A 72089-nucleotide genomic window follows, 5' to 3' on the forward strand; every position below is an offset into this window, starting at 1 on the left:
ATCCCTGATGTGGCACGATGATGCCAGTTCCCCTATTCAATTGACAGAAGAGAGTGTAAGAGAGAAAAGTTTTAACGCTAACCAGCCTACCACAGACTCCATGCTGCTAACACCTACTGGTGCTTTTCCTCTGCCACTGGTCACTGAGACATCTTTGTCTTCCCCAGTTTTGTCTTTGATTGAAGTGCAAAGTTCCAAAGTGCCACAATACCATCAAAAGGTAATCATGAATTATTTTGTGGTCACTGATCTCTTATGACATTGCAGTTTTATGGTCCTTTCTGCTTTGGAAAATGCTGCATAAATATTACCTAAGCAAAGCTTCCTTTTTATAGTACAATAAGCTAGAAGATAGCGTCTGAAATAAGACATAAGAGCTAATGACAAATTGTCCTCATGAATAAATTTTTTATGTTTTCATTATTTACATAACTTCATAGCTCACAGATGAACAAAGTATGATCAGCAATGAAAGCAAATATGCTCAAATATGCTATATAAGCACCATACAAAGGAAGGGGGGGGGGGCGCAGAGCAACCTGAAAAATATCCAAATGTAATCAGAACAGATTAGCAGTTTTGACACAGTGTCAGTAACTTCTCTTATTATGAGAAGATACTCAGATATTATTAGGCTCCTTGTCACAAAGAATCAGAACTAATAACATTGATGCAAGTGTTTGCAAGCTGCGGATACAACATTCTCAGAGTCTCTGAGGGAACCTTTTACCTTTTGTCTGCCATGTATGAGAACAAGCTTAAAGAGCTGGCTAATACTTTGAAGGGTCAGAGTTCACTGACAGCACTAATTACTCCGGTGATAATAATTACTTCCTTGCAACTGATTAACTTTTCTTATTTGCTGTTACAGCAGTTCACATTCCATACGGAATTCCATAGAATTAGCCTCCTCTGCTTTCTGTAAAGAGACTGCAGACATTAGATATCAACAGGGCAAATGCATGGAAGTCTTGGGCTTCTGTTAGGTTGATTTTAAGAAGGGCATTGGTAATTGCATTCTGATTCTGTTCCTCTTTACACTGAAACTGCTGATGAAACCACCTTATTAGACTGATCCTCTACTGTCTTGAACCTGACCCCTGTGAATCTGAATTACATCTAGATAGCAAAATGCTTTCATTAAAGAGTTTGAAAGATTTTGATTAGGCAAAATTTTTACAGCCATTTACAGCATGTGTGAATATCTACAACAAGAATAGGCACAGAGAAGGAAACTTTACACTTCTGGATGCTATATCTCACATTACTTTGGACTTTATGGGTTCAGTTCTACTCAGTATGACCACAGTAGCAACTGTTACTCAGATGTGCTAAAAAATTTCCTATTTATTTTTTTCTTGCTAGAAGACACTGGGCAAGTCATTCACCTTTTCTTCAAGTGGGTTTCCTGAGAAAATGAGTCTTACACAACCACATTGCATTTGTTTGGCACCTCAAGAACTTCTGGCTTCTGTCGACAACTTCTAATACATCTGACAGAGTAGACTCCAAAGACATTAGATGTCCTAAATTTTTGTGAAAGCAGTAGTAGCTTGAAGAGAGAGATCTTATTACTGCTGCCTCTAACAAAATGACAAATTATGTTTTAGACATCAGAGAAAATACCAGATATTGAAGAACAATGTTAAGAACTAGGCTTTGTTACTTATGCCATCCATGGAAGTTTCTTTTCTTCTTCTATCCTTAATTTTCCTCCATCTACCCCTCCTAGTTAGTTTTAAGTCCTTTGAGGCAAACTTATCTGCTGTTCTGTCTTGCATTTATTCTATAAATAGATATTTATTTCTGCAGTATCTTGCAGAACTTGGCCTTAGGACAGAAAATTTACTTTTAAAAATCTACAGTGTAGCAGTATCATAGTTAAGCCAGTCCTTCTTGGATACTGCTTTAAATAAGGAACATTCTTACTTGTAAACTACTATGCTAATCTTCTCTTATTAGTTGTGTTCCCTATTCATCTTTATTATATGGAAAACATACAAATCTCTGTTGTCTAAATACTATAATACCCAGGTGACACATTGTTTGACTCACAATGAACAAAAAGTAAATGGATAGTGCCTTGTAGAATATATTTTTTTGTGTGACTGAATGATTTAATAGCTTTCTAAGTAATGGTGAGTTAAGAGATTTGTGGTACAATTCAGTAAAATCTTAGAATGAGAACTAGAAAAGGATTCTTCTTATTCATGAGTCAGGTTATCTCACAAAGTTCATCTCATAGATGTGGAATTTGTTTCCAGATAATTTGGCACACCTTGAAAACCTGATACCCTGCTTGTTCCATGTCATCATTTACAGTGCTTGGTGTTGTACTGCTGTAAAATATCAAGAAAATCAAAATTTTCTTCTTATTAAAATGAAATCGTCATCCTGAGAGGTAACTGAAGGGCCTATATGTTCAATTCCTTCATAAATGTAAGAATTGGGGTACTACTCAAACAGTGATAGGAGGACAATTTTGAAGTTTTGAAGAGGGGGGAGAGAGAAGAGAAATTCACCATTATCATAATCTTATGATTCTCCTCCCTTTATTTAAGTATAAATATGAACACTTCCTAACAATCTGCAAAACTGTCAGGTGATTTCAGCAGAAGCAAGAAGTAGTCTACTGCAAAGGTGTATCCACTTCATTTTAGTTTGTGTTGGGAAAAAAAAGAAATATGCTGTTAGTCATGCCAGTTGGATATTTCCCTTTCTCCTTCTGTGGAGATGTTCCATATAACAAGGTACATCTCTGACTTACTCTAGCTAAGTTTGACTTAGACTCCTCTACATAGCAACTTAAATATTTTCAGCTGCATTAACTCTCAAAACAATATATTATACTGCACATTCTTCTTCCTTGAAGGAAAATAATACATGACAAATGTGAGTCATGTTAGTCATAACTAAAAGGAGCACGGATACTAAAGTGATGAGCCAAGTATAATATCAATATAGAATAAAATAATACCTCAATAATACTGGAAAGAATGGAGATCATACAAAAAAGAAATTTGTTTTTCAGAAGGTTTTGGGCTTGGATGCATTTATGAAGAGAAAATAGCCATACCAAAGCATAAATCACTCTGTGTATGTGTGTGTGTGTGTGTGTTGGTGCATTTGTTTCCTTTCAGAAGAAATTTACACCAAGCTCTAAGATTGTGTTCAGGGTTACTAAAATATTTTTGAAAGTCTATGAATCTTAGCAGTGGAGTGACTGGACAACATTATCAAGCATACGGTTATTACAAGATCATTTTATTTAAGTTTATCTTAACACATTTAACCTTATAGTAAAATAATTTGTACACATGGACTGAATGGAAGAAGCTACCCACACTGGAGCCACAAGGCAGTGGGTAAACCCAGCAGTACACCAGATAGTTGAATATAAACATCCTCTCTTTGAACATGACCAATGGATAATGTTATGGGGTTTTAAACTATGTTTGCCACAAACTGAAAGATTCAGCAACTAAATATAATGAAGGTTGTATGGCTGGCTTTAAGAGACACATCTGTTTCAAGTCATGAAGCTGTTGCTAGCTAAGCTTAACCAGGCTAAGCCAATGCCTTTTCCTTTTTTTTTTTTTTTTCCCTCCATCACCTATCCATCAAACTACCTATCTGCAGTGGATTACATAACCATTATGCTTCATCTTCTCCGAATTCATTTGGCACTAGTGGATGTCGCAGTTAATAGTGAATGCATATGCAATCAATTTGTTTTAAAGAGGCTCTGCAGAAGGATATCAAGTGGGAGCTTTTAACAGGCAGCTATTCGATTTGGGGCAATTCCAGTAAATCTAAATACTGTAATTATAGAAACCGATAAAACTATGGTATTCTAAATGCCAGAGGAAAGAGGTGGAGAGACAGTCTGGGTATGTGAGCTGCTAACTTCTTCACCTTCCATATGCTATGCATTGCTCTGTGCCAGTCCAGCTGTGAATAGACACATGTCGTAGTATTTATATTGAACTACTTTAGGCGATTCCCATATTATAAACATTAAAAATTGCTGCAAAGCACCGCATTATATACCCTGATGACGGACTAGCAAGGCAAAACATTATTGCTCACATATTCTGGTTTGTGCTGAGGAAGTGCTAACTGCTTTGCCCCGCCAACTCATCCAAGTGCTTCTCCTCCCTTTTTTCACTTCCCACTGGATTACCTCTTTTATTGGGTTAACATTAACTTCCAATTTAAGCTGTTACTTACTATTTCCTTTTTCCTCCGACGACTTGGGTTCCTGAGTACTGTCAGATATTTCCTTACCTCAGTTTGGTGATAAACCCTGTGGTACATGACTCGGCATTTCTTGACTTCTCCCTTAAAATCCTAGGTGAAATTTACAGTTTATATTCATTATGTCTGTCCAGGAGATAGGTGATTGTTTTGTTTCACCTCTTGCTTAGGCTGTCCTCAAACCTCAAAACTGCCCCAAAACCAGAGGTTGTTAAAAAATACCCTCAAAAGTAGGAAGGAAAATGCTATTCAGGTAAAAGAGAAAGTCTGCATACTGTATCAAATTTTGTGTTTTTCTGATATTAAGTCGGGGGAGGGGAGCGGAGGGAGTGGGATGATGTGGCACCACTCACTGCGCAGCAGCAGCGACATGGTGGCCGCCGGCCACTCCCCACCCGCATGGCCCTGAGCCCAGCAGCTGTCTGGACAGGGCAGGGCAGTGCTGACAGCCACCTCCTCAAGGGCAGAAGCCTCACCACAGCCACAGCCGCTACGGGAGCGGGGTCGCCGCCTGCCAGGTGCCAGCCCAGGTAGGGAGCCGCTGTGGGGCCAGGCCACCATTTTGTGAGTTGGTGGCTGCCATTTCGTGAGCCGGTGGCTGCCTTTTTGTGAGCCGGGAGCCCCAGTGGCAGCCCCAGCTGCCGGGCCGGGTGGCACCAATGCCAGGCTGGGGGTCAGGCCAATTCCGTAAGTGTGACAGGATTTGTGTTAATGCAGGTGGGTTACCTCATGTGCAAGGTGATAAAAGACAGTTCCCCTCCTTTCAGTATGCTTTCCCAAAGCTTGGGCTAACTGCTTGTTGCCTGTCCCAAGATGGTATGTTACTGCTTCTAGCTGTAACTCTTGAGCTTTTTGCTTTCAACCTCTAAGGAGAGAGAAATTACATAATTTCATCTTAATGCTAGCATAGATGTGAATTTCTGGCAAATTAAACCTAACTTGGCATGCTTTGAACCTTTACACAATATTATTTTGTTATGCTTTTAGTCTTTCATGGAATGCTTTGAATTTTAGTAAAGTCTCTTTGTTCTTGCAGACCTGGCATAATTGTAGGTGCTTTTCACTGAGATGCAACTTGGGAAGAGTTTGCTGCTGTGTTGGCCACTGCCCTCCAGGTTGTAGTCCATAGCAGCAGTTTCAGTGACTTCTACTGGGTCAGGCTTTGATTGGAAAGAAAGGTTAAAATTAATGTTGAAAATTCTTAAAAATTTATTAAATATTTATTATATAAACCAACTCCCCTGTTCATTAACTGCCTTAAGTTACAATATAAATGGAAATCTTTCATGAAAATTCAAATATCTAATGAGGGAATGTTACTGTCCTTTCCTGAAATAAATAGATTGCATGATAACACCACTGTCCATTGGAATCACTAACTTACGCCGTGTAGGAAATTAGTTGTTTAATTCCACTCTCTAAACTGCAAGCTAATTAGTGGGATAGTATTAAGCATTTGTTACCAGCTCTTCAGCAGTCCTTTGAAATATTGCTTGCTTTATTCACATGTAGTAGATATACTGTATGTTTGCATTAAGTTGTAGCTACACTCAAGAGTAAAAACTTGCCAAGAAATTATATTTTAGAATTTAAGCATAATTGGAGATGTTTGTCATTCTCTCCAGATTTTATGCCAACCAAACAAATTGCGTTCAAATAATCCTAATGTCAAGCAGAACTGCACCATCTACTGGCAAATGGTTGGTCTCCCTATATATTAGATACAGTTTTCTGCAGGATATTGCCATTTCCTAAGACATCTCTCATGGATTTTTGCCTACAGAAGCTTTGTATGTTTTTTTTCATCAGGTCCAAAGAAAGGGGAGCAATCTTCATGCATGCCAAGAGGAACAGGCCAAAACTTGACTGTGGGCCAAATCTTTCAACATCTTCAGTATCATTAGTTCATTTGTCATCTTAATTGCCAGTATAACTGATAGGAAGCCCAGCGAGAATGTGCTTGTGGTGAGACAGCATACCCCCAATGCACAGTTTTCTGCTTTGCCTTTCAACTGGACCTCAGTAAATCCAGTTGTGTATTCATGTAGTACACAGAACATTAATATGATACTAGGTACAATTTTAAAGGATCTACCTGCACTATTGTAATTGGCTGCAGAAAATAAGCACATCTGTAATAAATATTATAAATATTTCTATGAATGAGTTCAAAGGTGAGATATGTGGACCCTGAAGAGCAAACAATGTACCTTAATTTCAAAGTTGTTGATTATGATGTGGTAGTTCCTAGATTAATATTTCTTGCTTTAGTAATCACTAACATTGTGATCAAGTGTAAAGGCTTAAGAAACTTAGTTTTGTTTTGTATTTTTATTATGAAGGACACTTTGACATGGTTGTTTGTTCTCCATTAAAAATTGGTAAGTAAAGACAGGAGATGCACTTTCAGAAATCCAGAATGATCACAGAAGGACAGAAAAGTACAAAAATAAGGTAAAATAATAATATCACTGCCATACATTTTTGCTAGAAGAAAACAATGAGTCAGGGGAAGTAGTCAAAGGGGTTATTTTTATTTTCACTCAGTAAGTACTTGACTTAATCATCAAGATATTGTAATATTATCAAGTAGTAATTGATTCATATGACAAGTGTTACATTTGATCTTGAAATCAAAAGGACTTAACAGAATGTGCCTTACATACATGTTTAAGCTTTGCCTTATGCTCAGTGAGACAAAGTCCATTTAGACTTAAACTTTTTGATTCAGTTGACAGTTACTGCCCTAGTAAAAATACAAAAAATCCCCTGCTCACGACAGATCTACATAGAATGATGTTGCTGCAGTTGCTTCCATAGAATTCACAGATCTAATGTCAAAAGTTCTTCCGTTCAAATCCTGGCCTCAGCCTTAATATGGCCACACAGAAATGTCAGCTTTGCTGAAAGGGAATTATACACACAAATATATATATATATTTTAATAAACACCCTGCTATTTTAAAATTTTGTTCATCTTGAACACATTAGTGTGTACAGACTTGATATCAAACAATATTTATGCATAATAATGCATACAGATTTTCACAAAACCAGCCCTTACTGAGAACAGAAGAACAACGGAAATGAAAACTGAGCCTGAAGAAGTTACAGATTCCTTAGGAAAAAAAAATAGAGGAAATTAACTTAACCAGAAGGCTTTTCTCTTGCATTTAATGAAGTTAGTGGTTAACTCCCTGCTGCAACCTACCTCACTCATATTTTTGTGTCAAGAACCCACAACCTTGAGGCCGGGTTCCTGATTTTCTGCTGTGACACTCCTACTTGCTTGCTTTGTCAACTTTTCTCTTCACTCACCTTTTAAAATTAAATACTTTCTGCGCAGCTGAAAATTCAGCTTCATGCATTTTTTCTAGGTTAGTAAAATTGCTGTCTTTTAGCATGAAGAATCTAGCCAAGTGATCTTGGCTAGACTTAGATCAATGGCACTCACAGAATGGTTTTAAAATTGTGTTTGTAATTGGTTTAAGTTCACCTGCAGATGCATTCCTCAATTTCTCATGACATGAAGCAGAATTGCTGAAATTAACATTTTGTGAGACTAGGGAGATTAGAATCTCCAGGAATTTTGGCATTAAGATGAGTGAATGTGATTTACTGCTTTTTAGAAAGTAGTTTTTCTCCTAAGAGCAATTTTCTGCAATGAAAAGAGCCGGAAAGGCAACTGTGAACAATTTAAGAATTAGGATGTCAAAAGAAGGAAGGGGAAAAGGTTTATTATCATTTAATTAAAAGCTGGTTTAGAACACATCTGTATAAAAGGATTAAGTCAAGGTTGCCTAGGAAGCCAGTATTCTTTCAGAGTAGTTTTTCTTCAGAGCAATAAGAACTTCACTGTTGTTAATATTAACATGGCTGTTACAATTACATAGTTATGTTTGGGATTCTAGCAGCAAAGTAGGCTCTGCTAAATAGTAGATTCTTAACAATAAGATGCTTGGATAATTTGCTCAGAAGAAGGAAATGTCAAATAACAGTATGTTTCCATATAATTATGTTACTGTCTTTCAGAACCGCATGCAGTATTAGGCACAGTTAATCAAGTAAATCTGCATATCTGATTCTGTCTGTACTTTGAGGTCTGTTTTAGAGCGTTAGTTTGAGAGACAAAAAGACCGTGGAAGAATAGAGAGATTGGAACATGCCTTTGCCTGTGTGCATACACAGCACTGTCGGCAGACATATTGGTGTGCAGTTAGATGAGCATTACTCTTCCCAGGGAGATTTCCTTACAAATAATTGACTGGTGAAAAGGAGATATGTCTTACAGCAAGATGAAAAAAATCATGTGCACTTGTTCTTCAGCACATGATGCTTGTGAATTTACAGGCTTTCTTTTCTGGCTGTGTGATCCTTAAATAAAAATGACTGACACATTTTGTAGGTATTCAATGAGCAAGCAAGTCATGATGGAGTGTCTAAGCTCCTTTCAGCCACAGCATGCTAGGACCTAAGGACAGAGAAGGTCCCATTGCAAAGCTGGTGGTGCCAAGACATGACAGATGTGTGCAAAGAGTGCTGCAGTCTTGGCTTCCCTTTCCTTTTTCCAGCCACCACAGCAGCTCTGCTTACTCTAGTATCCTTGTCTGTTGACTCCAGTCCTGTCTGCTGTCAGCAGCAATGAGCTAGCAGAGTGTGAATTCAAGTAAAGGCAGAGATGTTCCACTAGAGTGCTTTTGGTAAATACAGGCCCAAAGCAAAATCCTGGATTTGAATGACACAGGTAATTTCAACTCTTCAATGTGAATAAATCCTCAGAGTTAAAGGAAAATACAATTTCAAATATGTCTACACTTCATCTCTAACTTCTTAGAACAAGAAGTTATCTGGGATATGCTGACACAGGGGTTCTCCTCTCCTTTCCAATCCTTTTTCCCCAGAAATAAGTTGCTAATCTAAGTAATGACTTTATGGTTTAATTGTAACTTTAGTTCTTATCTTTTGCTCTCTGCTACCCTCATTGATTTTATAAATGCTTTCTTTTCCTCAGTCTGTCCAATTGATTTGAAAGACAATGGTATCATCGTGACAGTGGACTTTTCCTACTTTCACAGATGGTTGAGGTTGGAAGGGACCTTTGACTTCACAGAAGCTGTAGTGAGGTATGTATGAGAGTCAAACAGCTAGAGCATATTGATATTTTTCTTCTTGGGCCAGAAGCAAATGCAGTGAGTTCCTATCATCCAGGCAAGTTGGTTATCTCCCAAAGCATCTGTATCTGTCCTTTTGTGGCTAGAGAACTTTTGGCACTTTGAAGATGTGATTATGAATAAGCTCCTAATTTATTTGGCTACACTTTACAGCAGTAGTTCCACATGCCTGTTTTCTAGTGGTGAAACTGCCTGAAGAGGCCAAGGATCCTTAACTCTCATTGCTGCCCTTATGCCATGGTTATGCCAAGACAGTTCTCTGGAGTATGCTCTAAGTCACATTACTGAAATGATCTAGGATAGAAAGCAAGTCAGCTTCTTAGCCTTAGGATTACTTAGCCTAGATCATCACAGGGGTCAGGTTTGATGCACAGTCCCATGAAAAGTGCCCAGCTAACAGGACTGTGAAATGGATATAGGGTGGGAATGGGCAGACACAAAAAAAAAAAAGACATCCTCAGCACCCAAGGAGAGATTAGGCCAGGCAATTACATTTCCTGACTCTCCATGGTACATTCTAATCCTCTGACTCTGTCCCCAAATAGCTTATGTGATCACACTGTATACACACATGTGTGGGTGTACATTTTTCTCAGCAAATCAGAGGCCAGGTATTGACCCACTAAAGACATTTCAGGTCCAAATATAAATCTGCAGCCCCTATTGTAGTCCAATAGAGAGCAACAAATATGTAGCGAACTTATTCAGAGGCTGTTGTCACAAATAGTAGGCCAGGCTTTCCTGCGTGAGCTGCAGAGAATTCTCCAGGTTTTTGGTGGAAAAATACAATTTATATAACCTGAAATCACAATTTTATTTCTTAGTGACAGTGGACACCTGGATTCTTTATTCTCTGCCACTGTGAAGTTAGCACTCCCAAGAAGATCCATCACTCTGTTTTCCATTAGATCAGCATGATGGGAGACAAAACAAATTTTTAAGGCCATCTTCATGGTGGGGGGGATGATAAAATCAGACTATTTCAGGCCTCACGTCTCTCCTGGACAGTCAGAATTGCCCCCGGTGCAGCAGCCCTGAGCCCAGGCCCCCTGACCAGAGGCGTTTGCAGTAAGCAGCAGAGGTTTCCAGGTCTGCGGCTGCTCCCTTGTGGAAGCGGCACGTCAGCGCACAGGGCTTTACGGCCCCAGGCACCCTCGCCTCTCCCATGGCCCATCTGCTTGCTCCTCCTGCAAGCCACTCCACACTTTTCAGCTGCGGTGGCACTCAGCAGAGAGGCAGAGCACAATATCCAGCCGGCCAAAGTAGTACTCCCAAAATATCTCCTGTAAAGCAGTGTCCTGAAGTCGGTAGTAATTCTCTTTCCAAAGCCTGCTGGTCTCAGGAAAACATGCTTTTCCTTGGAAGCAGGGCAGAGTTTCATGAGTTGAAGCCTTCTTGCTCTCACCCAGCTGTGAGACATCCCTGCAGCCAAATCATGCTTTATTCAGTCACAAGGGTACAACAGAAACCTGTGGACCTAAGCACCTGCACAGGCATGGTTTTTTTCCCATCCACAGCCTAAATCCAGGTTCTGCTGTGTGAGCTGAGCAGTTCTGCTTGAGGTACAAGACTATGGTAGCGTATGGGAAAAATTACTGAAGAGCCAAATTTCCATGTGAAAGGCAATATACAACGTTAACTGACATAGCTCCATTATTTGCTGCTTCAGAATGGAAAGAAGAGTTTTGAAATAAAAGGGAGAGGCTGAAAAATGCAAAGAAGCAGCAGACTGCAATAGCTAATTCAGAAATCTCAAAGAACAGCATTCAGTGTAATTGAAGGAAGACATATATGTGAAAATGATTGTGATCAGATCCGTGCTAGGTTTTGTAGTGGAAAAAGATCACTAATGGAGGCACAGATAGGGTTTCCTGATCATTCATTCACCCAAATGCTAATGGAAGTCAGAAACTTGGGATGGCAAGAATATCCAAGGGAACCACTGGAGGGGTTCAGAAGTCAAAACCAGGAATTCTCAGAGTACTGGTAGTCGTCATTAATAGTACTTATAAAATAAGCTCCAAATTTCATAATTTTGATCACAAGAATTTGTAGAAAATTCTCTCAGCCCATTTCTCAAGCAACTATAAAGTTTATGACAAAGAGCAATGACTTCTTTGTTTTTAAGGACTTCTTGATTTTGTGATAATTTTTCTTGCTCTTCAATCAGCTTCAAATATTTTAAGGGCTCTATTACAAGACTCATTGTATGTACAACCCACATAATTTTTGACTACAAAAACTCAACAGTGAGTAGGCAGGCAGTATGCTATGACTGTCTTTCCTTGCTGGTCAGTAGCATTTTGTTGCTGCCTGCTACCTACTGAACATCTGTTATTTAATCCTAATTCATTTACTCATCGGACATAAGTTCTAGAATTTATTGTAAGATAATATAGGAAATCCTCTGTGTGATAATTGTTAGAGTAGTATAAGAATATGAGTAGTAGTTTACTGTATGTGGGTAACTATTATAGGCAAGTTAGATCAACCTAGCTTGAGTTAAGCCAAAAGGAAATTACAGCATATTTTATCTGAGGGTGATAAGGTGATGAGTTAGGACTCTGTACAGGTAAAGGTTAGAAGCAGCATATTGAGTGCCAATTACTCCATAAGAAGAAAATGATATAGTCATACTTCTATGATTAAATTATATGACTTGTATGGATTAAATTATCTTATACGGTAATATAAATTAAAAGAAGAAAGGTCAGATCCCCAGTTGCATTCATCTGTCCTTGAACTTGTACCCAGGAGATGCCCAAACAGTCCTTGAAAATCAGTTGCTCAGCTTAGGTAAGTTAAGGAAGATAGTTGCCATACCAGATAATTACCCTGCTCAGATAACTTCACAGTACTGGTTACTTCTGATCATGCATATCAACTTTCTTACATTTGTTTTATTTTCATAATCTATCCATATTAGCATAATTTGCATACAGTCTGTACTTATCACTGTAGCATTTGAATCCATCATGTTGTACCTGTTTCATTGTTCCTTATTTACTTATTGTGTTGTATGACTTAAGTCATTTGATAATGATTTTTTACCTATTACTGCAGAAGCCAAGCCTCTTCAAGCTGGCGCCTTTAATTCTTCTCCCTGTAATGACTTGGGGTGTGAGGTGGGAATACTGCTCCTGTCGACTTTATACTTAGACTGAAATTTCATCAGAGCACAGAAATTTTTCTTTGTTTTGTCTTTGAGCAGGGAGTCCCACAAAAGAGAGCCTTCATCTTCAGCTGGTCTCTTTTAGAGCTGACATGAATACAAATAAAAAAATAATGCTGACATTAGTAAAGGATTGGTTCTCAGCTGAAGATCTTATCAAGTCTATGGAAACTGTCACAGAGCAGGAAAAAAAATGAAAAGGTACTATCATCTTGTTCAAAAAGATTACATGACTTGCCCAAGAACTCAAAGCAATGTCAAAAAAAATAGGAAATGAACTATTATACAGACAGGACTGAGTGACTGGGTGATAATTAGCAAAGGAAGACTGTGATATTCTGCTACAGCCACCAGATCGGTTTTAGCAGAAGCAGCTTGCCTGTGCAAGCTCATCACATCACCGTTTAAGTATTCACTCCAGAAAAATCATAGCCCGCATTCACATCCTTTAATCGATTCCTTCCATATCCACTAGCTGACGCTACAAGTAAAGCTCTCTTCTGTAGCCAAAAGGAATTATGAAGTGGCAGGAATTAAGATGTTTTGATTTTTTTTTTTCTCCTGGTTATTTTCTTCTCCTGTGAAGAGGTTATGATTGAGAGATGTATACTGCTCCTGAAATCTGGATTTGTCTAAACTGTCATACATCCTGAAGGAATGCTGTTCTCTCCTTTTATGGCACAATGGCTAAATAGGATGTAGTACATTTTCAAATTCAGTATCTTTTCCTACAGCATCTGCCATTTAATATTGTATTTAGAGAGTTAAATTATTTTCCAGTTATCTTAAACAAAGCTATATTCCATGCACGAAAACATCTTGGCCATCCTTCTGTAGACATCAATAGCTTCCATCTCTGAACTACTGGATAAATCTTTTTAATTTTATCTGTTTTATACAGCAGACATCAAGCAGTTTCAATTTTCTAAATAAATGATATCAGATAGGTCTAATTATTCATTGATAGCATATTTTGTCTTGTGTGTTGCCTTGTTCTGTCAGTTCTGCTATGGGGTTAATAGAAAAGTTGGGCCTTTTGACACTAGACAGAAAAATCATCTTTGTGAAAAAATTGCCTTTGAGTGTAGATTTTCAAGCAACTGTGCAAAACTGCCAATTCTTTCCCTCAGAGATCTCATCTCCCTGTTACTGAGAGTAGAAAAAATGCAAGAAGCATTTGCCACCTCTAACACACACAATGTTGAAATAATGAATATATCACAAAAATATTGTATTTGGACACAAAACCCTTCAATTTCAACTCCACCTGTCAGCAAAAGGACTCCAATCCTGTAAAGATTAACTTCTTTGCATTGTGCATTATTACAGTGATGTAAGACTACTTACAGTGCATAATAGCAACTATAAGTGTAAATTTTTACCACTTTCAGCCTAAATATTGTAAAACATTACACCTCTACTTATTACTTGCTTTTTTTCTCCATATCTATCAGTTTCTAAAATGGCAAAACTTAAATTCAATTATTTAGAAGACATAAAATCTCTGATAGGGATAAAAAATTCATCAAAAAAGTTTTTAATTCCTTCTCCTCTTTCAGTTAGGGATGCCTATTAGTCTCTTCCCATCTTTTCTAGTCTTTCTCTTTACATTATTTCCCACGTTCCACAGCTCCATCAGAAATAAAAGTGTGTGCATAAGAACAGTTAATATTTTTTCCTGTATCATAGTTTGTAATTTGTGGCTGTAGAAATCCAGATAAAATATAAATGTAGTACTAACCCTACAATATTGACACAGATGTAGTGCAGATATCATTTATAGAAGTATTAATCTAAAATTAGGAATAAATCTCACCTGAATGATGTATATCTAAATGCTCTCAAAGTCACTTCAGTTATGGCTCTATAACTCTGGATCACTTTAGTCAAAATACAATTAAAACAAGGTCAGCATGCAAGTTACATGCCTTAGTCTTGATTAGATTCTGGGCAGCAGGGGAAAAGGATCGTATGAGTGGTATCAGCCTAAGCAGGAAGGGAGGGACTGAGAGAAGAAAGTAAGGGGCCAACTGCTAATGAGATAGAAATTTTTCTCCTCAAGTGAAGAGCTGGTGTAGGGAACTACATCTCCATCTGTCCTTCATATCTTGCACCTTTCCCATCATTTGTCAGCACTTGCTGCCTGTCTGTGCTTGCTCATTGTGGCTGACATCCCAAGCAAGAAAATTTTCTGCTTCTGAGGTGTTTATACCTTACCTAAATATAAGGGTTCAGATTAAAGAGTTTAAATATTAGTGCCTCTAAGCCCAGTCTCACAGAAGATCCCAGACTCATAGATACTGAGCCAAAAGGCTCTCCCATGAGTCCTAACGCAGTATAAAACAGAAGATGGATGAGTGAAGACGTGGGAGGCTGTGGACACTATACTGGTCCACCAATGAGGTCTCTCAGCTAGACGATCAGCTGAGAACTTTGAGTTCCATGGGAAAGAAAAAGCAATAAGCAAATGGCTAGTTGTAGGCTGCCAAAATACCCCATCTTTGCCAGCCAATTCAAACCTTTACCTCCTCTTCCCTTCCACCAAGGCATTTGCCCATAGTAAAAAGGCTATGCACTGTGTTGCAGTGTATTGCAAGAATGGCACAATGTAAAAATGCTGAAAACCACAAGAAAATGTGGTTGCCACAAAGAAAGAAGAAAAAGGAAGATGGTGAGGAGTACGGAGAGAAGCAATAAGCTATGTTTATTAGAATTTTCTGCTGTTCTATCCCCTCTCACTAAAGAGCTGCTTATTCTTGATGCCTGCTTTGTAAGCTCTGATTACCATACCCTCGGATATCTGTACTTACAAGAATCTAAATAAGACCATAGGGGAAGTAAGAAAGGTTCCTCAAACTGTGGAGGAAGTTGGCATTTAGGAAATCATTACATTTACTTCTTAAGTTCAAAGGAGTTTGCAATCTGTTTAACACTTTCTCAGATGTTTGCTCTATCCTTTAATTAATTCTAGTTTCAAACAAACAGCATAAGGGAAACCAGAGCACAGATGCCAGGGTGACTATCCCAAGGAGGCTAGGAAGAGCTGTGTACAATTCTTTCAGCTTGTTTCATATAAACATTGCAACTACTTCAGCCCTTGTTCTTTATATGTACAAGCTGTGTCGACATCAAAAATGTGTCTTTCTTCAGGTTCAGCATAGGCTGATTCTGAAAAACAGTTGTTGGATTTTTTCTCAGTATCATCTAGCTCATTTTTAAAATGTTTCCTTTCAGGTAGTTAATATTTTCCCTCATATGTATGGCATGCACATTATCAGTGAGAAACAAACATCGCAGGGTAATACTTAGAAGTATGTAATGAAGAAATCAGTATTTAATGAACAAATTCTAAGTTAGAAAAGATATGATCTTAATAGCTCACTCAGAACAAAGCTTGATCAATTGGCAAAAATATGATGAAATGAATAATAGAGACTGAACAGCTCTTTTTGATCTCTGATTCTGCAAAGATTTCCATTTAAACAAAGATGTTTTCAAAATGCAACAGAACTTGTCATGTCTCCCATTAAAAAAAAAGTGGAACAGAAGCAAAAAGCTCAATGATTTTTGATAGAATACCTAAATCTCTTTCTGATCCTTTGACTCAATTCTCTGTCATAGAATTCATTACTGAAGTAAAAAATGTACTTGTTTAGCTTTTTATCAAGACTACTAATTATTTGTTCAAAATCAGTTTTCTTTCTCAGAAGATGTGACCTAATTCTTTTCTGTTGTTAGATCCCACTGCTTGCTTTCTGCCTTCTGCATGATTTTTATTCTAAGCTAAATAGTTAAAGAGTAATTAGAGAGCAACAATAAGCATCTACTAGCGTCTTACTGCATTGCTAATGCTTTCATGGAATGTAGCAGATTCTTAAATATTTAATACAACTTACTCTCCCCTTTAACCATTCCCTCCTCTGTGAAGAATCTCATGAAATATGAATTATGCATGTGTACTGTTTTGGAAATGCTAATGGTATTTCAGTCATTTTGGTCATATTACACATGCAGCTTCTTTGCAAAAGGTAGAGAAAATGCTGAGTGGATGTGTTGTTCCTAACAGAAGTTCAAAGCTTCCCACAGGCACACCAATGGCCTGCTAAGGATTAAGATCAAGAACTGGAATGGTTTATAGAAAGCAAAGTGATCATGACAATCACTAGAATGAACCAGGCAAAATATGATCAGGATTTATGCCTATCAAGATTCAACACTAGTTTTTATGTAGGCCTTTACAACTGTTTTGAAAACAAAATTTTGCAAAGCATTCATTTTTAAAACCAATTTCTCATGTACAATCATGTACAAAAAGATCATCTACTGAAAAGTGCAGCAATTTCATTTGTTTATGTGCTTGTTAATCTCAGGTTCAGAAAGATGTGCAGGAATAGTTACAGAAATTACCTCTGGATAAAATACGCAAGATACCTAAGCAGCATTCTTCAACAGCTCAGTTGGGAATCAGGAGCCAAGCTGTGAAGGGTATTGCTGGCATGTAGAGAGACATTGACAGCTGGAGACCAGCTGAGGCTCTGCCTTGTTAAAAGATTGCATCAGAACAAATATACATGCCAAACTGTGGTACATGTTGGTTATATCTGTGTGATAAATTCCATTTGCCATGTGTTTTGAATGGCTCATCTGCTTCCTGTTTGTTCTGTCATCTACACAAGGACTATGCGTGACACTTGAAACCTTTGAACAATGTCCCAGATAAATGTGCTTTTTAAAAAGGCTGAATTACTTCCAATTCCTTCTCCATTTTCTAATGCTAGATTTGGATGGTTTTTTGTGAGTCATGAATATTAAGATAAATATTTTTCATCCTTGGAAAGGAATTTGGGTGCAGTTCTTCCCAACTGCATAAAAGAGCAGTTTTCTTGACAGAGTGTGTGTGGTGTATTAGGTTCTTAAAGAGATATTTTAGGAACATAGCAAGCCCTGTCTAGAGAACACTTTACATCTTGCAGATATGAAGTTTCCCTAGTGTGCTTAGGTGATAGCAACATGAACTTTTCTTCAAAATTCCAATTTTCTAATTTGTATGATCATAGAGAAGGACTTGCCAATATGAGTCTTGAAAAGCTCAAAACCATGACCTTAAATCTAAATGTGTGCGATTCTACTGTATTTTATCAGCTGATGACCTTTACAAGGGAGGCCTTCTGTAGTTCAGATCCTTTGAGTTGGCAATATGTGGTAATTCCTACTAGTTATTTTTCTCTCCTATTTGGGTATGAACAGTTGGATTCTAGGTGTTATTACATCCAATATTTATGAATTGATATACAGTAAAAATGACATTTTAAAATACAAAAGCATTATTCTTGTTTTCCAACATGTACATAGCTTGTAAGAAGTATGATTTTCTCAGTTTTACACCAAAGAAGATTGATACATGAAATAAGTTGAAACAGTTATCAAAATATTAGTATATTTGCTTCTCTCTTAAAAAAAACCACACAACCCTTCCTGCCTTCCACTAGAGATCTGTTTTCCATTTATAGCAAAGTGGTTGGATAGCAGAGAAAAAAAATCCTCCAGAAAAATTGGTATTTTCTATGACAGAAGAATTCTTTATGAATATATGTTTTCACGTTCTTCTCTCTCTCTTTGTAAATGTGTATGAAACAAGATGGATATCATTAAATCTTTCCTCACCATTTTCATGCCACCTGATTTTTAAGTGTTCTCAGTATCTTTCAGTGCTGCGGATTAACAGTGCTGTTTGATGTCCCCAGGCAGGGTAAAATACAAGTTTCAAGGCACTTCTCTTGCAGTAAGGCCTTGGTGAAGACATACTGCTTTTTCAGCTGTAAATTCCTTAACAATGTTTACTTAACCTGACAGTCAGATTGAGATTAGCGAACTCACTCATTTACTCTTTTGAAAGTTTCAGCAGTGCATGTATTTAGACAGTACATCGAAAGGTTCCTCTCAGGAAGGTGAACGGAACGGGAAACTTACACTGGTAAATATTACTGAGACTGTGGGTAATTATAAAGCAAACAGCTCGTTTTAGTTCAGCAAAGAGAAAAGCAGACTGTAAAATGGACAATTAAGTCATACATAAATGATGGCTTGTAGAGAAACAATTTTTTTAAAAAAAACAAAACCACTCAGTGGCTATAAAATGTCTCATGAGACATGCTGTCTTACTTCTTGAAAATCCTATGGTACAGGAGAAAATACAGAAAAACATTCATAAGCCTGTATCTAATTCGAGTTAGAAGCATAAAGAGTTAGAAGCATTTTGTTAACAGAGTGAAAGAAACATTTTAAAGATAAGGCAAGTTTATCTGGCTATTATCTGAGATGTGAGTAAGAATGAAGAATGAGAGAAAGTACAGAAGTCTACTGCAAAATGTCATGTTTCCTATTATATTTCACACTTACTGTAAGTTTCATGTTAACATTAAATACCTCAGCTTACTTCTGGAAAACTAAGAGTGAAGAACTTAAAATAACTTTGTTCGGTGGAAAAACACAATCACCTTGAAAAAAATGCTGAAACAAGACTTATTGCAATCAGGGAGCAGTGATAATCCCTCTATGATGTTTTAAAGAGTAAAGAATTGTTTCTTTTTTTTTTTTAGTGAAAAGGTGCCCTTTTTCACTATAACGTCCATAGAAAGTGTATCGTTTTTAAGCTGTCATAGGAAGAAATACTTCATAAGGCTTTAAGAAATTAATGTCTTGCAGCAGCCTGGACACAGGTGTTGATACAAGTTAGCTTCTCTTTCCCAGAATGTACTATGTGCTACACTTGGGATCTACACTGAGTAACTAACTTAGCAGCATCTTGAAATGCTTTTCTAGGGCTTGAATGAACCTCTCACAGAGAATCCACCTGCAGCGTTACAAATAATCTAATATGCATGCTCATATGTATTTCACAATATATCATGAATATCTTCTATCTTTGGTTAAGTATTAAATCCTGAGACAGGAAAGCCAAATTCAAGCAAGCAATAGAAAGCAAGGAGAATAACAAAAACAAAATGAAGGCTTCGGTAGGCATTCAAATTTATTTCACTAATATTGTATTTTCCAGAACCTGTCATTTATATTTATTCATAGCAAGTATAAAATTTCTTTCTCTGATATTTCACTTGGGTAAGAGGGTACTTCTCACTGCATTGCTTTATTTTATTTTCTGAATTGTTTCTGAGTTGTTTGTGTGAGGAAAATATAGAAACATAATAAACAGTTTACTAGCTACTTACAGTGCTAAATACCAGATGCTGTTCGGAGGGTGCAGTATTTAATTCTTGATTCTGGAAAAAGTCAAAAAGACAGAATGAAGCTGAACAGAAGGTCTTCTTTTGAAAATTTTGTTTATGTCTCTCATTGCCCTGTAGAATCTGTTTTTCCCAGAGAATTTTCTTCATGCCATCATTTCAAATTAAGACACTTTCAAGATACGTGCATTGATGTAAAAGGGAGATAGTTATTCTTTGGTTCTTCTGCAGTGGCTGAGGATCCCTTTTAGCTGTCTTCTGCTAGGGACATGTCATTTTCTGTTGTCTTTAGTTACATTTTTCTCAAACTACATTTGTCTTGCAAGTTGGTTTGGGGTAAAATCTTCGTCCTGCTGAAACTGATGGAAATTTTAATATTGGCCACAATTACATCCTGAGATCTTGGAAGGACATGGCATATCACATATTGCAAGTTCCTTCTTCTTTACTATGCAAGAAAATATGCTGCAGTACATGTGAAGGCTCTCTGTACTCTTATGGACCAGCTGCCATGTCTCTGTGCCTTTTGTATCTTTCTACTGTATTACTCAGGGACATTTTGAAGAGTGCTGTGAACATGCTACCACATTTGCAACAGCAATTGCACACCACTGATGTTTAAGACAGATTTCATTCTAACTCAATACAAAAATAGCGTATCACTAAAGAGAATGAGTATGTGAAATGTGTCTGAACTTCACAGAATGGCCCCAGTATCTTCTTGGAGCTACGTTTCCTCCAAACTGTAAACAGACATCATCTCATACATTGTGGTATGCTGAAGAAGGCAAGATACACTAGTCCTGTTTCTCTGTGGACCACAAAGTCCACAACAGTAATGAACAAGATGAGATGTTTTGTCTACTTTCCACATTCAATGTGTTCTTAGTCATAGACATTACATATCTTACTAGGATGAGACATATTCTAGAAGATGGTGCCTGGATGAGGCCTTTGCAAGGCCTTTGCAATTCTAGATCAAGTCAGGAAATTTTCCAAAGCTAAATTTTATTTTCACAGTCTTAGAAACATTCATTTCTGTGTGTACACACACACCCACACCCACACTTCCCTCATACCCCAAGTTTCAAGCATGGCTGAAGCAAAGTATGACCATACTCCTCTCCCCATCTTTGTCCCTGTGATGAAAGAATTTTCCCATGCCATGAGCAATGAGGCATGGCTATGTCTCTATTTCACACCCAGCTGAAAGAGGGCTAAGTTGTACATTTATGTAAAGGAGATCAACAGATTGCTTCTGGTGAGCTTCCACTTTTGTGTGATTACAGTTGGAAACCTTAGCTGCGGTCCCCAAGGACGACAGGCCTCAGTTTCCAGCCTCATGTAATCCTCTTCCTCTTCAATTCATTAATGGTGATCAAATGAAGGTAAGCTTAATTTTTGCTATGGGGTAAAGTCAAATCATGTATAGAAATCAATCACAGGAGGGTTGGAGTAAAGATGTGCTATCATAATTAGACCTAGGTTTCACGATGAAGGATCTGTCAAGCACAGGAAATCACGCATCTTGGGCTATGGACCAGAATACGCACAAGCAGAGTCATGATGGACAGATGAGGTCCAGGGACTGTACCTGTGCTGCAGGAGGCATTCACAGTGATACAGATTACATCTGGACTCCCTCCAAACTTATTGTGGTGCCTGGGTTAGTCTTCCAAAGTGAAACTAGGACCAATATTCTGTAGTGATTACTAATACAGAAATGTTAATCTTAAGTCACATAAACACATAATAGCAAGGGTAAATGCAATGCCTTCCTTTTCAATCTTATATGCCTTCTTTTTTAATTTCAGTTGGATATGGTATTCTGTCTTTTCAGTAGAGGGACTGTAGTATTAAGTGCTGAAAGCCTGTCATATTCCATCTGAGAAATGGCTGCATTGGGCTTTACAAAATGTGAAAAGATTTTTATCTGTTCCCTATGAATTTTATTAAGATCCTGAGATAAATCCTGATTTTGGAGGGGTAAAGTTGCTTTCTTGTCATTTGCCTGGCTTTTTTTACTATTTATCCTTTCTACATTTCAGAAGAGTATTATAATTGCAATTTAAATATATATTCACATTTTATTTGGAAATGTCAAATTCGAGGAAAAACAGAAAGAATATGGAATCCTTTTTCACAGCCTCAATTTTTGTTTGTTCTCAAACAGCTCTTATAAGAAAAGTTTTATTAACTGATCATTTTACTAAACTGTTTATACAAGTATGTCACATCAGTAGAGCAGCTGTGACTCAAATCTCTGACCACTAACTTATACACATACATGTCCTCTTTCTTTCTTTGTCTTAGATCTCTTTACTAGTATATAGTGAATCATTTAAATCCCAATCTCTGAGATTTCTGAAACTAGAAATATCTTAGTTCTATTACAACTGAGACAAATTTCCATGAGAAAGGAGGGGTTGGAAGCAAGAAAGGGTAAGTTATTAGATTTCAATGAAAGCTATTGTTTTTTTAGGCTGTCTGTGCCTTCTTCTTCCTACTCCTTCCTAACCAGCTATAAAAACTTTGCTGGTACCCTGTAGTCACAGTACCAGAGACGTGTGTCATGAAAGTATTAAAGTGCTTTTCTGGGTTCTGAGATTTTTCTCTTTATTGCTAGATAGCAGTACACATGGAAGAGGAACACCCAGTTTTGCCTCTTTGGAGGCATGTTGGACAGCATGCTTATTTGTTTTCCCTTTATTGCTGTGATAGTTGTACAGTGCAGTGACCCAAACCAGGGCTCAGTATGAGTGGCAAAACCTTCCGGAGAGCCTGAGGAGATGCTGAGGCAGTAGCCCGATCTGAACATCATGTTGCTGCGGCTATACTTTTCCCTGAACCAGAGTCCAGTAAGTCTGATTTTTTTTCCCAGTATGTGCACAATACTGCACTCATTGCCCCGATATGTCCTTGAGGAGCAGCACTGAACTGGAGCAGAAAGATAAATAGTCATAATGGAGAGAAGCTGTGGAGACGCAGAAGGGGCATAAGATAGTTCTAAGGAGAGGGCAGAAACATTCAGCTGAAGTTTCTGCTAAAAGGAAAACCTGTCCGTAAATGCTGTAGATTATTACTGCCCCATCTGAGAAAGACAGATGTGTGCATCTTTTACATTGTTCCCTAAGAAATACCTGTCTCCTCAGCACTGGTATCTGCTTCAGACAGAAAACTAGCCTCAGGACAGTGCATAGTGTGAGCATTCTGCAAAGGTGAAGTGGTGTTTCCACACTAGAGAAATAACTGAAAGGAGGAAGAGAAAATAATGAATGTGAACATTGCAGGTAAGCTAGTGTCACTGCTGAAACATTGCAGTTTCTGACCTCCTCTTTTATCTTCTGGAAACTGTTCCAGCTGCAATACAAGCTGCGGAAAAAAAAGCGTGCACAGAGCTTACAGTACAAGCAATGCTTAACTGGGCTGTGGACAAGTGCATTTTGTGTGTTTTTTGTTTTTTAAAAAAATCAAGCAAATGACATACTTTAGAAGAATTTTATACAGACTTTAAACCTTCCTCTCTCTCTTTTTTTTTTTTTTTTTTTTTTGGTTGGTATGCGAAAGAAGTGCAAACAGAATATTTTAGTTTTTTTTTCATACTGTCATAACTCAAAATAATAAAACATCACTCCTAAAATCTCCCTCAGCAGATTTCAAAGCACTTCACATTTGAAGTTAAAATAATTCTTTGGGTTAGAGATGAGGAAATTTCCAAGCTCAAGCAGAGCTGGAGAAATGAACAGATGTGTCTGTACTCCAGTGCTCTAGGCACTGTTTTCCTCAGGAAAGAAGTTTGCTCTGACTTATCTCTGGACCCTCTGTACTGCTTCATTGAATGACAGAAGGCTGAAATGGGAACAGCATATATGTTTGATCTATAGTGATAATTATGGGTAGTAGCCTATACCACAGCCAGTGTAGCTATTTGCATCTCTATAGTTATTTAACATATTTGATTCTTGTATCTTTGTTCTTCATTGTTCTTCATTGCTTCTTATGGATCAGATACAACTGAATGTATACTTCATGGATTACAATATCTTATTTCTGCCTGTGTATATAACTGAAGAGTATTTGTGTGATTTTTGAGAGACTGGCTCATCCATACCATATTTTATGTAGCACTGTCCTCTTTCAGTGCTCTTCCTTGATATGCTAGCCATCACTGCTAGTTTAGCAGTGCTCCTGCAGGCAACAAGGTATATGTGCACCTTTTCATCAAACAATCTAGCATATTGGTCTGCTTCATACAAGATATCAGTTTATAGCTTTCTAAAATAAGGTTTTAATGACCATGTCCAGTTTTGTCATAGCCTTTTGACCGTGTCATAGGATGACCATTTGTTGTTGATCGCTTGTTTAGGTGAGGGGATATGACTTAATTCTACTTCCTAGTAAATATTGCAGGACTGTCTGTCCTGCAAAACTATACTGTTTGAACATGACATTTGCTAGAAAATGTCATGGCTCTGTCCACAATGAGTGAGCACCTTAGTAGTCAAGGACACTCCATCTCCTAGTTCCCAGGCGTTCAAAAAGCATTGTAGAGTAAGGAAATCAGTTCCACAGTTTGCAGTGGAAAGAGCCATTTCTGATTTGCTTAAAGGTCAGCTGGAGACACAGATGGCCTGCATTTCCCCCACATATCTTTGTCACCAGGATCTTGTATCACAGTTGGTCAACTGAGATAGGGTCTTCTAGTCTAGAAAGGCTCATTTTACTGGAATCTCCATCTCTGATGGAACTATCTTGCCACCAGTTCCTTGCTATTAGTAGGAGTTGCATTTATGTAAATTAATTGTATCTGAGCACCTTCATCTAGGTTTGCTTGAATCATCACACTCATCCAAAAGTCTAGAGAGAAATGTTGTCAGATCATTTACAAACTCTAATAATCTCTAAATTGACTGCATATTATTAGATATGGACATCTGCTCTGCAGCTTTTACCTTCTGAGAGGCTAAAATGTAAGCTGTAAAACTGAATCAGAACTGCTTTGTTTATATTTGATCACAATTTTACTTTTTCTTTATTTAGTTTTAGATTCCCCAGGCTCTTCTGTGGGAGAAGTAGTATTATAATCATGACCTTCTGTAGCTTCTGCTTCCTTTTTTTCCATGTTTTTATATAAAAATGTCATAAACCATGATGCTGATCCCTGTGAGACCTATTAACATATCTCTCTGGCAATTTTGATAGTCTTCTGCTGTCAATTTGATCTCTAAACAACACTCTCAACCATCTGTATCTATTGAGTGGTGTCCAACTCTGATGATATAACTATATTCTTTCTCCAGTAATTCTCTTTGGCATGAAGTTCTGCCAAGTTAGACAATATTCCTTTGATTGCAGTCTTTCAGCAAAGAGCTCTTTTTAGGGCATGGACTTGATAATCCATGCGAAGGTGAAGCTGCCTGACTCCTCAATATGTAACATGGGCTATGGGACTGTAGGAAAAATTTCTTTTTTTTCCATTGGCTTTATTACTCTCATTATTTATTTCTTTGCATTTAAGTGGAATTCTCAGCAGCAGCTGTTTTACTAGCTGAATCATTTTGTCCCCACTGAAGCACATTTGGAAACTATCTTCTTTATGCAGAAACATCAAGTTAATCTTTTAACAGCTCCATTGCAAAGATATGACTGTGCCTTGTCTGTTGTGAGCACCTGTTTTGGTTTTGCTTGTGCATCCATTCTATAACTCATTTGTGCCAGGTTTAGTGTCACTACATTAAAGAATTTGTTTATTTTAGCTGTCATCATTAACTTCCATCACTGAATTTTACTATGTGAAATCTCAGCTTTTTCCAAGTAGTCTGCTTATAATTTAAGCTGTTGTAGGAATAGTAGGAATGTGCAATCTCATAATTTTCATTTGGTTTCACTCAGATACATTTCATTTTCTTCTTTCATTTTGTGCTGAGGAAGTACAGCAGCCTCATTTGGTCTTTCAATGTCCTGTTGTTTCCATGCTGCCGCTTTGTTTCTTCTGGTGTGTCCCCTCCAACATCATCTGAAGACTGAAGGCTAATTTGCTGAAGGAACAAACATCTTTGCCATCTCTAGCATTTTCAACTATTTTTTTTTGACTCTTCTTTGCACATGCTTGATGTAGTTAGGGTTTCTGTCTAAACACGGTTCAACTATGGCCTTTGCTTCAAGGGTATGGGATGGAGAAGTCCTTCTACCTCTTTTCTTACATGTTTTTTGATATGAAATTGATCCTTTGCAGACAGTTTTAGGGAAATAAAAACAGGAGGTTACAATTACATTGACTAGCACAGAATCATACATAAATTGACTATGATGTGGTGTTTGCTACCAAGCAGAATTAGTCAACTGTATGTGTTTACAAAAGCATGATGCCTTTCCAGATCCTATGAACTGTGGGTCCCTGTGATTTGCTTCAACTTTTACTGCTACTTAGCTGTTTAGATTTTATTTTTAAGTCCATCTATAATGAAGGGTTTATCTTTATGTAAGCAGTGGGATAAAGAGTGTTCTTCTCAATAGGTAGTGGGAAGAGAATATGACAGAAGTCAAATTCCGCTATAGTTAGGCATTGTGGCATCAAGAAAACTATTCAGCATGCAAGCTCCCATTTGGCAGGTTACTCATAACCTTCCAGCATATCATGGTCAGACCTACTTACTTCCAAAAGTGAGTTTTCATTTTCTGCTTCCTTGCAATATTTAAAGAAAGTGGGATTTTCAGATGCATACCACCTGGGCCAGATGAGCTGAATTAATCATTAAAATCATCATGTTTTCAGGTACATAAGAATCCTAGAACAAAATGAGTTGTTTCATTTGTGTGATTCAAACTCAAGATGCTGCAAAAGTTTGCAAACACTACATTGTTTTTTCTAAGTGTTTTTAATACTTAGAAAGTATTCATTTCAGTTTGTCATGGATTTTAAAAAGGAACAGTCTCAGGCTTTTATATGAACATACAACCTTAATAAGGAGAAACTGTTACGTCAGCTTGCCTGTAATATTAGACATGATTAGATTCGGAAGTTTGTTAATATGAGGCCTTCAGGTTTCTTTGGTGTCTTTTCTTTATTCTCTGATCCTGGATTCAAACAACAAAAGCTAATCAATCCACAGTAGGCCTTTAGGGAAATACAGTTCTACCGTCTTGTATTTCATTTGGAATTACTATAGCAGGGGAATTAAGAGCTCCTCAAATGCACTCTGCTGTCAGTGAAATAACATCCCTTGACAAGACTTGCAATTTCTTTTCTTTTTTCTTAGCAAGAAGTTTCCTCTTAGATTAAATGTATATTCCTTTTTTTTAACAACATGCAGTCTTGCAGCAAGCAAGAAGTGCAAGAAAACATTATTTGAGTGAGAGACTCAAGAAAAAAAAAGATTTTGTAGAACAGAGGAGGCTGAGGACTATAATCAATGTTTTCAGGACAGTATTCTTTTTTTTCCCTTACTTGAGTAATTGACCATTTGGACACAAGTACTTAAAATGTAGAAAACAATATGTAATGAGGTACATCTGTTTAGTCTGAGAAAATATAGCTTCCCAAAGAACAATCAGATTGTTTGTGTGACAGTACTTTAGTCTGGGGTTTTTTTTTTTTTTTGTTTTGTTTTTTAATATATGTAGCAGAGCAGAGAAGCAGGAAGAGGGATGGAAGGTGGGAAGTGATGTTAGACTAATCAGGCTCCTTGAACCACATGCTAAAACCATATGCTAAAACTCTCCATATGGCTAACATCCCCAAGACCTATACCACAGACCTTAAAAATGTGTAAAAGAAGGAGCTCTAGGAGTACTTCAAAGGCAGGAGACAGAAATAGTTCATAGAGCATCCTCTGTGGTATGGGGAGAGCCACATTGCCCAAAATCTTTTTTCTATCTTTTTCTTCTTTTCAATTGTTTTTATCTACGTGTATTATTTTTGTCTATGTGGTGGCAACTAGTTTACATCTCAGAATAGATTTTTTTTCCCTCTACAGGTTTTTTCTAGCCATCCATCTTGACCATTTCAGAAAAAAAATGTTCTGAAAGATTATATTCCAGCACTACTAATTTTTTCAGATGACTCTTGTTTCCTAAACATGTAGTTGTGCAACATTTTTCTGCACATAACATTGGACATTTCAGATAGATAGCTAGAACCAGGCACAGTGAACTGGAATATCGGATTCTACTCATCTGTGCTGCAGCTCTTTACGCAAACTTGGACAAATCAAAATTTGAAATTCAGAAGACAAAATTAAAATAAGTTAATATGCAGTGTACAGACCTAAGTAAGTGCTTGCATTTCAGGGTGCTGAGGATTATACACACTAACTGAAATAATTTATGAAAATTAGACCATTTATTTTGGAGCCTGTATATAAACCTAGAAACAAATTCTGGAAACCCGTTTTTATGCTTATCAAGCAAGTTTATAAAGAAAATATTCAATGTCCTAAGCCAATCTCTTGCTATGGAAAGATATATCAACATACAGAGTTTTCCAGTGCTTAGTCTACTCCATTTTAATAGACTTCAGTGTTCCTTCACGGGCCATAATGCTATTTCCTATATGTCACCAGCAGAAAATTTTCCCTAATAGAATCTCAGCATTTTTCAGCTGATTCCATTTTCTTTACCCTATCCTCTTTATCCAGTGGGAAATTAATCTGCACATTTGAGATTAAATTGTGGCTTCACTTTTACTAGCAGAAAACTTTCAGTTGAATCAGAGAGCTGAGATTTTAGTCTTGATGTTTATATGCTTCAAACGCTTGTAGATAATGATCGTATCTAGTGGCATGTTCATTCTGTCCCTCAAAATCCCTGGGCATTCCTTTTCTGACATTTTCTTACCTTTTGTGTTTTCCTAGTTCTTCTCAATCTGGTGTAATTAGCAAATTTCATTTATGTGCTACTCTGCCACTCTTCTGAGTTTTAGCAGGTCTAGCTGGACAGGGCAAAACCGAATGTCTTCTTACTCCTTGTTTGTTCCAGCCACTAAGCATGAACAAAAGTTAGGTACCATTAACTTTGGCCCTGAGAATGTTCACATCAGTTTGAACAAGTCATTTTTTCCTGAATTTTGAATTATGCAAACATCCAAGATCATATCAGCTTCATGTGGTAAACAGTGACGTACATCCCGACATCCTCTCTGTTTCCAGCTGTGGGAATCTCCCCAAGGGACATCTTGTCTTGCACAGAATCCAGCACAAATAGAAGCACTTCTGTTTCAGTCACTGGAACCCACTGCAGTAGGGACCATTAAATGAAGGAGTCAGGAGATTGCTGTTTTGCACCTTGTTGAATGCTTTGGAATCACACTGATTTTACATCACAGCAAAGAAAAATGTATCCTATGTCCACATCAGGACCTGTACCCACCTATATTAAATGATCTGCAAGTCAAGGTCATTCTGGCTCCTGATTCTGAAATATCTCCCTGTTAAAGAGAACTATAATTTCAGCTTTCAAGCAAGCATTGTCAAAAATTCAAACCACAAAAAAATCCCTTTTTTTTTTTTTTTTTTTTTTTTAATTTTGCAGGTCTTATTTTAACATATATTTGCAACAAAACAGTTTGTTTTCCCCTATCACCCCTGTTCATATTCAACTGCTAAAAACTACAAAGGTATCAGGCAATAATAGCTCTATTACTTTTTTCTGTCCTCTGGAGCATTAGCTTTATGACTGTAGTTTTGATGCTAACAGTGCATATGTTAGCATCATTGCAATACAGAAATGCCAGGGCATATCAACTCATTTTATTGATTAAGAGAATCATGGATCAGCTTCCCAATTACATTTTTTAGAAGAACAATTACTAACATAGATGCAAAAGAAAGTCACAGAACAGCTTATAGACCTGCACATGAAAGGGTATGGCAGAGGAATAGCATAAATGGGTTTGCAGGGCAGCGAGGTGGTGGGGAGGATGGTCACGGCCTCGTGTAGGGATGAAGGACAAACACCCACTGCAGCATCAGTGTATGGTCAGCATTTGTGAGGCTGTGCCAGCAGGACTGTACCCAGTCTTGGGCTCTCTATGGCCTATGAGACTGGCAGGAAGAATCAAGAGTGACTCCAGTGGAGGGTCCTAAGGACAGGGAAGGGGCTAGAGCCCAAGAACCGCACAGGGAGGCCAAGCAGGAGCAGGACCTTTCTCCCTAGCAAGCAATTTGGCTCAAGGGAAGGGTCACAAGAAGAGCTGCCAGCCCCCTCGCCATGAAGGTAACCATCAGCTCAAGAATTCCTGCATGGGGCAGAGCCAGGTCAGACCACATGCGGTGGAGGACCAAAAGGCCTGAGGTAGCTGAGCCAAAAGCACCAGGGGAGGCCAAGGATCTTCAAGTTCTGCATTGCCTCCTGGACCCCACCTTGCTACTGGGCTCCAGTATCTGCCTGCAAGAGCCAAAGTTGAGCACGGGAGCATGACCCACCCAGATCTCCTTCTACCTCCAGATGTGGGAAAGAGGCCTCACCCAGGAGTGTCTCTAAACACCCACTACCCTTTTCAGGGTACTTTTTAAGAGTTCACTGTTTATTGTTACAGGTTAGTTACATGATAGTCAGCTTATAGCTGGTTATATTATTCTTAGTGCATAGTAAATTTTATTACTTTTAGTGTATAGTTAGTTACTGTATTCTAATAGCTTATTCAGGTAGCTAAAAACCAGGTACTGAATCCTGGAAGCTGTTATGCACAGTATCTTCCTGGTTTTAAGGCAGATGCATATGCAAGCACAGGTGTTCCCCTGAGTAAGCATTAACAGAATTAAAGGAAAATGGACTTGAATTTATCAAACAAATAAGCCTGCAACTACTTACTACCTTTTTTTTTTTTTTTTTTTTTTGAAATCAAAATGACTGAATAGTGATGTAAAATTGTTTGTCCAGATCATAATATACTTATGGGAGTGCACAGAAAAGAGTGTGAGAGCATATGCACTATGAATACTTCCTGCTCTTTAAGAAGAACTACTCAGAAGTTTGCAAATACAAGAAAAGGATCTATTGAGGATTACTCTACATTATTAAAAGTAAATGTTCTTTGCCATCAAAAATAATATTTTCTCTTTGTATGCTTAGTGATAGAGTCTCAAACTTTTCCCATCAGAGCTCAGATAAATTTTAGCTCATCTCTTTAGTATGTGTTTCCAGTCTATATAGCACAAAAATGCATTTACTTCCACTGGTCAGCAAACAAAACTATCCTGAGATAAATGATGCTGAGACAATTTGTATAGCATGTTGAGTCTCTTCATAATGTTACCTGACACATTGAACTATGTGAACTACCATATAAAAACAAGGCTTCATGAATAGGAGGGATTCCACAAACGCAGTCAGGCCAGGCCATTACATTGCATCACTTCAGAATAAGGGAAATCTGGAGAAGGACTTGAGCGATTAGTTTCTTTTAGTGCAAAAAGATAGTGTCAGCTTTGGTGAGAGTACACCCTTGCATGCTGTATCTGACTCCAGCAGTTGAGACTTTCATAGCAGGCATCACCAGCCTGCTTCTCCTCTGGGCATAGCACTCCTCAATGCACTTGTCTCCTATCCTTTAGGAAAACAGCTGTATCTTTGAAGCCCCGGTGTCATTGCCAAAGCTTTATATTACTTCTATGGAATTCAATCCAGCCTAAATGCAAAGGACAGACTGGCAGGCTGCCTTCAGATCTGCACACCTTTGAAAATAACTTGGGACAGGGGGGTGGGAGGAAAATGGAAGATTCAAAAGCAAAGGCATAAATGACAAAAAGGCCAAATGAGATATGTCACTTCTCTTCCCCAGGCTAAAGAGGCCCAGCTCTTGCAGCTGTTCCTCATAGGGCAGACACTCCAGCCCTCTGATCATCCTTGTAGCCCTCTGCTGCACTCTCTCCAGTAATTCCATGTCTCTCTTGTACTGGGCAGCCCAGAACTGGACGCAGTACTCGTGATGTGGCCTCACCAGGGCTGAGTAGAGCAGCAGGATCACCTCCCTCGATCTGCTGGCAACACTCTTCCTAGTGCACCCTAGGATACCATCGGCCTTCTTGGCCACCAGGGCACATTGCTGGCTCATGGTCAATCTGTCATCCACCAGCACTCCCAGGTCCTTCTCTGCAGAGCTGCTCTCCCGAAGGTCAGCCCCCAGCTTATACTGGTGCCTAGGGTTATTTTCCCTAGGTGCAGGACCCTGCACTTGCCCTTGTTGAACCTCATGTGGTTCCTCCCCACCCAGCTATCCAGCCTGTCCAGGTCTCTCTGAATGGCACCACAGCCCTCAGGTGTATCAGCCACTCCTCCCAGCTTGGTGTCATCAGCAAACTTGCTGAGGAGGCACTCTGTCCCCTCATCCAGGTCACTGATGAATAAGTTGAACAGGATGGGACCCAGGTCTGAGCCCTGGGGAACTCTGTTAGCCACAGGACTCCAGCTAGACTCTGAGCCACTGATGATGACCCTCTGAGCTCTGCCTTTCAGCCAGTTCTCAATCCACCTCACCATCCACTTGTCTAACCGACACTTCCTGAGCTTATCTAGGAGGATGTTATGGGAGATAGTGTCAAAAGCCTTGCTGAAGTCAAGGTACACAATGTCCACTGCTCTCCCCTCATCTACCCAGCCAGTCATGCCATCATAGAAGGCTATCAGACTGGTTAAGCAGGATTTCCCCTGGGTGAATCCATGCTGACTACTCCTGATCATCTTCGTTTCCTCCATATGTCTGGAGATGACATCCAGAAGGAGCAGTTCCATCACCTTTCCAGGGATGGAGGTGAGGCTGACTGGCCTGTAGTTGCCTGGGTCCTCCTTCTTGCCCTTCTTGAAGACTGGGGTGACATTGGCTTTCTTCCAGTCCTCAGGCACCTCTCCAGTTCTCCAGGACCTTTCAAAGATGATGGAGAGTGGCCTGGCAACAACATCTGCCAGCTCCCTCAGTACCCACAGGTGCATCCCATCTGGGCCCATGGATTTGTGGATGTCTAGCCTGCCCAGAAGGTCTCTAATCCTATCCTCCTCAACCAAAGGAAAGTCTTCCCTTCTCCAGACTTTCTCCCTCACATCCAGGCTGCAGGATTCTTGAGGGCTGCCCTTAGCAGTGAAGACTGAAACCAAGAAGGCATTCAGTAATTCTGCTTTCTCTGTAGTCTTTGTCACCAGGGTCCCCACCCCATTCAGTAGTGGACCCACATTTTCCCTAGTCCTCTTCTTGCTGCTGACGTATTTGAAGAAGCCCTTCCTGTTGTCCTTAACATCCCTTGCCAGACCCAATTCCACCTGGGCCTTAGCCTTCCTCGCTGCATCTCTACATACTCTGACTGCATTCCTATAATTCTCCCAAGCAGCCTGTCCCCTCTTCCACATTCTGTGTATTTTCTTCTTCTGTTTGAATTTGGCCAAGAGCTCCTTGCTCACCCATGCAGGTCTCCTGCCCCCTTTGCTGGTCTTCTTTCTCCTTGGGATGCACTGCTCTTGAGTTTGGAGAAAGTGATGTTTGAATACTAGCTGGACCACCACCTTTCTCCATCAAGCTACAAGACCTAAGACCGAATCAGAAAGAAGACCCTCTTGTATTGCATCAGTGGGACTGAGAAAGAGAGACTGGAGCTTCTGGGGCTTTGAGGATGCTGGTATGTGCAAAGAGCCACACTATATTGAAGGAGCCATCAATACCACCTGAGGCTAAGTATTCAATGTTACAGATTTCTCTATATTGTGCTCTAACCTTGAGATAAGTAGTCACATGTTTGGTTATATTGGCTGAGGCATTCAGAGCATTTCCTTTCCTGATTTTCACACAGGGCTGTCACGCTCCCCCTCCTCCCTCTAAACATTAGCACTGGCCACAGCAATCCAGGCAGCTCTGCTGTGGTTTGTACCCTGAAACATTTACAGTGTTCTTCACTGCTGCCTGCTCCTGCCTGCTGGAGGCCAAACTCACCAGTTTGTTGGAGCTGTGGGAGGACACAGTCCAAGAAGGACCTGCAAGTCACTCTCTTGGTGTGCTGGACTCTTCTCATGTTAAGATGCGTCCTCCTCTCTGTATAATCATCAGCATTTAAACTCAAGGACCAAGCTGACTGTGAGCAGGCAGCTGGATACATGAAAACAGATGGGTTTATTAGGGCTATGGCTGGGACTATTTCAAACACCAGGTCTTGGTAGTGCTGGAGGTTCCAGTGGTAGTAGCAGCAGCACACGATGGGCAATCCTCAGCCATGGGCAAGGGCTGATATGGGAGGACACTGATGTTTAAGAGTGGATGCCCAGTGGATCTCTCAAGAGAGTCTGGAGAACTATGATTGTACTTTACCTTGGGATAGCTATTTCACTGTGTGAAATGCTATCTTTGCTTTCCCCCATAGCATGGCATTTGGCTCACAATATGGCAGTTTGCACCATGGATTACATTAGAGATGAAAAATCAGAGCTGGATAGAATGTTGACATACCTCAGAGATGGCAAAAGAGCCTATTCTTGGGCTGCTAAAAGAAAATAACACAAACACTTGGCACAGATAAAGAAATTCATCTCAGTAACATTAGATTCTTGTATAAAGCTATCAATTTAAGTTAGTTTTGATTTAAAGTCTGGTGGCCATGCATAGACTGGAATAGATTACACCTCTGTTCTTGGAGAAAATGTTTTGGGGGCTTTTCTTTGTTCTGATAGCGAACACTTCATTTTGCTAGCTCCGACAGGCTTTTATTTATTCAACCATGACAGCCTGTGACTGTCATGCCTATTTCTTCTGCTCTGCAGCAAGCACCCTGCATAATAGCAGGGTAGAGAGAATAGAGAATACCACAGCTCTGTGGTGGTATTCTGTAGTCCCTTATTTTTTGTTCAGCCCAAGCCCAGCAGCTGTGGGCTTTTTCGTAGCATCAGAAGGGATTTGAGAGTATCTAAAACTTCATGCCAGAAAGCTGTAAGCCTGCTCCCTGCTGGCTATATCATTTCAGTGTTATATCCTAGAGACAGCTATGATACTTACGTTGGCAAAGTCAATACAGCTGGTATGAACTTGAACCTTACAGGCTGTAAAACCAGATATGGATTTAGGCTACTGCAGGATATACCTCTGTAAAATTGTAATGGTGATAGTTCATATTTTTGTCTTCAACACTAAAATAAACTTGTTTTTTCATGCTTACATTGTAATAGCTTGTGCAAGTAAGTTATTCCAAGATAATTACAGCTAAGACAGGCTTGGTTTATTCAATACTGCCTCCAAAAAAAAGGAGAATCCACACAGAGGCACAGACTGATTGAAAGGCTTGTCATAGGTCAGAGTGGGTTAATGCTCTTCGTAAGATTGGGAAGAGAACCCCATCTGCTACCGATCTGGAGTCTCAATCATTCCTGAACCCTCTAACCCATCATAAAAATGACAAAAAAAAAAAAAAAAAAAAAAAGAAAAAAAAAAAAAAGAAGCCAAATTGACATGACAAGAGCCAAACTGTTCCACACCTTTCTGTTCCACTTTCTGTTCCTTTCAGGTTGATATGGAATAAGAAAAGAATAAATAAGATTGGCCACATGTAAAATCATGCACTCACTTGTTTGAGATTAAGGGAATTCCAGAAAAAAGAATTAACATTCCTGAAGGTCTTTTGTAATCTATAATGACTCTTGCTTCCTAAGTTTTTGTTTTAATATTTCCACTTCTGGACAGAAACCATTTCTGAACCCATTAATAGATTATCTGTCTTTCCCTAGAAAACATTTTTATTCTCATTACAGTACTAAGGCTGTACATCACTGTACACTGTACGTTCAGTGATGGATTTGCTGATTTTGTTTATTAAACGGTTTGAGCTCTATGACCTGATCTTTCTGACAGCCTTTCTCAAGTGTGTGTAATGCTCCTAGGATTAAAGCTCTGTCTCCTCTTCACTGGCTTCCTCATTCATTTGCTTTGTCCTAGCTTCTGAAACACTTCAGTCTGGACCAGCGACTTTTTTTCTTATTTCAATACACTGGTTTTATATGTATGGATGACTACAACTGTTTGGATCAAATGCAGACTGTACAAAATCTGGGGAAAACCTCAGTATATTTCACAATTGAACCATAATTCTTTTTCAGGTATATACTCTCCTCCCCATTTCTCACTTTCAGCAATCCTTTTTCTTTTCCTGAAAGGACAGGCTTGCTCCTCTGCTGCTCCAGCAACTGTCCCCAAAAGGAGAAGTAGCTGAGAAGCCTGGAAGAATGGGGATTACACTGTTCTGAGCAGTGTTCTCAGATTACAATTCTCAGCAACCAAGATAACGGAGATCATAACTCGCAAGCCAAACCTGCTGAACCAGTACTCAACTGCTAATGGGAAAAAAGAGAGGGGAGTCCTTGTCTGCATACCATCAGCTGGGAAAAACATGCATAATCCAGAAAGGCATGCATAATCTGCATCCATTTTTGTCAAAGCCAAGTACCTTTGGCTAATTTGCATTTGACTTGCTTTTGTCATCAGTAGTAATTCATCTAGTACTTCTCATGTCCTTCTTGTATGCAAAGCAGAATCTAAATATTTGAATGATGTTTAAAGTGGTTTCTGAAATTTTGCTTTAAAAATAGCAAGTGTAATTCAATAAAACTTTGAATTAGAACTCTAATGAGACTAAAAAATGGACAATCCTTTTGGGAGGAAGTGGAATACTTCTGTTTATTAGCTTTGCAGTTCCCTTTAGCTACAATTAACTTTCATTCCAAAGAAAGCATTTTATGTAATTTTGTATGAATGGTAATAATCCTTGTTGAGAGGTCTCAAGCTTTTCCTTCCACTCCTATAAGATTTCAGATGTCCAAACAGTTGCCCTTCCAAAAGCAACACTAGTGCCAGACAAGCTCACTCTGCAGTTCCTCTGCAGATTAGCTCCAATGTGCTTACCTTTCAGACAGCTTCTTGTTGCTTCGCAAAGCTCAGGGGAGTTCAGTACTCATTCCTTTATCCCTGGAACACTCCCTGCCCAGGGACACATAACAACTTAGGAACTAATATACACTGTATCTTAGACCTTTATAATTTTTTTAATTATTTTTGTATTTCAAAAGATTCTGCAGCATGTAGAAGGCAGGACTGTCACAACTGACCATAATGCTCACACATGCATGTAGTCCCATGTCAACTAGGATAAATCAGTTGGGCTACAACAAGAGTCAAAAGTGTACACAGCTAGTTGTAGGACTGGGCCCCCAGACTCACAGTCTCTTACCCTCTACTGAAAAGCAGCAGGATTATGACATATACTTAATAGTAATGTGACTTTAGGGAAGGTCATAAAATACATGTTTAATGACAGAATTTAGGTTCAGGAGAATGTAAAGTGATTATGGCCACAATGTTTTGGTTCGCATATGTCTTACTAATAAATATTCTGAGAAAACCTTATGGAGAGCAAACAGCAACTTATTTCATGTTTCTTCTAAAAGCTTGGATCTCCTGAATCACCGTGTAGCTCCTAATCAGGCAGGAATATGATATGATATTACTGCACATGGTAGAAATTTGGAGTTTATTCAATCACAAGTGCTTCCACATCCTGCTGCTGCAAATTCTTATACATCAAAGGTTAACAGCACAGTAAAAAAGCACCTTTTTCCCCTTCTCTGCTATAGAATATCCTCAACAGCTGCTCAGTTTTCTTCAATTTTTACAACATTTTCAAATTATTTTTGCATTGGACACTCAGGTGCCAATTTCTTTTTTTATTTGAGAACTGTAGCAATAGTTTGGAAGTCTGTAATATGAGTCAGTGGGGCATATGAGGAAACTAGCATAAGATACAGGCTCTCAGGTCTCCAGGCAGGGAGGAAGAAAGAAAGAGAGATGCAGGATTCCTTACCCCCTCCTCTCTCTGTCAGCAGCTGGAAAACAAGCTGCAGTTCAGCCTTTGCTTCTGGTGATGCTGCTCCAGGCAGCTCTGCTATTGCCAGAATCCTTTGAGAGAGAGTGGGGATTCAGGCCATGAATGTCTTAACACTTCCAGTATCAAAAACAGAAGGAAACACTGTGGTTTAAAAAAAAGAAATCCAATTTCATGAACATATCTTTCATACATCAGAAAGAAGTAACAAGCAACACAGACATATTTTTCCTTTTTTAGACCTAATTTTCATTTTATGTGCCATTTCCCATTTTATCAGCTCTTAAAAAATCGAGGTCATATAGATATTCAGTGGTAGAATCTGACATAACTCCATTAATTGCAAGGCAGCTATTCTCTTGATTTATGCTGCTTGAGGTTCTGGGCCTTTTATGCAAAGCTTCATACATCAGAACCTTTGAGCATATCTTGATGCAAGAGGAAGAAATATGTATTTGGGATACATGGTTTATCTCCGCATTTATGATAATGTAACTCATACTGCTTTCATGTACCCTGGATACCAGTTCATTAAAAAATTTTAACTTGCTTCACTTTATCCCTTCTCTGCTTGTCACATTGCAATACTTCAGTGTGTATTGATTATATTTGAAAGTGCACAAGTGATGACTTCTCTTATTATTCCTGTATTTCACACCCTGTAAGACTTGATCTGAAACATGTTTATTAAAAGTGACAGCTAGGTCCATAAGAAGCTGAACACAATGAAGACATTATTTACCTTGCTCTGTCGTGTTCTTGGAAGTGTTCTGCTTCAGGCTAGGCCATCTCTTTCAAGATTTTGTCATCTGAAAAGTGATTATTACAAAAATGTGTCCCTGGAAACACTGATAACAGAATTGGTAGAAAAATCCAAAATGAAAAAAAGGTTAATTTTAAGTCATTTTCATTCAACAGGTTGTGAAAGGAAATGATTTTGTGCGTCTGACACAGTTTGCAAACATTTTCATATAAAATGTTCTATTGTCTTCCTAGTATTCATTCTTTTGTATCCTGTTTTTCTCCCCATTTATCCTTTCTCAATATTAACATGCTGCTGAAGTAAAGAAAAGAAATAAAGGGAGGGAAAATTAAAGGGGCAGAAAACAGATATTTAAAGAAAGGGAAACACTACAATTTTTTTGATCTGCTACTGAAAAAGCAGGAAATGGAGAAGAACAGGAAAGACACTTTTCTCTTAAAAAGTCTTTAGTCATTAATTTGCAGAGTAATTGTAATTAATTATTGACATTAATTCCCTCCACCTCTAAGGGCACAATTTTGTTCTGACTTCTGCAAAGGCACCGAGGAAGTTGGCCCCATGAGTACAAAGGACTCACAGGAGTGGAGACTCCTGCTTCCAGGGCTGGCCTGCAGTTATGGTGGATGAAGGGGGTCCTGGGGTCATTCCCACAGGGATGTTTCTACCCTGTAGGTTGTCACTGCTGCTTTAGGAAGAAGTCTGGGGTTCCTGACACCAAGCTGTGGAAAGGATACAGTATTTCAAGCTCAGACTGTTGTTCACACCAGGTGTCCTCCCTGAGCCCCAGCGCCACTATATGGTACCCGAGTGCTGCCCAGGAAACAGCACAGCAGCTCTGCAGAGCCAGCTTGCCTTCCCGTGCCTGAGGGACACCTCACGAAGGGAAGAAGTTTCTAATTGTAGTAGTGTGCTGGACTCTACATGTGCCCATGGTCCAGCGTCACTAAGCCATTATGTTCCAGGCCTAAAGCACAAACATCACGACCGAAAAGCAGACAAAGGGAAGGAAATTTTCCTGAGGAGCCTCTTGTAAGCTGCCAAGTTGGAGAAGATATTTTCAAGTCAGCTGCATGCAAAAGTACTGTTAGCTGTTGGCTCTGCATGTGCTCTTGCTGAGAGCTCCAATAGCAGGAAAGCAGCAGCAGCAGCTATGGCTCACCAGAGCAGGCAGGTGAGCAAGGAAGGACAAGAACGGCTAGCAAAGCAAGGAGCAGTTTGTGATGTTCCTGTGATAGCTGGGCTAACAGAGTATGATGCTATTACCACAGGAGAAACAGCTAACACCACCGGATCAATGATATCTTGGATTAATTCTTGATATCCAGTGACACTTAACAGTCTCAGGCCGCATAGCAGTACCACAGACAGGGTGCAGAAAGCAAGCAACTTACTCCCAGCAGCTGTCATGCCAGAGGAGAGCAGTGTTGGATACCTGCAGTTGTACTTGAGGAATTAGATGCTGTTTATCTGCATGTTTGATCTACTTTTTAGGGAGCTGGGATTTCTTGAATAAAATATGAAATCATTTGACGTTTGCAGATGCATCAGGTTAGCTCATTGAGACTAAAATGTTCAATCAAACTTTTTCAGATCTCTGGATGAGGACTTGAGCCAGTGATGTATTAGCAATGCTTTTAAATTTAAACCTGCCACTGCTGCTGCTAGTCAAGTATTGGTAGAAGGCTTATATATGTGTAAGGAGACACTTAGAAAGCCTACTCTGCAATTAGACTTTCTCTCAGGGGAAGTATTTCAGCAGTGACTGAGGCAAGTTTTAGGATAATTTATTCAGAAAAGAAAGCTCAAATGCATTAAGGGTAGTTAGGTGCCTAGGCCTCAGGGAATTCCAATGCAAACTGGGTATACAACCCCTATTTATGCCCTATAAAACTTTCAATTTATGGAGTACTGCCTTGATAGTACTATAGTGTAGCCAGCCTGTGTTCCCGCTCTGTGGCAATCACAGCATTATATGTAGAGTTGGCATGTGGCAGTGAGGCTTGACTGCAAGTTCTAATGGTTTCTGTAAAGATTAATTCTTAGCTGGCTGAGACTTCAGAGCAGCCTGTATTTTCTATCATGTTAGGAAAAAAGAAGAGAGGAGCAGCTGAGTCATGGATTTGCCAGGTGTTTTCACTATTGTACTTGATCCTACTCCCTTCCCACACCTGTTTTTGTGCTCAAGCTAACTCTGCTGAGTATTGCTGACTAACACTTAGATGGATGACTCAGAAAAACTTACCCCAGTTAAATATTTCACTGTGTAATTATAGTGTATCCAAGTTGTTATTAACGTTGGTAAAATGCAAAGATACTATCTTCATTCTCCATATGTTCTGTCAGAACAAATGTTATTGCTACAAATGACATTTCTGTACAAATTCATGCAAGTGTAGCTGTTTTCTCCTGCCACTGCTGTTCATTTTTACCTTCCAAATAACTGTTTACACTTTGCAAGATGAAGTGAATCCATCTGTGTTTTCTAAGTAACAGGATCACATGTCTGGCAGAGGTCAGCTGTAGACATTATGGGAAACTATGAGAGTCAAGAAAAGCAGTTAAAACAACAGCCACCACACTGTCTTAATGATGACAGACATCAAGTTTGACATTTAGCCAAATATTTGTTTGAGGCCTTTTTGGAAGGAAGAGCCAACGACTGTCAGACAGGCTCAGAAAGGCAGAACGCTCCACCCAGCCAAATGTTGGGAATATTTGATTACTCGTGGTAAACATGAATAAAGGAAGTGTTAAAAGAGGTAAGCTCAAATGCCCATGCTGAAATGAGCAAAAAGAGTGAGGCAGAACCACTGTTCTGATGACAGTCATGCTGTGTTGCAGGACTCTGAATTTGGTACCAGCACAGTCTAGATTTTGTCTCCCTTATAGGCATGTCTACATTCACTTAGTAGAGGTTTTAACTGAAAACCTTTTCTTTCTCCTGAATTTCTCCACTTTCTCCACTGAGTTAAGTCAAGCATCTTGCCTTAGCAAGCATCTTGTCACTTATAATCTATTCATGATGGCAGTGTTGCATTTCACTTGGCTTCTGCCTTATGTTGCTTCCTGAGCCTATGCCTAAACTTCATCAGTTCTTCCTCTCCAGTATCTTTGTTCTTTGCTTGCAAATAGGGGTGAATTAAATGTTTCTTAGGTCACTACCCCTTTACATAGGACAAAGTGACATTCACAGCTTCAGCACAGGGTTGCATCCTACCAGCCAACATTGAAACTTTCATGCACAACTTAATCATCTTCTGAGAATGCCCAGAAAATAGAAAATCTTTGAGGTAAAAAGGAGAGGTTGGGGTTTCTCAGGTACTCATCACTTGTCAAAATACAACATATCATGTTTATCTTCAGTGTGGGCTATATAGTCTTTTTAGCCCTTTCATACTGCCATGGTGGTTCTAACAGCATTCACTATCCGCTCATCTACATGGGTATGAACGTGGAAAAGTCCAGTCAGTAACAATCTGATACAGTTAATACAATCACAGCTATACTGATCTGCTATCAATATCTTACTATGTGCTATTAATACTTTATTTACAAGGTAAGCGTCTTCATTCAGTGGTATGCCAGTAACTCATCAATTCAAAAACAGACTTAAAGTTCAGCCAAGGTCCTGATATTTGAGTAACCCATGAATACTTATCACCAAAATTACTCATGCATTTTGCTCATTTCTTTTGGAAGACAGGCAGGTAAAATCTCCTTGACTTCTTTAATGCTCTAATTCAAGGCAGCTGAAAATTTTTCCAGAGTAAGTCAACAATGATCACTTAAAAGTGAATTAAGCAAGTGACAGACTAGTTAATTATGTGGAATTTGTCTGGTGCATATATGCATCTATGTTTAGATGCTTCTGCACTTATGCAGGAGTTTTCAGACTATCCTGATCTGGCAATAGTGAACTATCAGAAAAATCAGTCTGAAGAGAAAAAGGCATTTCTATAAAGTGTTGGGTTTTTTTCAATAAAGGAAAAAATAATTCTTTAATTGAATATACACATACAAGTCATTTGTATAACATGTAGCAATTTTTTTATGGATCTCTTCTGAAAGGCACTGGATATAATTCTATATCTCAATTTATAGATGAATGATGAAGGAATTTAATCATCATCAATAATACAGATTTGTAATAATCATGATTTTAGTGGCCTAAAATGGGGTATTTAATAGTTTTTCATTAAATTCATGGTCTTTATTATTGCATGTGTTGGGTGTGCTGCAGCTCAGATCTACAGCCTGTAGAATATACGTGTGAAGTTTTGGTCACAGATGGCAGTTTAACACAAAACTTTAGAATATATATATCTGTAGGTATATGCAAAAATGTGTCCCTGTTCACTATGGCCCCTATTAAATCAAGGTTCCCATTTCCTCTGAGTTGAGCAACTTTGGCACACTGCAAGATTATGTTACTATTCATCAGCAATTATACATCACTCTATGATAAAATGTATGTGTTTGTTTTCATCATTTCTACAATTTCATATAGTGTGTCATAGCTGCTACTTCTTTAAAATTTGTTGCCTTTTAAATGACGAATCCAGGACTCTGAGTTATGCTATGAGAATTTATCTGCAATTATTTTTTCTTTTATTTCTTTATGATTATAGTTATTATTCCAGTCTAGCTTGCTGCTCTAATTTCATGCTCATTATTTTGTTTCAAAACTAATAGCATGATCACTGCTCTGTTGTAAATAGAACAGGACATGTTATATGTCTAAAGGAGTTTATAGTTGAAAACCAGATTGACAACCACAGTTAATATATTGCATTCCAAATAAATGCTTCCTGGGTTTGTTTTTTTACTGTCTTCCAAATGTTTGGCAAACTGATTTCAATTTAGAGTAGTGTCTTTGTGATTCATAACTACTTACCAAATAGCTACTAAAGCTTATGCCACCAGTCTTTTTTTGTTGGTTGCTTATGTTAATATTTTTACCTGTAATTTATGCTATTTATCTTTCATAGGGGTGTTTTGGTATTCAGGCCACATAACAATTTCCATTTTCCATCTGGATATCCAAGGGTGTGATTTTGCATCCTATACCCTTTGATCCTCTTATGAGAAGGGCAGCCCTGTTCTCCACCAGATCACCACCTGTCTGCATTAGGTATGGTGATCTGCAGACCCACTCCCAGGAGATCACCTCCCTGATCCAAAGAACAACAAATTTCTTATTTTTCTCTTGTTTTTCTGCAAACAGACCCAGCCCACAGCTACAACATACCTGTATTTGATGCAATGAAAATAGTGGAAGATTACAACCAAGGGAGGTGGGAGAGACAGACACCTGCAGTTAGGCAAGGTTAAGAAAAATGAAACCACAGCACTAAGTTCCCCTGACATTGTTAACATTATTCACAGGCTTAAAGGTAATTGATTTTATGGGTTGCTCTTAAATCCTTGAATAGGAGACTAAGAAATGGCAGAGTAGTTAATAACAAGTGTCTAATATAATTCATTATTATTTACTTATTTGTAATGGTGGTTTCCAGAACGGCATTTAAAATCAAAGCTATGAATAGACAAAATTGGAAAGGCTGTGCAAAGTTTGTATTTCCCTTTTTTCAGAAGGCTCAACATATGAGATAGGAATAAATGGCAAAAGATACTCAGTAGAAATCCATTTTGTAGAATGTAATCCTTTCTTTTGAAAATCTTGGAAGTTTTCTATCAGCATTTTTGTTAATATAATCTAGACCCATAACTGTATTTCATTTATCTCATAACCTTTCCTCTCTTTATATAACAAGCCTAGGTATACCCTCAGATGATCTAAATATTTGTGAGTGATGAGCAGTACAACCTTGCAAGTAGACCAAAGTCACCACTTCCATTCATGATGATATTTCTTGGTTGCTTTTTGGGGAGTTATTTTTATCTAATCTAGTGACAAGCAGCTCAGATGAAGAATGTACTGACTGATCAGAGTTTGGAGGAACCAAGCATGAAGTGATATAAGTACCCAAGACTCTGTCATGTTCCTTTCTTTTGGAAATCTTTGTAAAAGAGGCATGTTAGGAAGGGGCCAGCCCAAGAGAGAGAGCTCACATAAGCACAGGAAAAGCAGAAAGCAGAAACATGTAAGAAACTGGAAATACAGCAAATACTTAGGATTGCCATTTGTCATATATGTAAGTCTAGTAAAGAATTTCAGCAAAGTGTTTCTGCCCTCTGATAGCCCTGTTTTTTTGAGGAGGAATACCTTTATTGGCTTGTCTTCTTGTGCTCTGTGTTTTCTACTGTGTAGATATTTTTCAGAAAATGCTTTATGAATAATTATGAAGTCCATTGTCCCAACTGATTACTTTTCCCCTTTCTTACCAGAAATAGATCCACAGGTAACGATGGAGCAAATAATGATTAGTTCATATGAATATCATATGATTTCCACCCTGTTTATAGACGGTTTGTTGGAGTTGTGGCCAGCAAGGAAAGCGAAATAGCTTAAGTCTTGCAGCAAGAGAATACATCAAAAAGGCCTCTTTTTTTTTTTTTTTTTTTTTTTTTTTTTTTTTTTTAATTCACAGCTACTACCTAGATAATCTTTGCAATATTTTTCAGTTTCTGAAAAGCACACCATCCTCATACTCACAGGGAGGGAGGGGGGGAAATCTATCCTGTACATTCAACGTGATTCTTTCCAAGGCCAAAAAGCTGTAAAGATTAGATATGTGTTATGAATCCCAGCCAGGAATCTGTTGTCATCCCATGCCCCAGATTCAAAGAACAGCTAAAGATGTTGCTTCTGGGTAATGGTAGGCTCCAGTTGGCCCTAAAAGTATTTCTGAATGAGCCTGATGCTCCCTGTGCAGCTCCACCAAGAAAGGCCCCGGGCAGCCCACGCTGCCTCCTTCCCTCCCAGTACCTTCCCATTCATTCCCTGAACATGTTTTCTTCATTTTCTCTGATTCTTTCTCATTCCCCTTTATTGCCCTATTTTTGCCTGTGCGCGTGCAGTGCTGACATGGCTTTCTTCCGCTGCCAGCCTAATTAAATCTAACTGCTCTGCCTGGGTAGCCGGCTGCAGAGCTTTCTCTGTGACATCCCATTTGGTTTAACTTAAATGTTAACTCAACGTGCATGTGTCTTCTCGCCCGCGTGTCAGATGGGCCAGAGCTGAGGCTGTGCGAAGCAAACGGGGTCCTCGCACGTTGTGCTTCAGAGCAGATGACAAGGAAGAAACTGGGACACCATAGCTGCTCCCTGGGAGACATCTCCTGTTTTGAATGCGAGCAGATATTTGGTCTCAATTTGACATCTGACATTTGATGTGCAGAGTATGCATAATGGTGAGGCCTATAATTGAATCTGCAGAAGCAAAGGGTGGGGGCTGCGGTCTGGTCCCCAAGGAGGGAGGTTGGAAGTAGAGTTTTTAACCAGATTTACGCTCAAATGGTTCTTAAATACCCGTTTTGCAGAGGCAAAGGGTGGGAGGAACTGGGCAGGACTGGCAGCCACAGCGGGGTGCAGGGGTGACCAGCTTGGGAAGAGGTCGGTAACTGCCCCAGGCTGGTTCCAGCCGGTCCCAGCCGGTTCCAACAGCAGCCAGCCCCTGTTGGTGGGGCGGGAGATCAGAGCAGCAGGGATGGGGACACACTGCTGTGGGGAGAGGGGACAGCAGCCCCACGGTCAAGCCCCCACGCAGGCATGGAGGAAAACAGGGAAGGGGGCAAGTGTGACAGAAACGCTGCCACGCTTGTGGCCCCAACCTCCCCTCAGCTCCTCGACAGGGAGCGGGGGCAGACTGTGTAGGGCAGACTGTGTAACCCACAGGGAAAATCGGGGAAGCGGCAGGGGAGAGGTGTTGGCTTAAGAGGACCCTGGGGAAAGAGGAAGAAAGGGATTTACTAAAGTATATAAGCATTTATCTGTTCTTTTTTTATTTTCCTCTTCAGGACCCAAACTAGTGATCAGAAGTTGGTTTGGCAATATGTTGAATGAAGTAAAAAATCCCTGCATCAAGACTGTTTTACCCTGGGCATTGATCAGGAATACTCAGGTAAAATGGAGGAGGAAATTAAAAAAAAAAAACAAAAACAAAAACAAACAAACAAAAAACCCCACAATCTAAGCATCAGAAGGAAAACTTTGATGTATAGAAGGATCTATGGTGTGTAGAAGGATCCTGACTATCCAGGGGGCCTAGATCCAGATTAAAGAAAACATGAGATTTAGCAAGGAAGTTGAGGCAAGGATGTTTGCTGGGTTTATTACTTTGCCTAGATACTATATTTCTTATATTCCTTAATTGAAGAGTCAAGAAAAGTAGTCTTTTCTGTAAGAGTTGTGTAACACGTGTGTGTATGTGCCTGCGTGACTGTGCACACATCTGTTTGCTTACACCTAACACATTGATCCAAAAAGTTAATAGTAAACCAAACAAATCACATTTCTGTCATGTGTTTGGAGGTGAAGTATGTTTGGATCCCTACAGAACAGGGACTTGGGAGGTAAGGTCAGCGCAGTAATTCCCTAAATGGCCACTGTTTTAATGGCATGACACCATCAAAAAAAGATGAGCATCTTCTTTCGTTTAGTGCTGACCTATTCTAACTTCCAATCAATGTGTCTTATAGTACTCCTTGCTACTAGTTTAACTGTCCTTCTGATACTAGAAATCCTTTGTGTAGAGGGGCTTCTTAAAGTATCGTCAGTCATCCTACATTTGTATTACGTCATGGAAAGCGATGGAATGAAGGCAGGCTTTCCAGTCCTCAGGTTATCCATGTCATCCTTACACCTGAAGTGAAGAGGGAGAATGATCTTTGAGCCTTCTCATTTTTACTATCATATTTGTGTTTTCTTTCCACATAAGAATCTGGATATTTGAATAATACTGGACTTAAGCTTGAAATGCCAAGATTCTTAGATGTACCTATATTGGTGTGATATAATGTAGACACATGCTTTCTAAGAACATTTTAAAAAGTGAGTAAATTCTTCCTCTAATAACAAGATGATGTCTGTTGTCTCTTTTTACTATTTAAAAAGGTTGTGGTTCTTCACAGGACTTTGCATTTGAATACGCTTGGGAAGTGCTAATCAAGTCAGCTGCTTTTGACATTAAATGTCAGTGCTTTGAGTAACCCCTTCCCATCACTAGGAAAAGTCACCCACTTTATTTATTGACTACATAGGCAGCACAAACTGCTTTCATATTCTGAGTAATGCTTAAGCTAAATGCCTACGGTGACTGGTGTGAATTTTCTCTTCAAGATACATCTGCATAGCATGATGCAGTGCTGTGTAAATACATTTTTATTTCTATGCAGAGTCCCACTGAAGTTAGTGGTTCTGTATTTACAGACTGCTTAAAGTACTAGGTCTTCAGCTTCAGTTGTTAAAATATATAGATACTTTGCTGTAGCCTAGATTGAACTCAGACTGATACTTTAGACATGCATTATAATGCAGCTCACCTTGTTTTTTCTGAACAAATTTTTTTCTTTTTTTCTTTTTATTTACAAATTTCTCTTCTTGTTGTCAATCTGACCTGCAACAAAAACAGACTGAAGTGATTTCTGAACAGGAAACCTTACAAAAATATGTCAAATAATACATTCTATCACTAAGCTTTAAGATTTGTGGTGTGTATCAAAAAATAAAAAAGCTTGGTATTGTGATTTAGAGCCTCTCCAATTTCAGTTAAGCTCTCCTGGTTAAAAGAAGAGAGGAACTGAGAATGCAAAATTAACATTGGCTTTTTCTGGAGCTCTTGTGAACTGGAGCACCTTAAAGGCCATGTCAGCAATCTGATACCTGGAACACAGGATTGTTGTGATTATTCTTATTGAAGAAGAACTTCGTCCAAAATCTGCCGTAAATGTCGCAAGAGTCAAATCTATTCTTCTGTTACATTGTCATAGATGTGACTCAGATGCACAAATTACATTTGATCTCTTTACTTTCTCAACAGATTCACTGTAGAGGGAGTAGGATCATCCTTTCATTAGATGTTCTGTTCTGCATTCTGTCTATCTGTCTGCACCTCCCTTTCTCTTGCATTCTCTTTAATCTCATTCTGAGCAATTTTCTATCTTACTACGGGGTGATTGAAATGATCCTTTGAAGCAACCAGCTTTGACATTGGAAAAAAAAATCAAAACTGAAAGAATGCTCCAATTAAGCAGAACATCACTTAGAGCTCAAGCAAAAATGAAAGATCTTGATCAGTTCTTTCATGTTAGCTTGAAAAATATACTGCATTAGCAGAGGGGCTTATTAGAGGAAGAGTGTTTATAGAACACTCAAATTATCAAGCAAAGAAACTGATGTGTGATATCCAAGGGTGTATGCATAGGAAATGTATGTAGGATGTATGTTCATCACCCTTCACATAACATATGTCATGACCTATTTGTTCAAGCAGTTCAGGAAGAAGAAAGGACTATTTCTTATTCACACTGGGCCTATTAAATATTGTTCCAGCAGTGAAAAGTGACCCAAAAGGGTGCATTTGTTCTCCACTGCTGGTTTCACTGAGAACCAGGCGTTCTGGGTCCGGGTGCTTGCCATGTGTGTATTTAATCATATCCATGTGATATCATACCAAATATATGGCAAGATGTCTTTTAAAAAAAAATAAGAAAAAGAAAAAAAGAAAAGACCTTAGACCTCAGGTCATGGGTCTTTTGTTGTTTTTTTTTTCCATGGTATTGTCCATCTCTGAGATGTATGGTGAAGAAATACTGAAAGTATAAGGTTCGTCCTGTATTCCCATGTCTGACAATCACTTGATATATAGAGCCGGATTTGAATGTTGTGAGAGCAGAGGCCAGCACTTCTACAAACATTGCCTACAACTCATTGTTTTAACTGTAATGTCATTTTTGATAGGATAGAAATCATTTTTACTGTGAAAATGACCCACTCAAAATTATGAAGAAGTGTTCTGAGTTTATCCTGAAATGGACTTTTTGGAGCAGATTTGTTCCCTCTTTGAAATGCAGGACTGGAAAAGATGTTGTAGGTCAGTGGGTTCAGTCCCCATACGGTTCTGACAGCCAGTTCATAGAATCCACTTCATAACAGTAGTGAGATACAGCTTAAAAATGAATAGATGGTGGCATACCCACACACTGCCTTTTGAAAAACTGTTTAAGTAGAATGATATAAATTGTTCACATTGCTTTACTCACTTTCCTTTTCTTTTTTGCTGAGTGAGGAATGATTTTCTGCAGTGAGGTTGTGTACTGCCAATTTTTTTTTCAGAGACTTTCAATTCATTAGTGTTGTTGGTCAAAATTGCAAGAAGTGCATCATGGGTGGAACTTATGAAAGTCTCTGGTTTCAGCCTCCTTGAGTTTCTGGCGTGCCTGATTCCTGCCATGGATGGACTTCATTTACTCATAGGCTTTTTGGTTCTAGATTTGCAAATGGTTACATGCATCCCTAGATTTGTTACCAGTAGCCATCCCACTGAAAAGTACTGCAACTACAGGAGACAAAATGGTTGAAACAGGCATAGAAGCAGGACAAGGGTCACAGGACTTGCTAAGACTGAGTATTCATTCCCTAACATGTTAATAACATGCTAGTGCAGGAGAAATAAATTTTGAAAACTGATCCCACATGGAGGTGTTCTGTGATATAGAAACTTTTCTTGGCAAACCAAACAGAATCCACTGCCTTTATCTTGCAGTGGCCATTTTTCACAAATCTGTGTGCAAAGGGGTTTTGACACCTTAAGTTTGGCTGCTTCAAGTGATTCTCTCCAGACTTTGCTGACCTTACCTGGATTACAGCATGGGTATAATGCTCTCTTTCTATTGATTACAAAAGGAGCCTATTCAGTTAACTTGGATTAGCACCTAAACTTTAGGTGGGGACTAATGTTGTATGAATCCAGGCATGCATGCTGACAGGCCAAGGAAGATACTGGAAGCAGTATGTGTGTCATCCCAGGCATTCAAACAGGGCCTGAGTTTAAGGACACCATTCAGAAATCTCAGTACCAGAGCTGAGCAAGAAACTCTTCTTTCAAGCAACAGGAATTACTTATGGCCAGGGTTTACTGAGGGATGGTAACAGTTTCTGCAGAGGACAGAGAGAACAAAAAAAGAAACTTTAAAATTCCTGACAGCTGTGTTCACAGTCGGAGTTTCAACATGAGACAGCATAGTGTGTGTTTGTGTGTGTGTGTGCGCGCATGCATGTGTGCGTGCGGACACACGCCTGTGTGTGTGTGTGCCTGTGTGTAACAGCTTTAAAGCAATCATACGATGATGCCCAAGAGATCTACTGGTAGACTTAAGTCTTTGGAGAGATTTCACTGCCTGGATGGGAATTTTCTCCTCATGCACATGTACAACGTAGGTTAAAAAAGAAAAGTATTTGTGAAAAAAGGGGATGAGAAGTACTACAATTTAGAACTGTTAGCAGAACAAGGAAGAGCCTGTTCTTGACTCTTTCTATCATCAAGCTCTTGTTCACAGTTATTTCAGCGTGCCTAATACAAATACTATGACTGACCACAAATTTATGCAGACTCTTTAAAAGAAAAAGTAGGCATGGTGCTTGTATTTGATTCTTTGGCCTTTTCTGGTGATGCCCAACACGATAGAAAATAAGTGTTGAATAGACTTAGTCTTGTATTTCTTTATTTTTAAATAAAACTATTGAGTTTTACATCACTCTTCCAGAATGCTCATTGGCTGCAGATACCATTTTAAAGTTGACTCTTTCGATAGCTTCAATCAGATGTGTCAAGGAATCTGTTCTCAGCAGATATTTGTTGGGGTTTCTTGGCTGAAGAATCTTTTCAATCTTTTGACAAATTCAGTGTCTCAGCTCTGTGAATCTCACACCCACCACCCCCAAAATACTGACAGAGCAAGTTGTTTTCTTTAGAAATGTCCTATTTCCAAGTTTTGCACACTGTGAAAGTACCTCTTAAAAGTTACCAAAGTCTAGCTTGTGGGAGAATCTGATGACTTTTTTTTTCTTTTATCTTCATCTTCAGCATTATCAGCTGTCCTGCCCTGCAGACTTGATAGCTGATGCACTGGTTAAGATTTACCGGTCTTCCTCACCACATGCATCTTTCTAGCCTTCTTACATGGTAGTAATGAAGTTGGAAAGTGAGGGGTTCAGTAGCTGGTCTGTGAGCTGCATTTCGTGCAAGGGCATCTGTTCCACTACTTTAAGCAAACACCAGGAAGTCAAGTCACATCACTGGATCACCTAGCACAGTTCTGAGAGTAACAAATATTAATTCCCAGATACTGACTAACAGTGGCTGCTGTCCATGACAGTATCTATTTTATTTGTTCTCAGTTTGCATATTCCTTTTTTATAAGAAGAAAGTAGCTGGGTGAAGAGGCCTCTGGAAGGAAAACTGATTGCTCCTTCCTTAGGGAACAACTGAATCTGCCTAAGGGAGACAGATGTCCAGGCTATGGGGTTGATCAGAGGAAGTAACAGCAAGGACTTAGCAAGGCAGTAATTTGCAGGACAGTGAGGAATTGAGAGGCGGGGAGCACACCTGAGCCAGACCTCAGCACTGACAAGAGAAACTTCTTAGAGACTGGAGGGGACTTATCCATTAGCTGCAACCGAAAATGCGCCCCCCAAACACAGCCTGAGAGCAAAGATATGCTTTGCTAGGATGCAATGGGCTGGAGGAGATTTGCTTATAAACCCTTGTAACCACTTCTGTATCTTACCTAGTCATTTGGTATTTTCTGGTCTAAAAAGTCAACAAATCATGTTTCTGTTTTAATAAAGAATTTTCTTTCTCTCTCTCTCTCTCTTTTTTTTTTTTTTTTTTTTTTTTTTTTTTTTGAACACTTTGTAGCACTTCTTTGAGGAGCTCCCTGTGAAGGAAAAAGTCTTGGCAGGTTCATGTCAAAGGCCAACTAGAGATCTTATCACCTGATCTGACAGCTTTCATAAAATGAATTAGCAATCTGACCTAGTTTGAATTAAATCATCAAGGTGGTAAATGACATTTTGTTCTCTTGTTATCAGACTGATCAGAAAATCTCAGGCCTGAATCATCAGATCATCGTGAAGATAATGTACTTTTCCATTCTGTGTGCCTGGTCTGTGCATATCTGTTCTGAGGTGCATGGCGGTTGTGCTGCCTCTGCCTGAGTGGCTGGACTTACTCTTTACAGAGCAGTGGGCACTTCAGATTTCTAGCTCATCAGTATATTGCATGTCTTGAACATTGTGAAAGGAATTGTTTCCCCAAATATCTCTCCAAATTTTGCAATGTTCTGTGCTAGGTTATGCTTTCCTTAGTACTGGAAAGTAGAGGGTACTGGCAGGGGCCCTGAACTAGTGGTCAGAAGAATAGCGTGTGATGGAAAGAGTAATACTTCTGCTTTGTGTGGCTTTTTCCTTTCCCAGTCACTATTCAGCTGACAGCCTTGAGGCTGTCTTACAATGTGTAACTAACAGTATGGTGCACATCATTGATGGTTGCTGGTTGAGCAAGAAGATGCTCTGAAAACAAGAGATGAGTGCACTGCCATTGTGCTCTCCTGAACAGGCCAGGCAGAGGCACTAGCCGTATTTCCTCTCTCAGACACTGGCCAGCAAATCACACTCTGTGGCAGGAGCACACACTGAACCTTGTTGGTTCAACAGCCTTTTCTCCCTTCCCTTCTCCACAGCTCCATATGGAGAGCACCTGCTTTGAGCCTAGGCAGGCATAACTTCCTTTGGTGCCTCTTCAGAGGCCAACAGAGCTACAAGATTTACCTCGGCAGAGCGCTTGGCTCAACATCCATGAGGTACACCCTGAGGCAGTGATGCTCCAGTTCTCTTTCTGGGGTTAGGTTTATTTTTTGCAAAGGAGAGGAAAATTCCTTGGAGAGAAAGGGGAAGTTCTTTTTTGCCCAGTCTTTGCAAGCATGCTGAGGTATATTAAGTCCTTCTCCGCATACCAAGACATACTATCCAAGTGAGAAGCATATTCAAAGAAAAATAGGTACCTCCCACAGAAAAAAATGCATCTTCAGTGTGCAGCTGAACTTGAAAAGATGTTATACAATATCATTCTGAAACTCTTCAGTGGGTTTGTAGCTGGTCTAACCAGTCTTTTACATCATGGAATCTTCCTCTACACATTATTCATTAAACAAAAGTAATTTATTAGAACAGAAACTGCAGCAAATGGCATAGATAACATCTCTAGTGCAGAAAAAAAAAAAAGAAGAAAGAAAAATTCTATCCATTCTTTGGAACACATCTTGCTTTTGTGTTAATGGTAGTTAACGCTCCTGTAATATCATTTGGGAGTACATGCAGGATTTCCATTATTAGGGCATTTAGGAGCCAACCTACCCCCATTACTGCTTCCATTCCCCCATTCATCCATGACTTGCTCTTAGTATGCTTTACTACCATGTTTTTCTGAAGGCTAAACTGAAGGCTTAATACCTCATGCAGTGATCTTTCAGCTGTTTCTGTGAAAGACAGTGTTTCAAACCAGTGATTTTCAGTCTTTTCTTTGTGGGCTTATGAGTGTCCCTGATTTTAAGGGATGCACCAAAACGTACAAACACAAAAAAGCCATCCTCTTGTCAAGTGGGTGAAATGTGCCATGCAGAAGGCTGTGGAATCACTTGAGAGGTTTTATGAGTAGAAAGAGATTGAAAATCCCAGTTAAGATGAAAGCAGAAAGTATTATTATAATTCTGCTCTTGTATGTTTTGGCTGCCTGCTAACGGTCTTATCAGAAAGAGACATTCTTGAAAGGACTTGAATTATACAGAGAGTATTTACCAGTCCAGTGGCACACAAGCCTTTCTTCCAGTTATTTGCAGAGGTTGTTCATCTCTCCATATTGATAAATATTTATCTCTCTTGGATGTGCCTGCAAGAAAAATTGCTTAGCGGTCGATCATTGTTCCACGATCAAGGATATTTCTTGGTAGGTCTCTTTAAGAAAAGTCTTTTCCACAGAGCTTCTTGGAAAATGTCATGATCTTGTGACCAGGGAGCTGTGCTGCTGCTATTAGAAAAGATGTCTTTCAAACAGAGATGCTACATATCTAATATCCATATGGATATGCTACTTGGCCTTTTAAAAATATGAAATTTACAGACTTTGGATTTTCACTGAATGGCAAACTACCTCCTGTCATTCCCTTTTACAAAATTCCCAAAGGCTTCAGTCTTTCTCCAAAAAGATAATGTTCATGAATAGCTAGAATTTTCATAATCTACCTCTGTTACTCCTTTATCCCAAAGTGAGCTATATAAAGGTGTCTGAAATGCCATCCTACTTCTCTGTGTAGCCAGCAGAGGCCAGCAGTTTAAACTCAAGAAATCTCTAACCCACAAATATATGAGATTTACGTTCATTTGTATTTGTTGTTAGAGAGAGATCAACCATGGGTGCTTCTGCAAATTCAGCCAAAGTAAAAATGAAATGGAGAAAATCTAAAATGTCCTAGACAGCCAGTAATAATGCAGACAATGTATCTGAATTCGTTAAAAGAGATCAAACATTTTTATTTGGAACAGCAGCTGCTGTGCAAAGGCAAGTAGGATATACTGTTCAAATCTTATTGAAATCAGATTTCTTCATGGTAATAGTGACATTTTTGAAAGAACTGTTGCAAGGGAGCAAATATGTATGAACTGTAATTTTATGATTTTTAGTCTAGCATCAGATTTGTGATGTTATTTATTAAGTCACTTTGGTATATATTTTTTAAAAGAGATATGATTACTCCCTACAGCATTATTAGTGTGTTGTCATTAATATTTAAAATTTGTTACATAGGACTACTGTGAGTTTGTTCTTCAGGTTATTAAAAACAGTACTTAAAAAAGAAAACAGACTCTCTTAAAGAACAGCCTCAGCAGTACAATATAAAAATTGTTTAAAAAAAACACATTGGCAAATTTGACATGAGAAATATTAAGATGAAAATATTTTGGTAAGAACTTTAAATTACTGTAAATGATACATGTGGGTTCTTTAGCCAAACAGTCTTCCTTACAAGGTCTCCTCGTCATTTCACACTGACTTCTGAATGTCTCATTGTTCTAAGAAATTTGATCATGAAATTATGTAACATCTCTTCTTGGACAAAGATCCTCAGCACTTTGCACAATCTTAATGACCTTATAAGGTATAAGGGATCATTTTTGCAATCACTGAAATGCAGTCAGTACAGGCATGGAGTGTGGCAACTGTTTCTCAACAAGGCAGACGCACTACACAGTGTCTCGGTCGTGAAAGGAACGGAAGGATTTGCTGAATAAGATCCAGTGATGAAATAAACAGTGGTGCAAATTTAGTGTTAACCTAAAATCTTAGAAAAGCTGAGCAGGTAAGTTCTATAACAAATTAGTTTCTGATTTACAAGGACAAGAGCATTACATTAATAAGACATATGCTGCATTCCCTGCAGTACCCACAACAGAGCAGTTTGGAAATAATTTTTAGTTCCTGCAATATATTTCAAGATTCAGAATTGTTCTTAGTCTCAGACTCTTCTGCTGGAACTGTTCCACTTTGAGGAACTCATCAGATATTTAGCATGACTTAGAGTCACAATAACTGTCACCCAGCAAGAGGCAGGGACAGCCTAACTCTATGGGAGTGTAAGGGTGGTTTACAGAAGTGTGAGGAGGAGGGCGGTGGTGTTCGCAGCCATGTTTCACGGTAAGGTAGAGTGCACCTCGCAGCAGCCTTTGTCAGTAAGGGTGGGAACAGGCAAAGAGAGAGTCAATAGCTTCTTTAATAGATTCCCTTTGCTGGCAAATTTCACGTGCTAGGGATTGAAGCACTCACACAAATGTCCCTGGGCAAGAATCTATTTCTTTGTCCTGTTCATACTGAAAGATTCATACAAAATTGAATAGTTCTAAAGACAAGAGTGAGAAAGGTCCTCCCCAAAACAGCCAAAATTGTATTTGTAGTTTTGTTCCTACAGCCTCACTGAAATCATGCAAATGAATTGAGCAAAGCTGAGACTTGTGCACCCTAAATAAATGTTTTCAGATCTCAGCTGTGTCGCATTCTAGGGACAGTCTCTCCGATTCGGATCAGAAGCTTCAGTCCGGTTTTGAGTGTCTTTTCCTAATGAAAACTTCATCTGAAAATTACTGACTTACCCAATTTGGATTAGTTTACAAATCATGATAAGAGCAGGAGAAAGAAGGATGATGTCTCTCTCTCTTCTGTGATTCATAGCCCGTTAGTCTCTGGGGTGGCAGATTCAGGGCTGTGGGCTCCTGCCATGCTTCACACAAGCACACATTTGAATACCATGAAGCACAAAGAGCAGTGGTGCTGCCTGCCATCTCTGCAGAGTACTGCGGTACTGCTACCAGTAAGTACGCTTGAGGCTGACATCGCACTGAATTACATCATCAAAGATGCTGATTTTCACAGTGTCAGCTAAATAGCAGTTCCTTTTCCTTCTCTGCTGACTGTCAGGTTGGAAACTCTGGTACATTTTATATATATCCTCTAACGTTGGCCAAAACAACTTCAAAAAAAAGAATGGCTCTGGTGTTCAGGCCTCTCTGTGTACGCTGAATGCTTGGTAACAGCCATCTTCTTTTACAGAGTCACTGCAATACTTACATTTAACTTATCAGAATACTTGTAGGCACCTTGAGGACAGAAAGTTTCTGGACCACCGAAAAGCAATATGAGATAGGGAGAAAGATACTTAAAACATGTATCAGTGGTACGTGCCTGATTTGCTACATGACCTTCAGCAACTCACATGTGCTCCTACACTTGCATTTTCTAAAATAGGTATCACTGTCTCACCTGAGTGCTTTGAGAGAGCTTATTAATTAATGTTAGTGAAACATCTGGTATTCTTGGATAAAAGACACTACAGAAAAAATATTATCTCTTCTATTGGAAATCAGATTCCCTTTGGTTCCTAATTCTCATTTCATCTAAGGCTCATAGCAAAAACCAGCAGTCTCACAAGAAAAGTACAATACAGTTGCCCAGAGGCATTCTTTGTCAGAGGAGAGCTTTCCTTTCAGGTGAAAAAGACATCTATAGCACATAATCTTACTAGCCAAGAAACAATAAAGAAAAGGTTTCCTATACTAAGTTAGGCAGGAGTAATTACATAGTAGCTGGAAAATGGTTGTGGAAAGAAGGTTTTATGATATAAGCATCCCAGGTCTGAGACAGTGAAAGCTAAGAAGAAAGCAAAGTCTTACAGCTTAGTCATTAAATTAAGAACCAGGAGTTAGAGATCTTTATCCCAACTGTTCCATAGCTGAGAAAGTCACTTAATTATCTACTTGAGCCCCAGTTGTCTAGGTAGGCTTCCTTTCCCGTTAAGTCTGCCTTGTACCTATAGTCCTTTGCACTACCAGCATGTAAAATGCAGTGATTGCACTTCATCTTCACTTCCTTCAAACTTCTCACCCTCGGTGCTGACAAAATTCAGTCTTATAATTTGAGGTTATTCAACCACAGGGACATGTAAAACAAATGCACACAGAAAACTTGTAACTCTGTGTAATAAAGTAAATCCGGTCTTACATTAATTTTAACCAGCTGGTGAAAACTAAGGTTGCTCAATGTTGTCACTTCATTGTTTGGAAAAATGACTGCTCAGAAAGGTATTGTTCTTGCAGACGGAGGGAAATTTCTGCCTCAGTAATATCTGCGGAATGAAGTTGCCTGGTATGGGCATGCTATGGCTTAACTGAGGACACACTCTGGCAATGATACTTTTTGACAGTGTAAGCTGGTAGTTTTCCACAGTTCTTACCCAGAATCAGGACATCAACCTTTTTCCATTAACTCATCCTTTCTACAGTTCTGTGGTTTCCTGTGCTTGTTCTAGTGCAAATTTCCTGCCATCCACAACTTTGTTGTGCAGCCTTTACTTAGGAGGCAGCAGTTTTGCCCTTGTTTTGGTAACTATAAACTGCTGAGGGCACCAAAAAAAATGCTAACAGCTAGCACCCTACATTTTCAAAAGCCCTAAGTATTCCTTCTGCTGCCATAACTAAGACGTCTAAAAACGGTGCCACCTCAGCCTACAACAGATCAGGAAATGTTGGCTTAAAATTAACTTTACCAGGCTCCCGTCTCTGTGGCAGTCTCAGAATATTAGCACAACAGTCTTCGACAATATGTGGATGAGCATATCACAGCGCTGCCTCTGAGCTTGGCAGCCTTGCTCAGCACAGCTTATCCAAGTTGCTTGGGCCGTCTGTATCAGCCTTTACTGCTGCCATTCAGATTGGCCTGGTGATTAACACTGGTGACAGTAACAGCCCTGCTCCTCACAAATACTCTTGTTGATTTTTGCCATCTGATCAAGCCTCCTCAAGAACATCATCCAAGGGAAGTAAAGGGAAATCATAAACATGGTGATCGAACTTTTAAAGCTGCTGCTGTTTCTGTCCATATCTCCGTCAATAGCTCCATGATGTTTCTGTTCCCTTTGGTCATGCAGTGCAGGACCGCGAAGAGATGTTGAAGTTAGATCAGTAGGATAGCCACTGAAACCTGGCACCTCCGTGGGGCAAATCTACCTTGCTAAGCACAGACCCTCTGCTAGGCAAATTCCCTCAGGCAGAGGAACTTCGTATCCTTGCAGCACAACTTCTGCTTCCCTCAACAGCCGACTGAGAGCATGCTTGTACATGCAAGGCAATGGCTCTGGCTTTTGCAGTGTGAACATACCCAGCAGCTCTTGCACATGGCCAGCTAGCAAAGCCATCTTTGTGAGGAGGTGAAGAACAGTAAGCGGCTGTATCCATACTATGCGATACTTGGTGGGAATGGTCCATGTTGTAACTTTTGTATCCATACTACCTGATACTTCGTGAGATCTGATGAGGAACAATAGAATTAGTTGATGTTTTCTTTGTGCTTTTACTGTGACCATGTTATAACTTTTATTGATGTGGCTATAATGTACTTAGCTCTGTCTATGATCTGTTGTATTATACTGGTAAAAGATGTGTGATTGAGACCTTAATAGGAAGATGTTGCCAGTGAAGGGTGTTTCTTTGTTTTTTGTGTTTGTTTGTTTTCAGAAGAAACTGGAAGCATTTTCCTGTTAGCAAAGGATTTGAAAGTATTCTGACTTCTGTTACTCCATCTGGCACTAAGATCAGCTTGAATCCTTTGGTACTTTTTTCTGTTGTGAAAACCATTCTGACTCAAAGATACCATATATTGGGATGATATTTCACCTAACAAAGATCTTATTACAAATGAATTCTGCAAAGTATGGCCTGATCCTGCAAGATATTCCTAAAAGAAGGGTCCTTGTGGTGGAAGTGAAAGTCAGCTGAATTGTGAAGGGGTGCAGAGGGGTGGTCCATTCAGATCCAGGTGTGATCCTAAGGCCTCATCATCATTAAAATCAGATGGAAAACACTAGTTCTCTGCTTTTTATGCTTGCTAGCAAATATATAGCTTTTAGGAAAAACTTCTGGAAAACTTCCATAGATAATGTAGATTCTACATTTTTGCTTTATTAACTGAATAAATATATTTGAGACTTCTGATGACAAATTCAGAAAAGAGTTCCAACCAAAAAAGCAAAGTCTCATTTCATAGCAATTCTGTGACACCTCTGGATCAAAGACCCAACTCAGGTTCCTCTCTGTGCAAATTAACTCTGCTTTAATCACTCAGTTTACATTCTCAAAAAATAAGTGACAACCAAAAAGGAAATGGGCAGTTCTGAACGTGTCTCTTTGAATGGCTTTACCTCATTCTAGAGTACTACTGTATGAAAAAATGGCTGTGGTACTGAAGAAAAGATGCCAAACCTTGACAGAAAAGTGCTCCCTGCTCCTCGGAGATTACCTGTTCTTTCCATTGCAATTAAGGACATTGCCCTCATTTCTCCACCTCAGACTGAGAAGTGTGAAGTTATCTGTCTTCCCTGGATTTCTGTGGTCAGTTAAGCTGATGAGAAATCATGGCTTCTTTCTGTGTGGGAATAGCATTTTATTTGTTACATGATTCTTGGACTGTTTAGTCATGGACTTGGATGTTTTGCTGTTCAATCAAAAAAGACATCATGAATTCTTCAAGTATAAATACTGGGTGACAACGGATGCACTGTTGTTGTCCTCTTTGCAATCAGAAAATAGCCAATTTTATTCGTTGCTTTAAGAGCAGAGCAGAATTTGGCCTGAATACTGAAAATGAGGAGCTCTTGTTTGTACAGTTGTTACTGCTTCTCCTGTGTTGTATTCCTCTGTTGCCTTCTTTCATGCAATGTGACTATACAGCATGACTATAGTCTGAGCAACTCCTGGATAAGTTCAACGTAGAAAGTCACTGGTGTCCAGCCTCCACAGGAAAGGAAAGGAACTGAAGTGTGAGCAGCCTCTTTTCAGACCGGGCAGACCATGTATTTTGAAGCTGATGGTACAGTGACACGGTGCGGTAGCATTAACCACCACACGCACACACAAGCCATCGGTGGAGACTGCTTCTTGGCAAAGTTATTCCCTCACAGAGGTCAGCAGCACTAGGTAGGAAACCAAAGCACCGTGCCTGCCAGATCCCCCAAACGAGCTGATTTGATGTGGCTGAAACTCGTGGCAGATCTGATTTGTATAAAACTTCCTTTGGTTTTGATCCCTGCAGGGTGTATTTTGAATCCAGCCACTCAGATCAAAACTACCAGCTGCAGGCCAAGTGAAACCGCAGGCTTTGAGGCACAGCCGTGGAAAGGCGCCTTGGGCCACCGGTGCGAGCCTTCAGGCACAGCCGCGCCGGGGCTCCCCGCGCAGGGCACCGCGTCTGGCCGCCGCCTCTCGGCTCAGCCCGTACCTGCCCCGCGGGAAGCCCACCCCCGGCCCGCTGCCTTTTTGCCTCTCCCCCTCAGCTGCGCCGCTTGAGCCGCTCGCTTGGGCAAGGAAGGGTCCGACCGGCGGCTCTGGGCTCTACGGAGCCGCCCCGCGGCCGCGCCAGGCCCCGGCGGCGGCTGCAACAGCGGCGGTGGCGGCTACCGCAACAGCGGCGGCCGCAGAGGGCGACCCTGGTGCGGCCCGGGGTGAAGGGGAGGGGGCGGAGGGAGGCGGGAGCCGCGCGCGGGGCCACCCTGGCGGCCTGCGGCTGGGGAGGGGCTTCAGGGGGTCGGGGGGGGGGGTTTAGGACTTTTCTTCCCGCCCCTGCCGGTGGGGCGCTCCGCCCCCGCGCGGCTCCCGCGGCCGCGCAGGGTGTGCGCGCGCCTCCCGTCGCCCGCGCCTTCTCGGACCGCGCCGCGCCGCGCCTCGGGAGTCTTCCCCGCGGCCGCGCACGGTGAGTGGGGCCGGGGGCACCTGCGGACGGCGCGGCTGCGCACCCCGCGGAAGGGAGCGCGCGGGGCGGGCAGAGGGGAGGCTGTAGGGAGCGAGGGGGAGGTTAGCAGGGTGGGATCAGTCTCAGCCTTTGAGGGGGGGTTGTCGCCATGGTGCCAGGGGGGGCACTTGGGGCTTTGTTAGCTCCCGCTGGGTGCCGTGAAATGCAACTCTAATAGCTGTTTATGTAATTAGCTGCTGTTAATTCTAGGTTGCTCTGTAGACCTTAGGCTCGCAGTTTTTGCGCTCTGCGTGAATATCAAATTAGTGTCTGTGCAGACAGTCATCTTTTTTTTTTTTTTTTTTTTCCTTCTTTTTTTCAGTCTGAAATAGCTCAGGTAACTGGAGTTGACTCTAAATGTGATGCCTGTGGGTTGACTCCTGTGAGCCTTATTCACACAAGTAAGAGCTATATGCATGAGTAAGATTTTTGCAGAATGATTTTGCATGTTTCCATCCATAAGTGTATAATCTTCGATAGCTTTTGCAAAAGATGGGCTCCTGTGCTTCAATTTGTGTGTGCGTGTGTACAGTCACTGATAATTTTGGCAGTTTATAAATGATCATTGATAAAGGTCTGGGCTCTTCATTTTCTTCAAGAATACATAAAGTTGGATGAATGCCAGTGTTTTAATATTGTAACAGCAACAAAAGCAGACTGCCTTAGAAAAAGCATCAAGAAAATGATTTAGCTTTTCTAGTGTTCATAATTTCCAGCCAGTGTGCTTTTAAACATTTCATTTTAAATTGCAGGAAACAATCAGTTTTTTGCATTTACCAGCATGCTGATTAATAATGAGAAGATATGATCTTGGAAAAGCTTAAAAGTAAATGTTGAAGCTTCACTTAAAATAAATAGTTCTCTCCCTCTCTCCCTCTCTGTTTCTCTCTCTCTCTCTTTTTTTCTTTCTCTGTCTAAGCAAGTCTCACACATCTATTAGTTATTAGGAAAGAAATGGCTATTAGTTGATTATTAGGCAGTTATATTACAATTTGAATAAATGGAGTAGTTCAGTATCGGTCATCTGTAGAATAATAGACACACCTGGCGTTTTGTACCTAGTTGGACTTAAAAGGGTGGTGCTGCCTAGCAAAACTGTTCTTTGTTCATAACTTCTCTCTTAGCCGGAGAACGGTGTATCTAAAATTTAATTCCAGGGGTTGAGTGAATACTACATCCGACTTCAGTTTTCTGTGGTGGTCTATTGATATCTTACTTACTATAAAACCTATTGACAAGGATTTCATGTTTATAGTATATGCCATTGATTGAATGACTTGATGCCTCATCTTTCCCCTTCTTATTAATGATCTAATTAGGGGAAGCCTCTGGAAGGAACATGGAGTTAAGATCTGTTCCCAGTGTCACTGCAGTGAAAGATACTGCAAGTGTAACAAGAATTTCTAGAACTCATCACCTGAGACAGAACCAGGTTATTAACACTGCTAGGCCTGTGTTTCATCTCGGGCATAATTAGCTAGATTTTAGGCTTTTTTTTGTTGTTTTGGGGGGAGGGGCTTATTATTCTCAAAATTTTCTGTCTCAAATTCTTTAAGAATCCTTGCTAGCAGTAGGTCTGTGCAAGTTGGTAGTGTAGGTCAAGTCCACAGTCTCCAGGTCTTGTGAAAACCAGGCCCTGAGGACTTCTGTAAATCTGATCTTTCACTTACAGTCACTTTTTCCACCCATCCTGATTTGTACTCTAGGGGCATTTTCTTTTAATTTTTTTATGGCAAGTAGAATTGTATTTGTAAAATGTACCCACAATAAAGCAAGCCAGAAAAATTACTTTTTTTTTTTTCTGATGTAAAAGCCAGCAGGATTAATGTGCGGCTCCATAAAATACACATGGGAAAATGCTAGATCTGTAGTAGAACTGGCACTTTAGTGGCACTTAATCTTTGAACAAAAATAATAGGTAACGGATAAAAATAGTATTTCCTGTTTCAACCGTATAGTTAAATATAGTAATAAAGATTAACTGAAACAAGGTAGATTGAGCCAAATTTGGAGGCTCTGACGATTTATATCAGCTGATGTTCCTGCCTACTTCCTTCTTTGCCTCTAAAACATCATTCTTGCATATGTGTTTGATGATAAACCACAAATGCAGAACAGAAAGGGTGTTCTCCGAAAAGAAGATGGAGGGGTTTTGCTGTACTGCAGTGAGATTATAATTTATGACAAATATTCTGATCTCTTTTACCTCAGTACAAACTGACTTAAGTTGTGCCGCAGATTTGCACAATTGGTTGGTCCCATACACGGGAAAGAACATAGTTACACCAGAAAGTAAGCTCTTGGGGCTATTTTGGATAATTTAACACTGTTTGAAGTGTTTTAATGCTACTACTATAAAAATGTCTTTGGATTGACATCAGTGAACGTTTTGCCTCTCTTATAGCCCTTGCCTCAGTGTCTCAAAGAACTGCTGAATTATGAGAACTGGTAATTATCTGCCTACATTAAGACTCATTGACTCTGAGCAAAAAGAGCTGAAAATGACAAACGCTTGTGGAGAAGCAGGTCCTCTCTGGGGTGTCTGCTTTCCTTGTGCCTTGGTAGCATAAGAATGGGAAGTTGGGAGTATGGAGGAAATGGTGATTAACTAGCTGGTGCATATATGCCCCTTTGAAGATGGAAAATACCATATGAGGATTATTTGAATTAAGTACTGTTATTGATTTTTATTAAAGAAATTGCTTGCTTATTCAGTAACTTTGTTTCAATTTTAAGCCACAGATGATTTTAAAGCATTGTTTGAGCTATGTTTTAGATCTGTTCAAGCAGAAAGGACTTCCACCGGCCTTTAATAGGAAAAATAATAAGTAAATATTTTCCTGTTTAATCATTTTTAATAACTGCAAAAATTGTGTATATGAGAGGGAGGAAATGAAGTAGAGTGAGTTATTGTAAGTTAAAATTTTGATATCGTTCTTTTATGCCACCCTGCAAACATATTTGCATTTTAAATTTTCAGGCAAGCCAAACTGTAGGAACAGCACAGAATGTTAAATGAAACCTGACAGCTAAATCAGAAAATGTCACGTAATGATCCTGGGCATTCCCTCATTTGGACAATGGTGTTTAAGAATGTTACTTGTAATGATTATAGATTATAAGTAATGCCTAAAGGATACTTTGACACAAAGACAAGTACAAAAAAGACATCAGTTTTATTCTAAGCTATTTTCACTTCAAAGATATTTATATTCTGCCACATTACCCTGTAACTGCTGAGAGACTCACAGGAACTGTAAAATCCCTTTCTGCCCACCAGCTAGCCACAATGTACTTCAGTCGCTCAGCCTGATCAACACAAAGAAGAGTGATTCGGGGCTCAATTTTGATCTGAAAGATATTGGGTATCACTACACAGATACCTTTTATACTGCTTGGGTGAACAAACAAAGCAATAGTTCTTTGGCAAAACTTGGTGATACAGCTCCCATATAAGAAAAAAAAAAAGGAATTTATGCTTACTGCTGGTATGATGTAAAGGCCAAAATGATGACAACCGAAGAAAACTTGAAAAGCTTTAGAGTTGTCCGTCTTATCTTTCCATGTGCAGAACTTAGGTGTCTGCAGCTATCAGCAATGAGATGTCCCAATGTAGACAGATCAATAATGCTGAAGAAGCTAAAGACAATGAAGGACAGAGTTAGGAAGATAAAATGAGCAACAGGTTAACATGCATATTGGATGTGAAAGAGTACACAGTTGCAAGACCGAAAGAAACCAAGGGCTTATAATCAAAGATGGCTGTTGCAGTGAAGCCATAATGTACAGCAATTCAGTCCATCATATCCTGATTATGAATGAAATTCAGTCCGTCATGTCCTGATTATGAATAAATGCATCTGGCTCCCTGGATTAAATACAGGACACTTATCCTTTGAAAGGATGAAAGAGAAAAGAGGGAGCAACAGAGCTGATTAGGAGACCCAAAGGGCTGATATATGAGGAATGACTTAATTATTAATATGTCTAAGTTGTCTAAGAAGTGACTGAGTAGAGGCAGTGACACCAACAATTTTATGTGTGAATAATCAAAAAAGGGATTAATCAGTTACCTCTTACCAAGGGGATTTAACGGAACTTAATGGACTGTAAAAGAAAATGTAACTTCAACATCAGAAAAGCTTCTTGATGGAATGATCTAGTGGGCTGCTAAATAATCTTCCATGAAAAATACTGGTGGTGTTATGGCTTGGATTTTTTTTTTTTTTTTTTTTTTTTTTTTTAAGTGGAGTTCATAGAAGCCTGGGTAATGTACTGCAGGGCCAGCAGCTCTGAGTAATAGCACCCCTGGCTGAGTTAGGATGTTAGGATGGAGACTTTATATCTAGAAGCACCATTTTTACTAAACAGAGCAATTCATATGGGTGGAGTCAACTTCTGAACTCCCCTCTGTGGTCTGCTGAAAAACATGGTCATACTTCAGTAGCTTGGAGTATGTGCCTCTAGGAAGAAAGATGAGTTACTAGATCTTATTCCATCTTTAACTCCTGGGAGCCTCTTATTCAGGAACACATGAGCACTTACCTTTCTGGCAGCTGAAATGCATGCCGCTGTTCTGTAAAACAAGCGATGTAGCATGTTGTATACCTTTTTGGACTCACAGCAAGGGAGGATGGAAGTGATGGGAGACACTTTCCCATGGTGAGCACAGCAGGTCAGACTTGAAATATTGCTTTCTTCACACTGAGTCTACAATTCTGTATCCTTGATTCCATCTAGAAGTCTCCTCTTGAGGAAAATCTATGAAGAAACAGACTTGGTGCTTGGTGCATTTTCCTGCTTCAAGTTGCAGCCATTAGCAGCAAAAATAGACACAACATCATGTACTTGCCGAAATGTGAGAAGCAACTTCAAAGGGGAATGCAGCTATCCTAAAGTTGTAGGCAGTGCACAGTTAGAAGGGCTGATGGCCATGATCCAAAATACACTGCAGTCAGTGGAGACATTGCTTCTTCTTTAGATCAGTTCCAGGATTTTTCAACCCAAGGTATTATGTTTGCTTATGCTCAAATTTAATCATTTTTTTTCAGAGTAAGGTATTCTTTAGAATGTTGCTCCTAAGAATACAAAAGAGATGCAGAAGTTGCAATTTGAATTTAAAGGAAATTAACAGGTTGGTATCACTGTATAATGGTTGGTATTCTCCAGTTTCCTTCTCTAGAGGTAAAGTGGGTCAGTTCAATAAAAGTCTCCTTAAGGAGACAACTAAATAGCCAGCTAGTCTTTTAAGGTACCTCCCCAGGCAGTTTGTTGCCTTTAATGCCTAATCTTTCCTCCACCGGATTTCTTGTCATGCTCTGGACTAGTTTATATACATTAGACATGCTCTTATTGCAGAATAGGTGGAGTTATGAATGTTCCAAGATGGTATGTTGTTGCTAGATAGGGATATTTTTATTCTGCTTCACAGTGACTACTTTAAAAGTTGGAGATTGTCTTCAGCTTAAATGGTTTATTGGAGGTCAGGCAGGGAAAAATGACAAACATTTGAGAATCACCCTCCTTTCATTAACTGCAACTTAAGTCCAAAACTTCCTCATCTGGTGACTTATAACTGTTACTTACTTTATTGTCCATCCAAAATAGAAGTTGGAAGAAAATAAACCATTAAATTTTGTTGTCTTGGTTTCAAAGGAAATTAGAACACTTAAAAAAAAAAAAAAAAAAAAAAAAAAAAAAAAGTTAAACTTTCTTCCAAAAAGGGCCTTTTAAGCCAGCATTGATGTTTTTGTTCATCCCCTCTGTAAGCCAGTACTGTTGGTTTTTTTTATTCACTGTTTTATTAATTTTTCATTCTATAAAAAATTCCTTCCAGGTTCTCTCCTGTAGGAATACAGGGCTACATCTCTTCCGTTGATCAACGGCATATCCTGATTTAGAGAAATACCAGAGAACTGGTTTAATGTGGCAATTTTCACTGATTCTAATGAGTAAATTACTTTATCATCCAGTTGCCCATGTAAGAGGAATATCTTCTATTGTCTGCGTTACTTTATAGGTGTGAATTGGCTGTGTAGGATTAATTACTCTTTAAAGCAGAGGCACTAATGATGCAGAGAGTCTTGATTCAGTCCTGGCTGCTCCAATGATTGTTAGTTTGGTTTTGCAGTCATGCAGGAACAGCTTCCTTACAAGAATTTTACATTCATCAGGGTCCATTAAGACCTTCTCCTCCCCCTTCCCAGGCACCAAGCAAAGACCACTGTCAGCAGGTTATCAGACTAAAATGGTAGATTGGCTTGGGCTGGCATTACAAAATAAAGCATCATTCCCAATTTATGTATCCTGTCAGTGAGGCCTGACTCGATCCAATTCAAAGTGCCAGGAAAAAGACATTCTTGTGGTAGTTCTGGCACCCCTGAAGATAGAAAGTATTGGAAATTTTGAGAGACAGACTGTTCTCATAAAATGTCCAGGCCAGTTTTGTGCAACTGAGAAGTTTGGAAAGTTCAGATAAGAAGCCAGAGGTTGAATCCAAGCTTGTGAGATTTGCTTGTCTGAATCAAATTTGGCATTACGGCATGCTTCCCAGATGAATTCCCAGAGTGTAATTTCACTGTGAATCAACTTTCCTTTTTATCCTGCGTAGCTTTTGTTCACTTACCATTATTAAACAATTTTCTGGGACACTCAGGCTCATATATGTGTGTTTGTATGACTACTAGAAGTTAAACAGATAGGATACACAATATTAACAAAGGGCAGAAGATATTTTTTCCCCACCCTCATCTATAACACCACGTATACCTTGTTACTGTTGTTTCTCAAAGTTTGCCTGAAGATCTCATTTGAAGAATGGCCGTGGACAACATGCAAGGTTTATGATAGCATAAGCATATGCAGTAAATTCTGTATTTCATTTACTTATTTTTAGGGTCATGTTCCTACTATTGATAATACAGTGCTGTATACCCTGGCATTTTCTCTTTTAACTCTTTTGCATTCAAGTTTTAATTCTGTCGGTGTCTTGTAATTATTTTGTAGCATGTGGAGAATTCTGTCAATGCTAATTCTATAGCCTCGGCTATGCTTATTCAGCAAATAGTTCCAGTCTCCCATTTATCTGCCTGAGTATCTGTTGTTTATTGGTGATTTGATTTATTGTGCCTTGAAACCCCAGGGTTCAGGAACTAAGACCACCTTGTGCTAGGCAGAGTACAAACACAAAACAAAGCGCAGTCCCTGCCAAAGGGCAAACCCTGCACAATTAACACTTTCTTTTTTATGACTAAACTAGTGATTAAGAGAAATTTCCCTTAGCTTATTTCTTCTCCAGAACTCTGCAGGCTCTCAGCTGACCCTTCAGCAGCATTTTGATATCCTAGAAGTTAAGTATCCAGTGTAGGGAAAACAATTTAAAATGGAGCAACACTGATATGAAAACAGGTTTTACGCCCTAAGGATGTTAAAAAGCTCTAAAGAATTCAAGCGTATAAAACTTGCATTTCATCTCTGTGCTAAGTAGAAATGTGAAGCTAAGTAGAAATGTGATGCTTATTTTCTCTGTTATTGGCCTTTCTTTTCCTCCCATTCAGGAAAAGGGGCTGATGAATGCATAGGCAATGTGAGCCCCTCTTATTCTCTTATTTGCTTGCTTGTTTTAAGTTTCTCTATTCAATGAGAGAAGAAAACCACCACTAAAAGTAAAGATACCTATTGTCACATAATCCTGTGAGAAAGGATGCCCTGTTTCCTGTACAAGTGGTCAAATTAGAGAGGTTGATGCTGGCCCGAAAATCTGCAAAGGCAAGAACAGAGCTCAAATTGTGGAGCAGTCTGTGCCCACCCTTTGACGACAGCCTGGATTGAGATTTTTCTTGGATTGAGATTTTTCTAGATGAGAAGAGTTTCAGAGGCAGAGTTTGGGGCTATCAAAATGTAGTTAACTGAACCCAGACTCTCTTCTAAATACTTTTTGTTTTTCCTTTGTTTTTTCACACAGGCACTCTTGCATACACAGCTGTGTACAAGCATGTATAGATATATACGCTGAAAAATGATATTTAATAGGCTCGGGAGGCATGCTGGCATGCCTCTTTTAAAGCAGAGGCCATCCCTCTGTGCGGTTTGCCTTGCCTAGCTTCATATGTGAAATTGCATGAGGTGTAAATCCCTGAATGATGTGCCCCTGAAAGATGTGCCATATATCTAGATCATGACTTTGGCAGGCCAGTGCTGGGAAAAGTGGCTGGGGAATGCCGTTCTTCCGTTTGCGAGCCAGCAGCCCCAAAGGAGCGCATCTGTGTCCCAGTTGGCTTTGGTGCGTGCCAGTGTTCCCAGCAGGTCCAAGGAAGGATGTGTGCTGCTTTCCACTGCTGGGATGCACCCTCTCCCAGCAGTGGCTTAATGCCTCTTGCTTCGTGCCCTCTTAGGGAATGTGGGGAATATCCCAGCGTTATGAGGAACCCTTGAAACAGCTGACACTTTTACTAGGTCTCCTTCTCTTCCGACATAAGAGTACTGAAGATCAGTTAGATGTGTTTGACAGAGCCCTGAGGAGCTCAGAATAGCTTTTTATCTGTTCGTATCACTGAGCAATATTTATATAACATGGAACAGGATTGCGTGTGGTCTGATCTTTGGCTCATGGCCAGCTATGCAATCCCATGAAAAAAAGAAATATCTAGTGGTGTGTTGTGGTTTGGGATAGCCACAGTGATTTGGGGATCTTCTCCTGAAGGTATATGAGGCACTGGTGCAATGACTGTCACTGCCCTGGCTGGCTCTGACAGCGCTGTGTGCACATTCAGAGAGTCCATATGCAAGCAAAGAAAAAAAAAAAAAAAATTAAAAGCCAGTTGCCCAGGTTCCCCCCTCTTTGCCTTTTTTTTTTTTTTTCCCCTTGGGCTGGCATATTAAAGAATGGGAAATAATAGCAGATTTAGTGGAATCTGAAGACTGCTGTGACCACTGAGGAGCACAGCATGATGTGCAGGACAGGTGAAAGCTGGGGCTGTTGGTCAGGTTGCCCAAATCAGAGGGGACTTCTGAAGTTACTTAAACAAGAATCACTTTGCTTAAAGTCTTAAAAGCATCATGGTGTTTTGCTGACTCTGCAGCAAAGCCCCTGTTTTTCTACCTTGGAAACAGAGTGAAAAGCCTACGGTGTGCTAGTGCTGCATGTCCCTCTCCAAACAACTGTTGATTTAGTCCTTTATTTAGTACTGTCCCTTGCTAAGGGGAATTCGAACACATGATGCTGTTCTGGGCACTGGCTGCCAGTCTCTGGGCACAGCCAGCTCAGCACTGTATTGCAAATGCTTCAGGAGGTCCTCGAGGCCGCTGCTGAGCAAGGCGGAGTGATCCTGGGCTTCCTACCTTGTGTCTGAACAAGCACTGTGAAGTCCCGTGATTCCCATCTATTTACATTAGCTAAAGGTATTGATGCCTTTTGCACCAAGTTTTCAGATATGAATCCTGTCCATAAGCAGCACGACATGCCCTTTTTTGTTTGTTTGTTTTCTCTCCATACAAATGTTATTGATGACTGTAGTTGCCAGCAGTACTGATAGCAGTCTTGTGCGCTCTTCTGCTTCCCCTCTCTCTTTCTTCCCTCCCCCTGTCCAATTACTCTGCAGTTTCTCCTGTTTAATAGTTGTGGGTGAGTACAGTAAGCCTATTATTCTGGGGATATATTTCTGTTGCTGATTTTACTGAATGGAACTGTGCAACAGCATAAAAGATAAGATCATGTGAATTAGGATACTGGGTGATCTTTAGGGATTTTATTTTCTGCTAAGTGGAAGAGTAAATATTGCAACCTCAGTGCAAGATAAGGGAAATATTTACTGCAGCATTTATGAATGGAGTTACTTCCCAGAGGACACGGATCTGCCAGCCCTGCTGCTCTTTTTACCTCAGTCTGTCTCAGTGAAGTGCAGGTGCAGCTCTCATGGAAAGGGAAGATATACGCTCATGCCGCGTCCTTTCGGTGCTGCTGCGACCTTGTTCCTGGTCAGAGGAACATGGGACAGCACGAGCAGGAGTGAGGACAGGCTGAACTACCGTCCAGGTTTTCCCTTGCCTATCAGGAAAAGCTGGCCTCCCAAAGTCATACTGAAGCTAAAGCAGTTTAAAAACCCACTGAAATCTCCATGCTTGCTGGAGAGCAGAGTTCTGGTGTTAATTCTGGTTAATTTTGGTTAGGCACCAAAACCCTTTGTATTTGTCCTTAGGGCTATATTTCAGCTGCTTTATTTTAGAGCCATCCTGGGGGCCTAGCCTGCGTTTTTCAAGGGATACTTATCCTGGAAAATACTCTGCCTTGCTCCATGGAGGAGATTTCATATTTGAATAGAAACAAGCAGAGGTTTTTGCTGAATTAAAAATCCACC

Source organism: Rhea pennata, chromosome 1 (genome assembly GCF_028389875.1).
Source record: "Rhea pennata isolate bPtePen1 chromosome 1, bPtePen1.pri, whole genome shotgun sequence".
Classification (NCBI taxonomy): Eukaryota; Metazoa; Chordata; class Aves; order Rheiformes; family Rheidae; genus Rhea; species Rhea pennata.